Source organism: Sander vitreus, chromosome 3 (assembly GCF_031162955.1).
Source record: "Sander vitreus isolate 19-12246 chromosome 3, sanVit1, whole genome shotgun sequence".
Taxonomy (NCBI): domain Eukaryota; kingdom Metazoa; phylum Chordata; class Actinopteri; order Perciformes; family Percidae; genus Sander; species Sander vitreus.
The window spans coordinates 28,540,700-28,603,138 of NC_135857.1; the positions used below are offsets into that span (position 1 = coordinate 28,540,700).

The window sequence follows — 62,439 nt, forward strand, 5'->3', positions numbered from 1 at the left end:
AGCACTGCGTACTCTTCAAGAGCACAATCACTACATAATTTAAAAATATTTCAAGTAAAAAGATTGTTGAAAAAAGTTTGTGCTAAAATATTCTCTGCAAATAGTAAAGAGTAGTAACAATAGTAACCGTGCTTAACGCAACATTTAAGACTGTTGTCACATAGTAACAGCTGACAAACCACTTAAAAAGTAGTGCACGACAAACTTCTCTGTATATTGATATATTAGGGCCACAGAACAAAGAAAAAATCTGAGAATAAAGTCACAATATTTTAAGAAATATTGTGAGTCATAAAATGTCAAAAAAATGAAGGTTAAAAGTTTCTCAGTAAACTATTTAAATTTCGAGAAAAGGAAAACCAGGTCATTTTATAAACCTTCAGAAATCTTCAGTCTGCCTTCGGCCTGTCTTTGTTTCCGTCTCCATTCCCTCCCTTCTGTCGCAGGTAGAGTCTGTTAGCTTTCCTCAGCAGCAGATTAAACCAGTAGATCTGTGGAGCCAGGATCACCAGGTTACCCACGTTGCAGTGCAGAGGCAGATGGAAGGCGACTCTGTGCACGGGAATCCCAAACTGCTGGCCGTACATCCAGTACATGAAGGGGAAGACCAAGATCCGACACGTAAAGAAACTCAAGAGGACAATGATGCCATTGATTCTGTGCAGCCTGGTGTCATCAAGGCCCAGCTGGATATTAGAGGACCAGTTCAGGGTGAAACAGAAGAAAAGGAATGTGAACGAGATGGCGGAAGAAGGGGAATTATTTAACGTCTAAGTAAAAAAATAATAATACTTTAAATCTTTGTTACAAACGCAGATGGGTGTCACAGAATCTGACAGCAAATGCTTCCATGCAGGGCACGGGGGTCTCACTAAATGGTTTGAGTATGAAATTGATGTGAATCATGCGATGACCTTAACAGACTACATCTCACCCTTACTGAACACCTATGGGAGATTTTGACGTGTTAGGCCACATCTTTTGGAAGATTGGTTTTCATCCCATTTCAATGTTTTAAATATTCTAACAATTTCACTTTAAAAATTACATCAATGCATCAGTTGTAAAAAAAAAAAAACTGTCCACTGTACAAAATTAGTACTTTTACATTTCATACCATAAGTAGTAATAGTATTTTTATTATACTTGCGTACCTTTATTTAAGTAATATTTGTAAATCAGGACTTTTAATTCTAACAGTATTGTTAACACATCAAAATGTAAGTTTGAAATTCTGTCCCTGTGATAGAGTGGGCACTCAAGCTGAAAAAAAGCTAGGTATTTTCTTCAGACCTTTAAATATTTGAATAGTCACATGCCACTAGAGGGTTTTGTGTTACAGCTTCATGGTTAAATCTTATCCTCGTTAAAAAAGTTCAATTTGTATGATGTCTATATGGTTTACCTGGATGAGAATCTTTCCTATAGAGACAAAAGGAGTGCTGAACTCTGTGGTGAGCAAGCAGCCGATGAAGAAATCACCCAGTCCCCTTCTGAAGAACTGCAAATAAGACACAGCAGACTTAGTCAGCCCCTATTCTGTGTGTGTGACGTGTATATATGCCTGTTCATATGTTCAAGTCTCTACATTGTGTGCTTGTGTGATAGTAAGAATGTGTGCCTCTTTTGCAAGTGTGTGTGTTCATAATAAACTGACCAATAAGTTCTATAAAAACACCCTATGGCAGTGATTCCTCCCCATACTTGCCAGAGTGATAGGCAGGAAAATGAAAAGCAGCACCAGGTGATGGAGGACAAACATCCAGTCCTTCAGGAGGAAAGATTTCACTGTCTGAAGAGAGTGGCCGCTGTATAAACTGGAATTACCTCTGGCCTCCTGAGTATGGTAGCGGCTCAGATACATGGCATAGATGTCGTTGGCCATATAGGGAGCTCCGAACAAAACGAACCAATTGACCAGCCAGTGACTGTATGGTGAGACACCGAGCATTTTCACTGAATCAATTCTTAATATGCAAACAATTCAATCTAATGTGAAAAGACAGTAAGCTTGAGTTTTGTGTGCGTGTTGTTTTGCCACAAATATATTAACTGAGATTTCAAACGTGACCCACCTGTCAGTCATGACATCCCTGCAGGAAGTCACAACTGCGACACCAGCTGCAGTAGACAAAGAAGCATGGATAGCGGATACCAGCCTGAAGAAACAGAGTCAACAAAAATGACCAGTACTTTGTTATGCACAAAAATAAAACTGGAAAGAGACTACAAATCGTATACAGACAATTACACGAAACTCCATTAAACGTGCGAATTTATGTAGTGTCTTGCGTATCGGCACCAATGTATACATCATCAAATATTACAAATATTATAACTACTTAGCTCTCTCAGAGTTCGAAATTTGGGTCTTCGGCCGACATGTTACACACATGACCAAATAATTGAGTAAAATTCCAACTTTTAACACGGCTCATAACACCGCCAATGTGTTAACGTAACAGAATGACGACTCTTTATTTAAATAATATTGAAACGAGCCCTTGGTTCATTGTCAGTGCCGAATTTGCCAGCTCTTTATATAAACATATATATATATATATATATATATATATATATATATATATATATATATATATATATATATAAAATAGCAAGTAAATCTGCACAACGTTATTTAATTGAGAAATCAGCAAGACAACTTTAAACTGCCGTATGTCTTAAAGGAGTTCGGCGAAGTAAACCCGGCTTTTGTGGGTGCTGCTGACCTCTCACTGACAGAAACCACGTCGGCGTCACTCCAGTGTGTGAAAGTGTATTTCAGTACTTTCCTGAAGCTGTAGAAAAGCCCTGGAAAAACCACAGCTCCACAAACCAACGCAGTAAACATTATCTTAGCCGACCTCTTCCTGTAGCCGCTAAACAGCTCCAGTTACAAAACAGGGACAGAGCCTAATGTATAGCTAACTACGCAGTTAATAATCTGGTTGATTGGAACTCTTCCCAGGACTGTGTGGGTGGTGGTATAGACTGATTGACGTTTTCATGAGTCTGCTGTTAGCTTTGTTGCCCCTATGTCCCGGTGTTGCACCAAAGCCCTTATTAGAAATTATTTGGTTGCACCGAAAGCTGTGACCCATCAGAAACTGTGACAGCAGAGGGCGCTGCTGCACATCGTCTGCCCATGCGTGGTAGACAATGGAGAGCGAAGAACAAATGACAGCTTTGATTTGTGACCTTCTAAGCTCTGGCCCACCTTCAACCCGAGCAGAGGTCTAATCAGCCAGAATAACTGAACTCACCTGTGTGGGTGTTCAGAGGCTTTCAGAAGCTCAGCATTATCTGAATTTACTGTATACCACTGGATCATGTTGTTACTGGTGTTGGTCGTATCCGTGATTTATTTCAAAAAGAAATAGTCTCTGTTCCAAATGCTGTCTTCTACTGGAATAACCTTACTTCACACACTTAGACTGGAAGAAACTCTGGTGCTTAGGCTACCTTGTAAATATCTGATTTTAAATAAGGTTAAGGAAGTGACTTTTTAAAGTAATTAATGGTTATTTTTTTATCCCCATTTCTTCAAAAATATAAGAAGGACATTGATGTGGTTTGCTAATTTATTCAAATCGTTCCAGAAGATTTATGTCAACCATCCTTTTTAATTTTTGGAAATGAAATCAAACTTTACTTCAATCCTATATTCTAAACACAAACTGAATATATGTACCCTAAACATTTTTATGAACTGATTTAGGATTTCTGTCTATTTTCTGATGTCCTGGTATTTTTATAAGTTACCATATTATTTGTCAATAAATACAAAAAATTATAATAAAAAAAAAAAACCAAATGGAAATTGAATTTCACAGACATGTATTGAAATCACACAGAGAACAATAATGAAGAAGACTTTTGGCTTTAAAAAATTGTTTTGTTTGTAAAAATGTTTGCCATTTACTTCCTATAGTTGCTCCACCATCTCCAGCAGCTGATTGACTTGAGTCTTGTCTCCTGTATTTGTATCTAACACTTGATACCGGTGGCCACATCTGTCCAGCAGCCACTGTAGAGGCTCTCCGTTCTGCTCGATGAGTTTCTCCACTGCCCTTCCTCTCAGCTCCTCTCCATAGGTGAACAACACCACAGTTGTTCTCCATACATCATTCCCCAAAATGCTGAGGTACATCTCCACAGCTCTCCTGTCTTTCTCTCTGAACGAGCTCACCGGTACAGCCAGCACAAATGACACTTTGCTCCTCACAGGGAAGAGGGAAGGGCTCCGACTGATCTCCGTCCTGACCTGCTTGGGATTGGCCAGACCAAACAGACTCCACCCGGGGGTGTCCACCACCGTGACAGGCCACCCTGATACTTCCACATGGCTTACAGAGCACCTGGTGGTCTTTTTGTCGATCTGAAACTCTTCCCTGTCTAAGATCATGTTGCCTGCTGAGCTCTTCCCTGACTTCCTCCTTCCCAGCAGAATGAGGCCAAGAGCAGGCTTAAAACCAACTGGCCCTGCTGAGAATCCAGCAGTGACACAAAATGAAGTAGTTTTCACATTTTACACAATTTACACACATTTTATGCCAGTTCACTTGCTGATTGTGGGCAGAATTAGAAATATCTAATCAAAGTTCATATACCTACCTCTGGGCATATGAAGCCGTCCTGGGGCCATCTGCTTCCTTTGTCCCATTCTCCCATCATGCACATTATGCATCACTGTCATTTCTATCTCCTCTTGTCTTCCCTGCCACCTCCTGTCCTCTATGCTCACATCTCGTCTCAGCTGGGTGTATATCTGGTCCTGGATATACTTGGGACGCTTGTTAGTCTCCATCATCTTCTTGATCTTTTCAAAGAGCTCTGTGACCTGAGCCTCTGAGGCCCTGGACTGGCTGCTCATAACCTGGTACCTGTTCCCACATCGCTCCAGCAGCCAATGAAGAGTCCGACCCTGTCGCCTTATGTGCTCCTGTATAGGCAGGTTTCCTGCAAAATAACCTCACTGGTTGAGATAAACTGCAATGGACAGAGCCAAAGAACCATAATTTTAGTAATGAATGAGTAAGACTCAGAGTCTACAGCTAAATGCCAACGTCAGCATGCTACCATGATCGTAGTGAAAATACTAACATGCTGATCTTTAGCAGGTACAATGTTCACCAGGTTAGTTTAGCGTGTTAGCATGCTCACATAGCATTAAAGACACAGTTGAGCCTGATGGGAATGGCATTAGTTTTGCAGGTGTTTAGTCATAAACCAAATTATTGGACAAAGAATAAAAGTTGACCCAATTCATCCTGAGGTGGACATAAATATTATGGAAAGTTGTAAAGACATTTTTTTCAAAAACATAACCTCATGGTGGTGCTAGAGGGAAAAGTCAGGGAAACACCACAAGTCACTGAACATCTGTGTGCCTATGACCTGTCATCACAGGTTATGGCCTTGCTGTGGATATGAATTGTGAGCAGTTCTTTCGTGGATTGTTTCATTTGAAGCAACAAAAGAGGTAAAAATATCCAGTACTTTACAAGAAAAAAGCAAAAATGAACAACAATACAAGACATGTTTTTCTTATGTATCCTTTGAATCATCTTGTGATCTTGTGAAACCACTGGGAACAATCCAATAAAAAGAAATAAATGTACAAACACAGTTACTGCCCTCCGGCACTAGTTGTGAGATACAGAAACATAAACAGTGAGCATAAAGAAAACATATCACAGACTAGTACAGTAAATGATCATTATTTACCTAAGTTGTCTCCATGGGTGAAGAGGACTATGGCTCGCTGCCAGATGGGGGTTTGGAGCAGTCTGAGCTGGGCCTCCATGGCCTTCCACTCCTCTGGGCCGAAGGTGGAGGTGGTGGGCAGCACTAGCAGGATGGCATGGGGCTCTGGATGGCAGAGGGTCAAACCTCTGCACAGCTCCCGGGATACTATGTCTGGAGTGGTGGAGTGGGACAACCACCCTGGGGTGTCCACCACTGTCACCTGGTTGATTGAAATTCAGTCAATGTGAGTAAAGACAAGATTTAGAGTTAAAATGAGTAAATCCAAAGTATAAACTTGTATATTCACTTGTATCCCAAAGGTGGTGCCACTCTTTTTGTAGCTGCGAGTAGTTTTTTTGTCAAAGACTGGTTTTCCCAGAATGGTGTTTCCTGCTGAGCTCTTCCCACTTTGTTTCTCACCAAGTAAAAGCAAAACCACTTGGGACAGGCTTGGCTCTGGACCTGAGAAACATTCATGATCTCCCTTTCATACACATTCAAATACAAATACAGTTGCCCACAATCTTTTTAAATTGCTTAGAATAACTCACCATAAGAATCTGCCATGTCAAGGTTTTTGTGTGAAATCTCTCTCCACAAGCTTCTTTTCCCATGTAATTCCAGCTCTGCATTTAACTCCTAGTAAGGATTCAGTGTTGTTTTGTGTAACTCAGTATTCGTTTCAAAGTTCACAACAGAGAAGTTCCAGAGAAGTGGCTTTGCTTAATAAAATGAGTCAGACATAAGATAAGATAAGATATACTTTATTGTCCCCGAAGGGAAATTTGTTTTGGACTCTGTCCATTCTGCAGCGTTACAAAGACAACACAGAATACAAAAAAGACAACACCAAATACAGAAAAGACAACAAATACAAATACCTCTCAACACATACTCTCATGCAACAAAAACATGCTTCCATATACATATAATAAGCACATTAACTACTCCTTTCATTGGCACTTCCCATTAAACAACCCCGTCGGCTGTATTCTCCGCAATAAGTGTGGCACAGCCCTTGCACAGTACAATATTGCATAGCTAGCATATTGCCCAACCCCAATAGCCTACATATTGCACAAATTCCACAATGCACTGACAATGCCCAACCTCGATAGACTACGTATTGGACAAATGACATAACACACAACCGAATAGCCTACGTATTGCGTAACTAACCTATTGCACAATCCCCAATAGCCTAACGTATTGCACAATGACATGATGCACAACCCCAAATAGGCTACATATTGCACAACTAACATATTGCACAACCCCAATAGCCTATGTATTGCACAAATGACATAAAGGACACCCCAATAGTCCACATATTGCACAAATGACACATTTCCACATAGCCCATGCGGTATACTACTTATCGCACGACAACATAGGACACAACCCAACCAGCCTACATGTTAGTGTTAAGAAGCTTAATGGACACAAATGAGTGTTTATGTCGGTTCAGCCTGCATCTAGGAACCCTGAATCTTCTACCAGAAGGTAAAAGCTGAAATTCTGGGTGAAGTATGTGAGTCGGGTCGGAAACTATTTTTTGTGCCTGTCTGATAACCGACTGCTCATAAATTGTCTGGGGGGACAGGTGTTTTTTGACCCCCATAATCTTCATAGCTGTCTGTACCTGACGGGCAATCTGTGATTTGGACTGTACTGTCAGGTTACCATACCAGGTTGTGATGCCATATCTTAAAATACTCTCTAGTATTGCATGATAGAACATCATTTTTTGCTCGACTCCATACACTCTAAGTCTTCGTAGAAAATGCATCCTCTGTTGAAGTCTAGAACAAAGAGTGTTTACGTGGTCCTTCCAGCTAAGTGCATTACCGATATGTACACCAAGGTACTTGTACGAGCTAACCTGGGTAATGGGTAAGTTGTTGATCACTACAGGCCTGGTGTCACCTATGGCCTTTGGGTCAAACACCATCTCCTCAGTTTTGGTCACATTTAGCACAAGATAGTTGTTGTCGCACCACGGGACAAATTCCTCAATTTCCGTATGATACACTGCTGGGCTTTTATCTTTGTGCATAAGGCCGAGGATTGCTGTATCATCTGAGAATTTTATAATTTAATTGTCAGTGTGGCGTCTATTGCAGTCGTTAGTATACAATATAAAGAGAACTGGAGAACTGACACAGCCCTGCGAGGCACCAGTGCTGATTGGCCTGGGCTCCGTGAGAGCATTATTCACTCTGACCTGTTGACCCCACACAAACATACGCTGAGGCTATAAAACACAAACAAACACGAGGAGATAACACACACACACACACACACACACACACACACACACACACACACACACGCACACACACACACACGCACACACACACATACACACACACACACACACACACACACACACACACACTATAATGCCATATGGTTTGGGGATTGTAGAATTTGAAAGTGAGACTAAATTCAATTCAATGGTCTTTCTTTCTATCTGACCCTTATACCACATAAAATATTATAATCCTTTGTTAGTCCCAAGTAAACAGACAGATTCATATCAAGTTTTAAAAACATTTCTTTGTAACGTTTGAAAGAAGTAGTCTCATTTTAAATTATCCAGCTCGTTTGTTCAAATGTGAGGGCAAAGAAAAGATCTATACCTGAGAAACACTGAATGAATTCCTCTGTGTGTCACACTGACCTCCCACCCAGCTGAGTTCTGACTTCCTGTAATGTCTGCATCTGCATGCTGGTTTCAGTGGAATCAGTCCTGAGTGTACAAATACAAATGTAGTTTAAGATGGTGACAGACAGCTTCAAATTGCCAAAGCATTGTTCTGCAAAATTACGCACTATTACTTCCAATTTTGCAGATTGTGTTCTACTGAGTGAAGTGACACCATTACATCAGTCTGATGATATGTAGAGATGTTCCGATACCGATTCTGGTATCGGTATCGGAACATCAGCCTCCGATACTGCTTAAAACGCTGGTATCGGTATCGGGAAGTACTGGAGTTTATGCACCGATCCGATACCACATAATAAAGCCCTAAAGAAAATCTACATTAAAGTAGTTTATTTATGTTCTTTTTCCGTTATAACTGACTGTTAAAACTGGATAATAACAGAAAGTTCTGTGGCATTCATTGTTTGTGTTTGTTCATGTTTCACTAAGAGTTTAACCTGAGCCAGACCGACAACAAAGATAGAAATAATATCACATCCATACAGGGATAGTAGTATACAGTTGTTAAAACATAATAAAATATATGACACACTGGTATCGGATCAGTACTCGGTATCGACCGATACGCAATTTCAGGTATCGGAATCGGTATTGGGAAGCAAAAAATGGTATTGGGCCATTTCTAATGATATGATGGATGTTTATCCCTGAACATGAACTAATCCATGTTGACTTAACATTTCGCTGCATGTGGATTAGGTTTCCACATGTATCTTTTTTCAGATGCCTGACCGGATGAGTCCTTCAAGTGTGATGTGGGAGCCTCCTGGGTGTCAGCCTATAGAACTATTCCTGGCTACAGGACCTTTTCATGGCATCAGATCACGCTATGAAGCCGCAAAGCTCGGACCACCGAAATAGGTCATATCCGAATAATGGAGCAGCATGAAGTAGGCCAGGCCGTGGCACTTCCATAATGATTACTGAGCGATCCATCAAAAGAAAATGGTGTGTGTGTCTCTGCAGCATCGGGGCTGATAAGAAAGCCGGTTGAGCAGTCAAAGTGTGATTCTACTATGTGCAGTACTAAAAATTGGGCAGCCAAATGATTCTTTCAGGTAGAATTAGACCTATATCAATGTATACAAGCTAAAAACACTTGGATCATACTGTTAGAAAGTCATAATTATTATTAACATCATATGCATGTGAACCGTCTAATTCCCAATTGCAGTAGCATTGCAAACAGTAGTGAGTATTAATTAGTGACATGGGGCATGAGAAACCTGACGGCCAGTCATACAACATAAGGAATAAAAAAAGTAGCATGTCCACCCCGGTGTCATGTTTCCATCACTGCCAATGGAAGCTGGAGCAGATAAATACCCATGACTACTATGGAGTCACTTGTCCCGGGAATGAACGTCTATATCTTTCCCGCTGAGGACAAAAGCCAGATGTTAGTGGGGTTTTTGTCCAGTGGGAAAAGGGCTTTAGTGTCTAGAAGAACAAGAACTCCTGGTGATCTCAAGACTGCTCAGATTTAGCTGGGTTTTTGCGTCAGCATGGGGGTCCCGACCCCCAGGGTGGGAACCACTGACCTGAAGTATTCCAGTCTTTTCTTTTTCTTACAATCACCATTTTTTCTTTCTTTCTTCCTTCCTGTTAAAAGTACTCATCTGTTACAGTAACCATGTCTGAGCAATGCTTGCAGTTCTCCATCATGAACGCTAAAAAGAGACCAACACTCAGGGTAAAACCACTGTTTTGTTAACTTTTATTCATATATATATATATATATATATTTATATACTCATGTGTTTGACTGCCACTGTTAAAAAGTGTGACTCATCTCATTATCACCTGTAAGCATAAATAATAACTTTTTTTCTCTCTCTTGAAACCTGGGAAATAAACCAACTGAAAACATTAATGGGTCATTTTCAGCACCATTGAATAGTACATTCTCTGTATTGCATCAGGATATAAAAATATACAGATATAGTGTTCTTTTTCTTCTTTAAAACATTCTTTCCATGTTGTTCAATGGCATGAAACAAGAGAGGAAGAAAAGACCTCATATCGACGATGAGGATTGTTACCGTTATTGTCGTCTACATTATTAATCCTTTGCAGATTCTTACAGGACTGTCCATTCATCCATTCACAGCACTTTAAAACATCAGTAGCAGCCACACGTGGCAGAAACAAATTCAATAAAACACAAGTTAGAGGGTTGTCCTCTGAAACATGTAATGCTCACAGTGCCACCGGCCTCCCAACCACCGTAGGAGAAAGAAAGAGAGTGAAGAAGATGCTAACGGAGACATGGGAGTGTTGTAGTGCAGTGGAAGGGAAGGCAATGAACACCAAGCAGGCCGGTGGACTGTAAGCTCCTCGTTACCATGACCAGTGCTGTTAAAGTCACATTCTAAGCACGATTTATCCACGGTCCAATGTGGTGGTGCTGATGATGATGCTCATGGTGCTGCTGGGGTTAACAACCCAAAAAAACAACATAAAAAACAATATAAATTCAAAGCAGAAAAAAAGGTTAAAATTGCAACAAGTGAGTTTTAATGGTTTGAGGCAAACAAGAAGATCAAGAGTCGAAGAAAAAGAAGCAAAGGCGCGGTCAGGATGACAGTTCGGTTTGCAGTGCATAGAGAGGGACAGATGGGATTATTGCCCTGTGTCAGCCTTGCACACACACTCACTCTCACACTCTCTCACACACACACACACACACACACACACACACACACACACACATACACACACACACACATAGCACACATTACAATACATACATCACTATTACACATCACACACACACACACACACACACAGAGAAAGCAGGGCTGGTTGATCAGGTTCCTGTAGTTTCCAGAGTGTTCCTTTCTCCAGCTCTCTCTGTGGAGAGAAGCAGCCTTCAAGCTGGTGGGGGTGTGTGTCTTTGTGTGTGTATGTGTGTGTGTGTGTGTGTGTGTGTGTGTGTGTGTGATATAAGCCCAAATACAAGTCCAAAATGGGCCTGGCTCCACCAACACTTTTATTTTCCATCTATCTGTCCGTCATTCAGAGTGGTACCGTGGCCCGCCGTCCGCCAGAAGGCTTCACATCCGCGAGGAGGAAACCAGCTCGTAGAACAAAACGTAGGCGTCGCTGCTGCGCACTTGGCTGGAGGACATTGGCGTTACTCTTGAAAGAAAGAGAGGGGAGAAAGGTTGCAGGGTGAGAAATGGGAGTTATGGCCAAAACAAAGAAACTCATCATTTAGGTTTAAGTTTTTGACACCAGGGTTCCCATCATCCTTTTGTGTGATGTAAACAGGTACTATAATGTTATGATGTGAGTCAGTTGGCATGCCCCAAACCCATACATATGAATTCTATACAGTGTATACTACATCCTAATATACGTAATATATCAACAGAGAGTAAAAAATGGAATTTCCCCCCTGGGGATCAATACAGTAGCTCTTCTTCATCTTCTACTTATCAGTATACTCTATCAGTATACAAAAAACAAATCTACATATTTAATTATTTTTATAATAACACTACATGTGACGTTAGACATCAATCAGACTGCAACCTTGGAATATCACTGCAAATTAAACTTCTTTCTTAAATTGTAATACTACTACTACTACTACTTTATAAATAGATACATGTCTTATTTTAACAACATTATACAATCGTATTGCACCTCAAATTTAGAAATTTGTGAGATTTATTTATTTAAAGTGCCAAATGCAGATACAAACAAATACTACTACTACTAATAATAGTAAAAAAAAGAATAAAAAAATCAAGAATAACATATACATATATAGTATGATAGAGAAATGAAAAACCTATACATATAATAATAATTTTACAAGAGAAGACTGGACTTTAGAGTTGAAATGTGTCCAGTCTTTCTAAGACAGACTGCCATATAGTGTAGAAGTCTAATTCTCTCTAATGTCAGATGATTCATTAGATCCCCCAGCCAGAGTAGAGGTTGGTAGTATGTTTCTTTCCATTTTAATAAAAGAAAAAAACGTCTTGCTAAAAGTGTCGCAAAAGCTGTTACATTCTTAAGAGAGTCATTAGGACAGAGATCCTGCTAGAAAACACCAAATAAAGCTGTTATGGCAAGAGGTTCAAATGGTATCCCTAATGCTAGACGTTTGTCATGTGAGAGTGTGACTGGCAATTGTTTACATTTGTTTACATCGGTCACATGTGGGATCAAATTTAGCTAATAACTTTTTTTCTCACTTGAAACCTGGGAAATAAACCAACTGAAAACATGTATGGGTCATTTTCAGCACCACGCCATAGTACATTCTCTGTATTGCATCAGGAGATAAGAATATACAGAACGACTGATTTGACTTCAGACCGATGATCACCCGGATTGCTTTTGATAGTGAAGAAAAAAAGTCTAAATTTGGTGATGCTGAGGCAGGATTTGGAGTTTTAAGAAGCACCTATTTTTATATGATATTCAAACATTTTATAGACTAGATCAACTGATCAAAACAGCAACTGAAAGATTAATTGATAATAAAAAATAATAAACCAGGCGTGTTTCATTAAGGAATAATTCCATACCTAACCAATCATTTGCATAGGACAGTATATGTACCTACACTACCTATTACATTCACCAACCAAAAGCTATGATCATTTCTTATAGAATTACTGAGTCCATGTACACATGGTGTATTATGCATGTTGAGCTTCCAATGTCAGCTGAAGTAGCAGAAACACACAAAACCACACGTGATGTGTGTAGTCATGTGAAGAAAGCCACGGCTCTGTATGCTGATGGCCTGAAGCTCTGCTTCAGTGTTACGCTTGGATATGACAGTAGCAAGTGACCTGTAATACAGTATGTATGGTTCAGTAAGAACGAGAGCCAGTGCTGTGTTATGAATGACTGCAGCGGAGCAGGAAGAGGCCGCAAGGAATGAATGGATGCTCACGAGGAAGCAGAGATTGAGCTGCACCTTCTGACATCATTCCTCCCGTTAATGCTCTGCTGCGGTTTCACTCACTGTAGTTTGACTGGGTTATCTTTTGAACCGCAGTGTGGTCATGGTAACTTAAAACAGACTGTAAAAGAATGATTATAAATCATCATAAATCATGTATACGTGTAATTAATAAGCGCTCAGCAATACATATTCCTCTACGTTAAATGTTTCCTATAATTCAATTTATGAGTAATAATTCAATTTGAGCAGGTTTCATTTATTTGTTTACATTACTGTACGTGTTTGTGGAGCTGCCGTGACATTTACTAGCTACCGTACTTTTTTAATAAAGTTTATACAACTTTATATGACTTTGTAATAAATCATACTGCTGTATAATTTGTTCCTGTGGCAGTATTTTCTGAAATCAACTTAGGAACAAGCTGCTTTATTACAAACACAATCCCAATGAAAAGCTCTCCAAGCTATGCTTTATTACTGTGTATTAGTGTAATGAAGGCAGTTGGTCCATCTAGACATGAGCATTAATCAAGTCTCAATTTAGAAAAAGGTAGCACCATTTGGTGGGGTATTTCTGTGCCAGAAGAGTGGGAATATTTTGTTATATAACTCAGATTTCAGTTGAGTTTTTAATGGTTATCCATGCCCTTACATGTGTTTCTCTACATATATTTGGTGACTTTTTGTCATGATGTAAACTACATTAATAAACTGATGATGATGATGGGTGTTTTAACCTACCTGGAGTCATTAAATGTGTACCATTCTCCCGAGTTGGGATTGCAACAGTAGGCTGTGTAGTGACCGCCCATAGTGGTGCCTGAGTGGTTGGACACTGCATACAGGTTGTACACTGCATTTACTAAAACAAGACAGAAGCAAAAACAAACTTAAAGCCTGCAGTTACTCGTTCTTTGTTTAACAACCAAGCCGTTCGAAGTTTCTCAAGTATTATTATTATTAGGTTTTTTTATTCGCACTGCTGCACTATGTATTCGATTTTTGATTTGATGTTAGCTGGGATGAAAGAAAATCAAATATTTAGTATATTCAACGGAATTGTATTATTTTCAAGGTAGAGAAAAGACCATGGAACAGCTTTTAAATGATGCAACATCTACACTGAAATCAAGGCAAACTACGATACTTTACCACTTTCATCTAGAGTTCATCTTCATTATCCGAAGCTTTGAAAAACAGACCTGGATCTTAGAACCAGTACTTACTGCTGTGTTCGGAGGCAAATTCCCGCAGGTCAAGATCCTTCATGGGGAAGTTAACAAAGGTGGACAGTTTGCTGGTTCTGCGTGCCTCAGAGAAGCGTTTCAGGTCTGGACAGGCGGGGGAGTCAAGGAACAACTGCTCTCCATGTACCTTTTAATACATTCAGCCAACACTTTGAACAACTGTGTACAAGGTTTGTTACTGGATGCAGTCCTCAAATAGCGTCACTCATCCCACTGCCACTTCAAAATTCAATCAATCAACATCTGTTCATTGGTGGATGTGAGTGCTCACTACAGCCAGTTATACTTCACTGGGCTTCAAACACATGGCAGAGTTTCCTGACTGTGACCAGAGTGCTTTTACATTGTCAAAGCAGCAGGTCAAAGGAGCCACCATCCTATACATAACACCCCCCCTCCTTTTATTCTACATGGATGTGTATGTGATGTGAAATTGCCACAATTTATATTATACATTTTTAATGTTTTTTTACTTATAGCTCTGACCAATGTAATGGTGATTACACATTCTTATAAACAAATGGAAATTAATGCAAAATATTAATGACTCACCTTTTTCATAGCTCTGGTATAGCTCAGTAATTCGTGAAATGCAATCAACTACTGTGTACTTATAATAATCCATACACACTATCCCACTGACACATTCATGCTCTCCTAGCTATAGGCTCAACTGCATATGTCCAATATAATACATCAGTATCAGAAACTGATGTCCAGAGGAAAAGGATACGCAGCACTAAGATCTTGGGGAACTTCTGTAGTGTGAACTTCTTAGTGCATCTCCTCCTGGCTTTACACCTGTAACACGTCTGTGGAGAAGAAACAGTTTGTTCACTCGCTGTTTACAAACACACAGTTGGAATCCAGTAAAATATGAAGCACACAGACCAACATCTACTGATATCACTTGAATATAATCACAACTCTACAATTATATGGATATAGCTACTTGTTGACGTTTACTGTACACCTCTAAAGCCTAAGTGGAACTGAGTTTTAGACCAACATGTGTGTAGATAATGCAAAGCAGAAAAGTAACACATAGAAATTGTCAAATGATTTTGCGAGGTGGAAGAAGTACTCAGAACTTTTACTTGAAAGGAATACTTCCACAGGGGCAGGCGCACTACTCATCCGGACTCGCACAGACGATAAGTCGGCATGCGGAAGCTTCTTAGACGAGTAGCTAAGTGTTGTAAATAGTAAGGTTTTAGTGAAAACGCATGTGTTTGAGAAGTATTGAGCACACGACTGGATAAATGAGACTTGGATTATACTGCATGAGTTGTGTGAGAGTTTGTAAACAGATGTTTTGCTGTTGTTTAACACGGTCCACTATTACTTCAATGCATCAAGACTTTCCTCCGTTTTTTAAAATCCGTTCCCCTTGGAAGCACGGGACAAAAACAACGTTTCCTCGCGGCACACACTCAATAAGTAATTGATATACAAATGATCATTTTGAGCATTCCCTTAAGTAGAAACAGCAATACCACATTGTAGAAATACTCTGTTACAAGTAAAAGTCCTTCATTCCAAACTTTGCTGCAGCAAGAGTAAAAATGTATTAGCATCAAAATATACTTAAAGTACCAAAAGTAAAAGTACTAGGAATGCACGTTAATATGTACATTACTTCAATGCTGCAGCTGGTCAAGGTGGGGCTAATTTTAACTTCCTTAATACTAAAATTGTACTTAAGTACAGTACTTGAGTAAATGTACTTAGGTAGGTTCCACCACAGAGGAAGGATGGACCTTCTGTTGGTCCTTACCGGCTTCTCGTCCCCGTCGAGAACGTCTTCTTTGGTGAAGAGCCGCATGCAATCCATCAGACTCACCTCACCGTAGCCCTTCTGAGCACAAACATAGATGCATTCACATTAGCACGCACGCACACACGCACGCACGCACGCACGCACGCACACACGCACACACACAAAAGCAAAGCACAAACAGAGATAGGGAGGAAACCAAAAAGCTCATGTTTAGAGCTGTGGGTAGACATTTCTTAATGCTTCAAATCATCATGACAAAATAAAGTACATGTTTAAAAAAATACACAGAAAGAAAGTTACTTCTGCACTACTGATTGTGCGGACATGTGGGTCTGTTGACCTTCTGGGACTTGTTACGTAAGGCTGGCCAACCTCCACCTGTCTATGTTACATCTTTAAGTGTGTGTGTGTGTGTGTGTGTGTGTGTGTGTGTGTGTGTGTGTGTGTGTGTGTGTGTGTGTGTGTGTGTGTGTGTGTGTTGTGTGTTTGTTTCCTAACCTTTGCGATAGGTAGAGAGAGATCCCAAAAGGGGTCGAAGACAGTGGAGCAGAAACCACAGTGGCTGCAGGTGAGCGAGCTCTTCAGCTGCCCAACAAACACATCTGGAGGAGCGGAATAGATGACATGAAAAAAACATGACATGCTGCTCACTGCATCAACACATTTGGCATGACAAATATTAAGAAAAGATATCTGTTGCTACAGTATTCTGTTTTTCTTTATGCTGATCATTTGAATGTCATCTTTGTTTAGCCTAACCTGTCGATGCCATGCCATGTCCAAACTAGACACAAGTTTGATATGTAAAGCAAATATCTTGGTGTATTTTTACTTACCGACTATTTTACTGTCTTCTCTCTCTAGATATTTACTCCACATCTTCTTCCCTTTCTCTTCATCCCTGAACATGGTGCACATATAAGACATTAGACTGTTAGAATACTGACTGAGAAGATGGCCCAGACAGGCGGATTCTGAGACATTCTGCTCATAACATTCAACTGTTCTGATTGAGTAAAAGGGTTGATAATGTAATGGGTCATAGCAGAAAACAGCCACTATTTAGGGACCTACTTTATTATAGGTGGCAGAATATAGGAATAAGGGATTAAAAAGATACTTTTCAAAAACACTTTCTACCCTGACACACATTTTCAAACTAGAAATAAATATGTATCAGAATTTTTTTTAATATTTAGGCAGAGTGGACCTGTTTTGAGGCTAATATTGAACTCTGACCCTTAAAAAAACAGCCGTGGTTAGATAAGTGATAATTATATCCAAAAAGAATTGGAGCATTAAGCTGATCTGTGCCCCAGAGATGCAACAACTCAACACAAGAGGTGAAACTGTCACACACAGCCTTAAATTAAAGCTTAATGATGAAGCCTTAATGATTCATGTTGCCTAGGTCTAGGTCCTGTTAACATACGGTATGCCACACATAACGTATACAAGGCTTCATAGATGTGTCTAACTCTACTCCTCGGTGTCTTTCACCACACCACAAAACAATATCCCATTTCCAATACAATACATACTAGAATCTTTCATTTGTAAAGTTCCCCAGCAATCCCAGTATCACCGAAACAATTCCCCCAGTTCCCTGTGTCACTGCAGGTGCACACACTGTCTGTCGGGCAGACAACTTACGGCAGGTGGTCAAAGTCCTCTACAGTGCCTCTCGGCCTGACAGTGACCCTGTTGACTTCGTTGTGAAGGCCGTCCAGGAGGAAACGCAGGAACTCCTGAGCATCCTGTTGGCTGCAAGACACAGAAACAGTCAGTCAGGAGTAGAAAAATCAGCTGATGTTACTGTAGTTATAATAATAATAGTATATATAATAATAACGCACTGTATATTTAAGCAAATCTCAAAGTGCTACATAGAAATGTTAAGGAGAAAAAAGTATTAAAACTAAAAGAAACAACAAAAGGATAAGGAAAGGGGTAAGAAATCAGCCAAAAGCCGCGTTTAAAAGCATCCACAGTGTGTGGTGTGTTGTCCTCAGCTGGTCAGGGAGAGCATTCCACAGCCTGGGAGCAGCTGAGCTAGACATAGCTAGACTTTTACAATCATATTATTATCAGCCAGAGGCAATGCTAAGTGCTCCTAATAGATGTACGACAGCTTATTATTAGAATGAAGAGTGTAACAATGCTTACTTGTATCCTACAAATCTGGGAGCATATCTCTGGATCTGAGTTTTGAATTCAGACGGGCTGACCGCCTCACTGCTGGACGACGTCCACATGGTCTGTATCAGCTTGGCAAATTCTACCAGAACAGAAACACTCAAGTTACACACACACTGGGATGTAAAATGCACTTGGCTTCTACATAACAACGTATTCAGGTTGATGGTGAACTGAAGGTACAACTTTTTGGAGTTTTTTCTGTGTCGGATTTTGTACATTTTAAAGCAATCCCAAACACTAAGACCTAGAAAAGCATTGTCAGTGCCTTTCCAGGCCTACAAAAGAAGAACCAGTTTGCCTCTTCTCCTGACATGTGTTCTGAAAGATGCAAATCTAATCCAGAGGTAAAGAGGGAATGAGTGTTACTTTTGAGCAGCTGTGAAAAGTGTTTGTTTTGGACTCTAGGGGGCCTGTGTGGCACGTCTCTCACCTTCCATGAGGGCTGTGTTGGTGCGGCTGTTGTTGTTAAGGTCTCTGCGGTGTGAGTTGTGCAGGCAGTAGTCTCGCAGGCTGTGTGTGTTGCTGAGACACTGCAGGATACTGTTCATGAAACACTGAAATAAAAAATAAAAAACAGGTTTGATTCGCATACAGATAAAATAACACCAAGTTCCATTCATTGATGAGTGTTATTTGCTGGAAAGAAGTGAAAAACATCCTTACAATGACTTACAATAAACAATGTAAATATCAGTTTTTTTTATGTACAGGATTTACATTGTTTAAAGATGGCAAAATCCACCAGTTTCATTACAATCTAATTCAAACTGTAACATACTTGATACTATTTGACCTGCTTGTTGCCCTGCTGATTTGCATGCTCTCCATAGCTGGATCTATGCAAATTAAAGAAAAAAGATAGTCTGGCTATCACCAGACCAAGCTCAATCGGCAGATCAGGCTGGCTTTACCCAGTCTAGAAAAAAGATGGATTTTTGGGAAATATGCTCAACCACTTTCGTGCCGAGAGTTAGATGAGAAGATTGATACCACCCTGATGTCTGCACGCTAAATATGAAGCACAGATGGTTAGATTATCTTACCATACTGGAAACAGTGTTTATATGCAGGACTATTTCCAGTCTACCCACCATAAAAAAAACTAATGTGCTTATGGGGTTTTTCCATTACATGGTACCTGCTTGACTCGCCTCGACTCTACTCGCCTTTTTTGATTTTTCATTACGAAAAAAAGTCCCTGGTACCTGCTAACAGGTACATTTTTTAGTACCAACTCAGTCGAGGTACCAAGCGAGCTGAGCCGATACCACAAGGTGACGTGAAAGCGACAGACGGGCGTGTCCTGAACAAACCCGCCATTTTTAAATAGTTTAGCCAGCTGTGTTTTTTTTGCTGCCTCCAGCTTCATTTGAAACAAAACGTCTTCTGGCTGTGGCAACAAGAACACACCTTCGACGTTCTGTGTGTGTGTCGCGTTAGGTCACGGCAGTTAACTGCAGCGCGGCTTGTTTTACAGTTCTGCGGAGGCTCCAGGCAGAGCTTTCGCCGTAGCCTACGTACACACACACATGCTGGCTCGACGCACACACCAGCGCACAAGTACAAGTATAAACATCAGGCCACTGATTTTTATACACTTTTACGGCGAAAGCTCTGCGTGGAACCTCCACAGAACTGTAAAACAAGCTCAAGTGGCCTGGTGTTTATACTTGTGCGCTGGTGTGTGTGTCGAGCCGGCACATATAAAACGACCAGCCACGCTGAGGTGGTACTAAAATCTGCAATGGAAAACGGACGCCCAGTGTGTCAAGTCGAGTCGAGGCGAGTCGAGCAGGTACCATGTAATGGAAAAATGCCATTAGACTTGGGGTCTTAAAAAAAAAAAAAAAGAAAAGTTTCTCCACTTTCAGTCTTAAAGGGATAGTTTGGATTTTTAGAAGTTGGGTTGCATATGGTATTTATTCATAGTCAGGATATAACCTACAGTAGATAAAGGTCTGCACGCCTCCAGTTTGGAGAAGCAGGCAGGAGTACCGACACGGACGCTAAGCAATCTACTGCTGTTAATAGAGGCAGCAGCTAAATGTATTTTAGCCACGTAAAAATAAATCAATATCAGTTGAAGTATAACGCTATATTTAGAATATTTTCACCATTTTACCTCGCTGTCAGACAGCCCTTTACGACGGGGAACTGAAGCTGTTATATCCATCTATGCTCTCTTCAAAGCCTCCTTTCACACAAACAGTCATTTTAGCTTGCAGAACACAGGAGTTGCTGGTCTACTGCTGCCGCCATCTACTATAGGTACACTGACTATGGATAAGTACCTCATATAACCCCATTTCAAAATATCGAAATTATCCCTTTAAGCTAAGCTAACTGCTCCAACATCATATTAACCGTACAGACATGAAAGTGATATTGATCTTCTCATGTAACTTAAAGCAAGAAAGAGAATAAGTGCTGTTTCTTGTTGTTGGTGTATTAATACATGGCTCTGATCACCTTCGGAGTGGGATTTTTGGATGGACAGATGTGCATTATATGAATTTACACCTGGGGTTTTTGATATATTTAATAACTATCAATATTATATCCCAGACTTACAACAATTCTGGTCTGAAGTCATGTGAAAGATGCTAACAGACAACATCCTTTGGTTCACATAGTATACATTTCTGCTATACCTCTAAAACTGTAGATTACTTCTGACAACAACAATCAGCCTACAGATTATGTGACAGTCGGCCTTTTAGCTTTAAATATGTCATTAATCCCTGATGACTGTAGGATCTTTCTTCATTCTGGAGCAAATAAAGTATGTTTTATGAATCTGGAAATGTATTAATTCATTTTGAAATGCTTCCAAGACAAGGTGAATCCTCGTATAATCACACACATGCAGACATGTTGTCAAAGAGAGTAAGCACTGTGTATATACTGCTCCCATCACGTGTCCACATCGGACACACGTGCAGTTTGGTGACAGAGACGGAGAGAATGAGTCCTACCTGGTCCATAGTTCAGAGCTCTCTGATTAGGTTACTGCACACGCACGCACACACACACGCACGCACACACACACACACACACACACACACACACACACACACACACACACACACACACACACACACACTCTGACAGCAACACACACACCACAACACACATCGTTTATTTTAGGAGCCCTCCTTCTGCCTGTTGCCTGGTAGATACTGTATATAGATACTCTGCTGGACCACCACTCTTGTGTGGACTCCACCAGATATCAACTAACTGCTATCGCCGTACCACCAACTGGATGACGGGAATTTAGCGTGTGAAGAATAACATGTCAATATTGCAAGGTGTTCAGCTCTAGACAGATGTTATTAGACTTATATGTGGCTGCTGTACTTACAGTGTTTCCTAGGTTCTTTAGTCCCACCAGGCCTTGGGCACTCTTTGAATTCTGAAAGACAAAAGACACAACATTTAGATGAAATTCTGAAGGAAAATCCACCTTATCATCTTCTTGCATGAGTAGCAGATGTATGTATTTAAATTCACCCAAGAATGCAGAAAGGGTTGTCTTGCCGAAACATATTCTTCCAACCATAATTAATAGTGAAAAGGTTTAAAGGTTCAGTAGGGAGCTTTTATAAAAATAACTTTTTGTCATATTTGCTGAAACTGTCACCCTATCCTGAAAGCAGCACATTAGAGATAAATCAGTGAAAAAAACATGTTCCTATGCCCACCCGAAGATTAACAACCAATCAGAATCAAGTACTCATGAACTGAGCTCATACTGTAAAACTAGGCCTCGCAAATATGAATCAAGATTCTGTTACTGCATTGCCTATTTGTTATTATAAATATTTTCAGAAACATATACTGTATTTTGTGTTTGAGAAAGTTTGTGTTGAGCCAAAACCAAGCACCACCCACCGGCTGACAAGCCGGAGCAAACTTTCTCATTAAACAGTACACTAAAATATCTTTCCGAGTACATTTCAGATGGGGATAGGCAATACAGTAACATAATCTTGATTTATATATTTAGTTTGATCACAGTTGTCGAGTAGTCATTGACACTGTGTCAGCGACTCCTCTGATTGGTTGTTTTCCTTATGCCATTAGGAGCACCAGGAGAAGCCAGAGGAACATGATTTTTTTCCACAGATGGTCTGATTCATGTAGTACTGCGAGGATATAGTGACACTTTGAGCAAATATGACAAAAGGTTATTTGTCATTAAAGTTACCAACTGTAGCCTTTAAGAGTGGTAACACTGTAAAAATACCCACTGGTTGTTCTACAACCAGATACATATTCAGTGCTGTGTTTTTTCCATTGAATAACCCAGGATTGCAATGTACATCGCCATCAGCTGTTTTCTAACACTGCTGAAGTGGAGAATCTGCTAAACCCAGACATGTGACAAAGATGTGATCCATCTACACTTTGCAGTTGAATGTGCATGTCCTTTCTTGGTGAGTGTTATCTTTAGAGAGGAACTTGTTTTTGTTATCTCGCAGTCAGTTCCCCTCTTGGTAATCACTCCCAGATGGCAGAGATCTGATCAACAACAGTAGATAACACAGAATCAGTGTACCTTAAGGATTTTCTAGACCCTAGCCTTTATTGTTGCAAATTCGATGGCAACAAACCATCGATTACAGACACTTTCGCTCAGCGAAACACAACAGATGGCAAAGCGTATTATCAGGATAGCAACATCTTAAAATGGTACAAAATGCTTTGCAGAACTTATGTCATCACAAGCTGCAGTTAAATGTCATTACATAAGTTGAGTGGTTATATAATTAAGTAGCTAGAGGAAGAACTAACAAAGAAACATGGGGGTGGATAAGGAATGCACTAGTGCCCTCGGCTAAGGAGCAGAAGCAGCAGACAATTATGCTTTAGAAAACACGAGCTATGCAAACAAATGTTACTCATTATTATCATTCTATCCACCTGCATCACTGAACCAACATCATGCCTCGTCAAACGAAATGTTATATTGGTCACGTTTCTTTGTAATTGTGATATTTCAAAAGCTTTTTCAAGAGTTGGACTCCAATCCTTACTGAATGAAAAATAATAGCGGTGTCATAATACAGTATAGAGCAGCAAAAATAAGATTTGACCAGCTTCAATTGTATGTATAAAAACAAGCTGACTAGTGGCCAAGCAGAGAAACTAAAGGCCGTTTTATGCTTCTGCGTCGAATCGACGGCGTACCCCCGCAGACCCCTCTGCGTCTCTGCCGGACCCTACGCCGTAGCCTGACGCGCACCTCTCGAAAAATTTAACTACACGTCGCAGCGATGCACGTCGCTCGACCGTGGCTTGGTAGCGTTGCATTTCCCCTGACTAATTTCCAGGTTCTCCTTCTCCACAAACAACATGAAATCAAGAAGATGGTTAACTTTTCCTGCTAAAGATGTCTCACCTTGGTCAGAAAACACAGGGGAGACACTTTGTTTCTCTCACTATGACTCTAGAGTCGGTACTCTCTCCAAAGCTAATCACCATCACTCTCTCACTTCTCCCTCGCTCTATCACCCACTCCCCACACACACATACACATGCCGGCTCGACGCACACACCAGCGCACAAGTATAAACATCAGGCCACTTACGTAGGCTACGGCGAAAGCTCTGCGTGGAGCCTGCGCAGAACTATAAAACAAGCTTAACAGTGTGGTAACCTGAGCTTGTACTTTTGAGGCAGACAGCAACTCTGCAGGTCCGGCAGCCTATTAGCAGTCATCTGATCTCACTGGCAGTTGAAATCTATCTTACCCACACATGGCCCCTGTTACCCTCACCTGTGGTGAAGCTAGAGCACATTCTTTGCTGAAAACAGGTGCCTGCTACTGCTGCTGCTAGTAACAAGGTTGACAGAAGTCCTGAGACAGAACCAAAACACAGTATTTGCACAGAATAAGCTGAAAGTTGAAGCTGAAGGTTTTGTAGAGTTGAGGGCCAGTCAGTCTATGGGGCGAGTGCAGAGTAAATAGACAATTTTTGGTGCACATCTGATCCATGAGAGTGTATGGGCCGTCTTGGTTAACGCTGGTTCAGATTAGGGAGCCTCTGTGTTTTTGTTTTATTACCCTCGACTACAGTAAGTTGAATGCATTAGCTCAGATGGATAACTTGGCTTGTTTACTTTATTACGTGAACGTCTTTGTCACCCTGAGCATCCCACCAAACCCCGTTCAAAAATCTGGCAGCATGCTGTGTGTGACGTCTCTGTTGTTGTTGTTCTTGTGCCCATGCAGGTCGGACAGAGCCTTTTGGGCATTCAAGTCAGACAGATAGCCGGACGGAGTGATCACCAGAACAACAGAGATCCTGCCTTTATTAGATAGATAACCTCAGCCATCTGTTTCTTATTCAGGAGAAAGAGAGTCCGTACAGCAATTGGAGGGGGAAAATCTACGGTTTAATTAACTATGGCTTATCTAAATCCTCTTTTCTGTAAATTCCACTGTAGTGAATGGAGCACTTCACTAGCCATGGCCATATAGCATAAACACACACACTTCCTGTTGTGTGTCCAGCTTCAAGAACTCTCTGATGACTCCGGTATGACAGGATGCCGGAACAATCCTCTCTGGTCACCTCGAATATTATTATTTTATAACAGACACACATAGCCCCTACACCACACGATTGGAATGCGTGAGTCTGACTTTGCTGAGTAATGCCACGTCCAGTCCCAAAAATAGCAGCTTTGCTTTTAATAACGCCTGCTTGTCCACTCGCAATTGGCTGATCCTTTGGCCAGCCTGGCAGACGTCACAGCGATGAAACAACGTCCCGGCTCAGTCTCCGTAGCAACGCTATTCTTTTTTTCTGCGGGATGGAAAGCTAGAGGACATTGCGATAGCACGGTGACAAGGCCGAGCGTGGAGTGAGTGAGTGTGTGTGTGTGTGTGACTCAGTGTGTGAGAGAGTTTAGAGTGTGAGGAACTGGCAGTGAATGACTTGAAGCAGATGTGACTTTTAGACAAGAATCATTTTCAGAGTGATGCTGTGAGATATTGCAAGATAGGGCATTTGTGCTGCATTCATGTGGTGTTGGAATAATCCGAAAATGAGTTCCCGACTGGGATAATTCACACTGCATTAACAGTTTTAAATAGGCTAGGGCATGCCTTGGCGGAGATCTGCGCTCTCAGAGTGCCCTTCTAGTTTTAACTAAATATAACCATTCACACACTACCCAATGTCACCCATTTATTTATTTTTTTTTTCCTTTCTTACAGTTAGGGACTGTTTGTTATTTATTTAAGGGGCCACTGGAGGAGTTTTGGGACCTTTAGGCTAAAAAGACTTGACCCTCCCCTCGCCAGAAATAATTTTTCTATGACCCTCCAAAATGATTTGAAAAAGAAGCATGACCCTCCCCTTATGTGCTAGTTTGCGCTTAGCAAAGATGTACAGATGCCATTTGATGTTTTACAGCCATGACATACATGAGTTAACCTCTGCATTCTCATCTTACACATCACACTCCTCTGTTATGGTGTGGGGGCCATTTCAGTAGATTTACTCACTGATATTGTTGTGAAAACACAATAAGCATGGGAACTAAATGCACACTTACTGCATTACTGAGTCACAGTGACCTGTCTCTCACACACACACACACACACACACACACACACACACACACACACACACACACACACACTTCAAATACTAAGTTACTCCTCTAGTAAACCAGTATTTATATGAAATAAATATAATAAATAATAAATAACAAAACATTGAGACCATTCAGCAAAGGACACTGGGAAATATCTAATTCAACACTGGTTGCTATGGACTCGTCACTAGGCTTCCTCAGTCGTATATTTAGCACATAGGTAAAGCTGCCGAAGCTGAACATTATATTCCAAAATATATATATGTTTATTTTTAAAGCAGATTTTAAATTACATTGTAATGTTTAACAATTAATTTAACAATTTGCCCTTATGAAATCCAATCGCGGCACGGCTGTCTTGGAACGCAATAGACAGACGGTGGCGGGATGCCCCGACACTTCAGTGTTCGACCTCCAGTCTGTTGAGATGCCTCTCCAAACTCACCATAAAATGTTAAGACACGTTGAGAAAAAAGATCCGTATTTTGCCGTAATCCAATGACACGGAAAAAAAGTTATCCACAGCGATCAGTAGATCCACAAAAAGGGTCACGGTGTATCCAGCAAGGCGTCACATTCACCAGCCAGCTCCAAACAGGTGAACGAGGCCTCTCCATTTCGCCGTTTAAACAAAGTGGAATAAACGTATAAAAGTCCAAATCTACACAAAACCCGCAATCAATTAGTAAGCTGACATCACATTTATATACATGGCATTTAGGAAACCTTTATTGCAAAGTTGACAAAGTTGACATTTTTTTAAACAATGCAATTACCCGTTTCAGCCACCTTCAGTATGGGTCAGACCCATCTGGTAGCGAAGGAGGGCAGAGACTAAGAACTACATGAAAAAATATGCACCAAACAAGCCACTTTGAAATGTTGCTTTTTTCATGAATACAAAAGTTGGGTGACCCCCTCCTAGACTAAAAAATGTTTGGTGACCCTCCCCTCAACAAAGAATAAAAAGACATGACCCTCCCCTATTTTCCTCCGATGGTCCATTCCATAAATACCGAACGGTCCCTTAGTGCTTGGATCCTGTGCCATACATTCCCGCCATTTTTCTCTTCCCTTTTCTTCCCTCATTGTTATTACGAAAAAAAAGATTCAGATTTTGATTATCAAAAAACAATGTGAACGCAGACAAAAAAAATGCTATGTCAGTAAATTTAACTTTAACTTATTATAAATGACTCGTTTGACACAATATCTCAACTCAATATAACACAACACAGCAAATGCAGAGCAAAAGAGGAGCTACTGATTGATTTAGTCATCATGGATTTGGTATTTAACAACATATTAAGAGGGTCTAATAATGAAAAGACTACCTCATCACCTTACATAACACACTCCTAAATCAGTTAATCTGTGTAATTTTCATTAGCAGTTGGCAATAAATTAAACTAAAGGTTTCATCAAAGAAGCACTATGTGTTAGGAGAGGATTTTTGTTTTGTAGAGGAAGAGATGAAAGGATGAGGGAAATAAAGAGAGTGGATACATACAACCAACAGTCACAAGAGGGAACATATATGCACTGTTCATATTCCCAGTTGTTTCATGTGAGCGGACTGATACATACTGTACACAAAAGAAGCAGCCCAGGGGGATGACGTTGCATAAACGCTCAATTCATAAATGTCAGAAGCAGCTTAGGCAACTAGTGAGCTACTTTTGAAACCCTACTCCTTGGAGGCTGAAAAGCATGGGGAACAGAGAGGCCACATTAGAAAGCATTCTGCAGGCCAGGTTGAACTGCTTCCTAAAGCCAGGAATAAAAAAACAGCGGAGATGTCCTTTGGCATGTACCCAGCTTGGGGTAAGTAAAATCTGTCCATCCACTGTGCTGAATGAATGTGGGAGTGCTGGCCTGAGGGATGGATGGTGGTGTTGGAGCAGAGGAAATGGGTCAAAGCAAGGTGAGGAGGCTGGGAGAAATGAATTATCCCTGAGTACGGCTTTGCTTTCCAGAGTGACATAATAGGAAAACAGAAGACTATAAACTATAATAGAGTGAAAGGGAGAATCTGCTTTTTTTTTGCTCCTGACAAACATCTTACAACTTGATGTACTTTGGCCCACAGCAAGGAGACTAAACTGTCGCACACAAACACGCATTCTGTGTTTCTATCAAGCATAATCTAGGTACTCCACGTGTAACAAATGCCTGACATGCTTTTCTTGAGCGTAAGAGATCAGCAGATATCGATCAGAAGGTGACTTCAAAAAGGACAGGCTAACTAAAATGTTATCATGTTATATTTGAACTGGAAAACTACAAAATGTATAACAATTTAAATCAGCACAAAACATAGATAGCAACTTTCAATTAAAAAAAAAAAAAAGTAATGCCATAATTCCTTTGTCTTGAGGCTGAACTGGCTCATACACCAATGATTTTCAGTATGTGCACTCACTGTGTGAGAATAATGAATTCAATGTGCATTTACACTTTTATTAATTATTAATTAACACTGTGACTAAAGCTACTTTTCCACCTGACACCCATGGGCTTGATTTATAGTTAATGGGACTCATTTGCTCTTGACTGTTTTATATGAAATAAAAACAATATTTAGACATGTATTTAGGCCTGTCACGATAACAAATTTTGCTGGACGATAAATTGTCCCAGAAATGATTGCGATAAACGATAATATTGTCGTTCTGAGAGCATTTTCATTTAATATAATGATAATGGCATAATAATGCAGGTACACCTTTTCAAAGCTCAATACACTTTTATTTCTAAAGAATATTTAACACTGGAACTGGAAGACATTTTAAATATCCAAAAAACAATAAATAAAATGGAAATTTTTTCCGACCGCGATAATTTCCATTTAAAAATGATCGAGCTCATTTTTATTTATCATGCGATTTATTGATTTATTGCATATTGCGACAGGCCTCCATTTATTGTCTTAGTAGTGACATCTGAGCTCAGGAAAGTGGATTGAGATTGAGAAGCTCCACTGCATACACGGGGAAAAATGATACGCAGTCCTGCGACAAGGTTCATGCTATTCTGATGATTGACAGTTTGCAGCAGTGATGTGCAAAGAGAATGCATTCAACACTGTTGTCAAACCTCAAGGATACACACAATGCATTTTGCTGAGAAACACAGAATGTAAAAAAAAAAAAACTGTCTGAATGATTTGGAAGCCTAACTCCTCTCCTAAAAATACTGGCTGGTAAAATGAAATGTATTATTATGAATGTTGTGATGTATTAGTTAAAAGGCAAGAAGACAAAATGTTTCTTCCTGTTTGAACTGAAGTGAGGTTAACCTTTAAACAACCTACTGCACACACTTGTTGCTGCAGCAGCTCCTTAGTAATCTATACCTTGTGGAGACTGGAGATGGTGTGGGAAAATACCAAGCTCAGATATATGATATAACGTAATGAAATCCCAGAAGGGAGATTATTCTAAACTATAAATGAGTGCAAATGCATTTCGATGATCTCTGCACCATCTGCTATTAAGTTCACCAAATAAAATGTACAATATTTTTATATCAGTGTATTTGCTGCTCATTAATAGGGTTTGAGTGATGTGCGGACAATACTGAGCAATACTGATATATTTTGAATTAAGACTGCTGATATTTTTACCATTACTAAAATCTTTAAGTGACAAATAAAAGCGGGGAGTGTCATGGTGTATATAATCGTAGGCCAAAATAAATTTAGAAGCTGTTTATGGAAAAAATAACAAAGCAAATAAAATACCTTGACAAAGGTATTTTTTTATTAAAGTTTTTCATCACATTGATACAAACTAATATTGCCATAAAGCAGTCTTTTTATTGATTTACAACACTGCCAACAATGGGCTAATGGACCCAAAGATCTTAAAGAGGTAGCTAAGATGCTATCAACTGTATGGCAACATATGTATTATCTCACAGTGTATACTGCCATATCCTCCAACTCTAAATTACATCATTATAATACCAGAATAACAACGATTTAGTCTTTTAAGATTTTTTTAAATCCTTTGACGCAGCTTTTAAACCCTCTTTTCAATGAAGCAAAAATAGTAATGTGCATGCACACCAATGGTACATGAAAAAAAGGCTCATTCAAAGACTAATATCTACCGGTAATTGCAGTATTGGCAAAGCTTAAATAATAAGCCTCCAACACCATAGCAATAACAAGTGCCACTTCCCCCCCCTCTGTGCTCTGCTTGTGTCTCTAGGGCTGTAAACTAAACTTCACACTACCAGCAGCAGGATGCCTGGGTCCACCTGGCACTGCCGAATGCCAACTGCTGATTGGCTGCAATACCAGCGTGAGAGAGAGAGAAAGCAGAACAGTCTGTTCTGACCTGTCTCTCTATTTGGCACACCATCATAAGCAATCTCTCTCACTATCTATGAGTTACCTCTTCTGCTACTGTCGAGTTTCTCCTATGTGAGCAGAAGTGACACTTTTTGCTCACACGCTTGTTTGTGTGTGTGTGTGTGTGTGTACAGATATTTTCAAGTGGGGTTGTATGAGGTACTTATTTCTCTCTCTCTTCAAAGCCACCAGACTCCTTTGAGAAAAACAGTAATATTTTACCATGCAGAACACTCAGTAAGTAGGTTTGTGTTATTGTGTGACTTTGTTGAATCCAAGCTAACCCTAACCAAAGTCACACAATCACACAAACGACATAACCAATCGAGGCAGCGAATATAGCGTAAATATATATATAAAATATAGCGTACACTTAAACCAATGTTGATTTTTTTTAGGTGGCTAAAACACATTTTGCTGCAGTACATTGTTTAGCTTTTGTGTCGGTACTTCTGCCTGCTTCTCTAAACTGGAAGCATATCGACCAGCATCTACTATAAGTAATACACTCATTAGGGATAAGTACCTCATATAACCCCACTTCAAAATACCCAAACTGTCCCTTTAAGGATTATGCTTAATATCAATCAATATGTGATTATTTTGTTTTATGTAATGCATGACAGTATACCGCAGTTCATTGCAATGAATGTTGATTTCATACCATTTTAGTGTAATTAAGTATATTCGCCATATCATAAAATATGTTGAAACCGGAAAAACAATATTAAAATTAATATTGTGATATTGACCAACAAGATCCCTAAAACCTTTAGTCAACAGTGTGTGTGTGTGTGTGTGTGTGTGTGTGTGTGTGAGACTTTATGTATCATAACTTATTATTATGATGGTGGCAAACCTGATTTTCTTTCGATCATTAGCTTTAATACTACAGAGCAAATGTAGAGGAGCAGTTAGAAAACAGAAAGCAACCTTTAACCTTACAGCTGTCAGTGCTGGTGTGTGCTGTAAGCCAGCTGTGCAGAAACATGTGCATAATCACAGATAACCACACGCACCCTAATGTAAGCTCATGCTAACACTACACAACATTTAATTTGCCATGCATGAAGTGGTCTGCAGGGAGGGAGAAGTAGAGGGCAGATGATGAGCAACAGAAAAAGGAGAAGGATGGGACAAGAGGAGCAGGTGGACAGTGACAACAAAACAGAAAGCGTGCCAAGCTGCCAGGCCAGCACTAAAGTGTATTCTAATGTGATTTCTCATTACATAACAGAAGCTGGCACACAGCAGCTCTGCTCCACGCTGTAGCTTGGGAACATACCGCACACGCACGCATACACGCACGCATACACGCACGCACGCACACACACACACACACGCTCTGGTGATCACAAACGTCATCCCTCATTTATGTAGTGTATATTTTATTTTGTTTATTTTTTACTTTTAATTACAGATAGCATTCTAGTGTGGGAGGACTTAACTCAGCATAAAATCTACAGTGAAATCTGCCTCACCTTGCTTTTTGGCTGCTTGTCCACCTGGCTTACTAGGGGAATTTTAATATCCTGCATTTATCACATTTATTTTAAAGAGACTTTACCATGACAATAATTAAACACAGGGAACCTGTGGAGATATTTGAACTGGAAGACTGCAAAACGTATAACAGTTTAAATCAGCACAAAACATAGATAGCAACTTTCAATTTAAAAAAAGTATTGCCATAATTCCTTTGTCTTGAGGCTGAACTGGCTCATACACCAATGATTTTCAGTATGTGCACTCAGTATATATGTGTTTATATGTGGCTGTGTCCATAATAGCCAGAGGCAACATACAGATGCTAGATAGGTCCATTGCATAAAGAAAGCCCTGTCAGAATGGGTTATTTATTTTATTTCCATAAGACCTACACTGAGATACATAAGAGCAGTATAGTATAGCAGCTGTAGTGTATGAGGGAGATTAAACGGTTGTTATATAACCAGTGACTTGCCAGTACAGGCCCACTGATCCTGGCACATCAGAGTACAGCGACTTAAAAGAGCGGCTTACCTCCGCAAATGACAATTTCTGTATTATTAAAAAAAACTGCTATTTGGAAGGCTAAATTGTACATGCATCGTTTTTGTTGTTAAAAAACAACAACAACTCACAAAGCATTTTTACTAGCGTCTTAGTCGTACAGCTCTGTCAACAAAGAAATAATCCGATATTTATGAATTTGCCTGATTTTTGAATGGAATTTGGTGTGACGTTCTCTTCGAAGCAGAGGTAACGGGACGTAGGTACTATCTCTTACCTTGGCTTGGTTTATGAGAAGCCCTACGAAAGTTGACACCAGCATTGAGCCAGACATGCTGCCTTTTCTTCGCATCTCTTGCTTCAGAAACGGGAAAGGAGCGGCCGGCGGCTCCTCAGGTACGGTCACCGTGTATGACTGTCGCATGCTCGGCATGCTGGCGGAGGAACGAAGCCGAAGACCGGTGCGAGTAATTCAGACGACAGCGAAGGTTTTCTGAGCCCTCCTGCTCTTTGGTTGTGTTGAGCCGTTTTCTGTTGCAGGAAGGCAAATTAGACGTTTCACTCCGTTTCTGATAGGCTCTCTGCCTGTTGTCATTTATTCATTCATATAACGGCACCAACCTCACACATAACGCCGAAAAAATGCGACCTGTGGCTTTCCCTTTTAATTATTCTACTTACAGTATGTTATAATAACCCTATAAAGAGCGATTAAGCTCGGGTAAAAAAGACTTAATAATGACAAAAGAGCCACTGACTGCTGTGTCGGTCTATACAGTACGCAACTCTAGAGTGGGTCTGTAAAGGGCCATAAATACATATTGTGTTCCGATTCCGTTTTAAAGGACTGGAGGTCCGCCCCTTTTGGCTCGGGTAAAAGTCAGCCTACAACAAACGTCATCGACCGCCTCCAGCCGTGCTGTCTACGTCACGGTCCATCCTTCACGCTGCTGTAACAACTTGAAGGACTATGCTGTGGTCCAAGGAGACTACTCATCTCTATAAGGATCATGACAGAAAACTAACCTCTGTCGTCCTAGCAATTGCTTATATGCCACAATATAATTTATCAATGTAGCAGCATGATAATAGCTACACTACTGTATACATGGGACAATATCTGGCTATGGTTTACTACAATCTGATCCAGTGGTTCTAAAATTAGAATTAGATCCTTAAAGGGGTCTTTAATGAGGTTCACCAGATGATTCACCAGCGACACAAAGAATAGGGGTTTAGCATAATATGTCACAATATTAATCAGCATTACAAGTATAGGCAGTTTGTCAACCAAAATGAAGAGATTTACACAAAAATCAACAGTAAATATATCCTCCATGTACGGTATCCGGGAAACATCACATTGTGTTCAAAATCACACAAAAACTGGGAGGTCGTCGGTTCAATCCCCACACCGACAGGATAAATCTGGGTGGGGAAAGTGAAAGAGCAGCACTAGCCCCTCACTCATTACCACAACTGAGGTGCCCTTGAGCAAGGCCCTTAACAAGAATATATTGTTGTTACCTTTTCACAAGTGACAAGAAAGGTCTTTACTTGTAATGCTAAGTAAAGCTCACATCAATTTCATACTGTGCAACAGTTGACACATAATCATATTAAAAGTGAACAATCATAAATTTCAATCGGAATTTTTAGGTAGAGTTTTACTGGCTGAAAACAGCTGGCTGCTGCTGCTGATGAGAGCGGTGAAACTGAACCAAAAATATTAAAGGATATATAAATATTTATTATATGTATATATATATATATATTTATATTTATATATTTATATAAATATAAAAGGAATGTGCTGAAAGACACCAAAATGCTCCGTAAAGCTGGGGGGAACTTATGAGTCGTGTGATAATTGTTTGTCATTTGATCCATTGTTAATATAAAATACTATAATAATATTAATAATAATATAATATACTAATACTGTATAGAGCAGCTTTAAGGCCAAGTATCCAATAACGTTCCAATGGTTTAGGTACTCAGTAATAAGTAATAAGAAATATGGAACAATGAAAAGAGACTTGAAAGAATGCTAGCACACTATTAAAAAACGGGTTTTACTCTTAGCTCTTTAGCAAGAATACAGCTTGTTGATTTCTAGAGCGCCCTAAAGTTAAAATTTGGAAAACATACAGGTGTTGCATCAGGCTTTTTTAATTCCATGACTATGGTCAAATGAAACACAAATGTGCTCTTGCATCTGTTTTTAGTAAATGAGACTTATATTTTGACGTTCCACATGACAAGCACCTGATGACTGTTAAAGGTCTTGATGAGAAATGGTCTAACTTAACACTGGGTGTTTTAGCTATTTTTCAGGGAAGTTTCCTTACTGATGGAGCTGATTATTGAGAAAGACAACAGAATGTTCTGTGCCTCACCTCCCACTCACAGGCAGTCTGGTTCAGGGTCATCAAAATACCAAACAGGGGAAACTATAAAAAAAAAAAAAAAAGTGTTTCAAAAAGTGTTTCAGCCCTGCTATCTTTTCATGAAAGTCAACCCTTTGCTACCTTAAATTATCAGATACTGACCATGTCAATGCAACATGCAGTTCTGTACTCAGAGAAAGGATCGAAATGCACAGTGGGTTTACAGTGTGGGCAATTTTTTACAGTGTAAAGTGAAAGAAGTGCAACATGTCCCCAGCAGCAATCTCACGAACCAGGCTCCAAGCGTGTGTACACAACAGATAGCCATGGAGCACATTCCATCACCAGACTGTGTGTGTGTGTGTGTGTGTGTGTGTGTGTATGTGTGTGTGTGTGTGTGTGTGTGAGAGAGAGTGCGTGCGTGCATGCATGTGTGAATGTCTAAATTCTCAGAGGTGAAAAACTACTATGTGTGAGACAGGGGCAAAGGGTCAATGTTTGTATTGTGATATCTGATGCAAAGAGCTAGTCAAGAGCAGTCTGGTATAAAAATGGGACAAAAGCAGTCTCTGAACAATGTTATCTAGGAGAAGTCAGAGTACAATTACCTAGGGATAGCTGCTCTATTCCCATAGGCGTCGATTTCGGTGGGGATGGTGGGTACGCGTACCTACCAGATTTCGTCATGAGTCAATTGTACCCACCACTTTTTTTGAAAACCTCGAGCTCAATTAAGTTAAAAAAAAAAAAAGTCCATAACACATATAATTCTTGAGCGACAGATGCCAAAAAAATCCACAACAGTCTCTATCCCCACACGACAGGCAAAGACACAGCTGCTCTGCAGCTGCGCTGGCTGCACGCTTCTCTGTTCACAACACTGCCTGTCGGGACATTCTGCTTAACGTGAAAAAAAGCTTAACGTGGTTTAATGTACCTAAACAACGATCAATGATCACCAAATTTCTCATGGCCATATCTTGTAATGAACACTTACGCCTGTCAAAAGAACTAAACTGAAATCCAACGATTATATAAGTTCTCTCACATTAGCGTTGTCTTCTTCATTGGCGCCTATGGCGAGGAAAAAGCTTGTACCTATAAACAATGATCAATGATTACCAAATTTCTCTCTCATATTGCTCCTCATAACCACTGAAAACTGTCAAAAAATCAAACCAGAAATGTGGTGATGATTGGTCGTTGTTTAGGTACAATAAACCACGTTAAGCTTTTTCACGTTATGACTTATAAACCCCATGAGAACCGTGGGGAGTCAAATAACGTCCATAATAATTGGACTTTGGGTTCGATTTTTTGACAGATTTCCGTGGTTATGAGGAGCAATATGAGAGAGAAATTTGGTAATCATTGATCATTGTTTACGTACATTAAACCACGTTTTTATTCATTAGTAAGCTACAGGACAGCGTCTTTGAAAACATGACCTGCACGAAAGAGAAAAAAAAATGAATGTGTCATTGTACCCAGCACTTCTGGAAATGTACTTCCGAATGCGTCTCTGTCCCCAGCACATTTCAAACCAAACTGACGCCCATGTCTATTCCCTAAGCTAAACTAGGCACATCAGAGCGACTCTCTTCAGAAAAGGCAGTCGGACTGATCAGTTGGATCTCGAGGTCCAAAAAAATGCCTCAAAACATACTGAGGCGACGGCGACTTAAGCGTACGCTTTGTGCGTGCGTGAAACGTAATACGTCTCCATAGCAGCAGGCGGCGCTTCTCTGTATTGTTTCCCAGAAAATGAAAACCGGCAGCTGATGGGACGAACGCGTCATGTGGGTCTTTTTTCTCCGGAAATTCACAGCCAGACTGTCATGGCGGCTTGTTCAGAATACGATCTCATATTGTACTAAAATAGTTCACGGAAACGTGTCTCTGAAAACATTTTAAGCGAGAAATAGGCCGTGCAGTTGCTGAATCTGTCTTCATTTCAGATCGACAAAGGTCAGTTTAAAAGATTTTCGTCAGATTTTGAGAGGCTCATCCGCTCGCCATTTCTGGGTGAGTCCCGACTGCCCTGTCTCCGACTGAACATGTCGGGTCGGCCAAAATAAAGGCCGACAGCTCCTCCGACGGACGACGGCATGGAACACACCGAATAGACTCGTGTCACTGACCTCGCCAGACTGTCCGACGGCCGATAATCGGGTTGGTGTGTCAGCGCCCTTAGTCTACAATCCTACACTACAACGTGCATATCTTCCTTTAACTTGCTAACACTGATGTGAAATGCTGACATTACATCATTTGTATGTGGGAGAGTTCAGGAGATTATGCGGGAGAGTTCCAGAACTGAATGAAGCCTTCTGTGTCACTGTTCCAGAACAGAATGAAGTCTTCTGTACAGTAACTGTAGAACTGGATATCAGATAAGTCCCAATGAAGGGGCTGCAGCCTTCGGATGTTTGAACTTGGCTACACGTGCTGCTCTGCTTATAATTAAGAAGTGTGGGTCTAGATCAAAGATCAAAGTCTGACACTGTGGGCCCCCCCATTAGACAGAATTGAGACAACACTGCCACCCCCTAACTAACTTCCTGTTATTTTTAGAGCACTGGCACCTGTACCGTTCATCTCACAGTATCTTTGCCCCACGTCTCTTGGGCTTCACATGTAGTAATGCAACCACTGTATCAGACTGTGGTGGTGAAAGGAAAGCTGACCAACAAGTAAAGCTCTTTAAAGTTATAAGCTTTTGGTAGTGACCCAAAGTGAAGCTTTTGGCTAGACTCATTGAGCCTCATCACCAATATCTTCCTACGTTTTTTCTTAAATTTGTTCTTAAGAAAGTTCCTAAGCTTGATTGATTCATGACGTGATTAAAACAACAGAATTGTTCGCAGGTCTGTTCTTAGAATGATGAATCCCAATGTCTTTGTAATTTGAAAGCTTGTGCGCGTTGCTCCTATTTAGCATAGGTAAACGCCCCGTTAATGCCCATAAAAGGGCATGAGATGGCAGGGCCTTGTGCACACTTAGAGAAATGTCGAAAAAGACGTGGAAAAGAAAGAAAAACTTTAATAATTCTGAAGTGGAGGTACTGCTGCAAGAAGTTAGAGAAAAACGAGACATCATATTTAGGATTTTGGAATGCAATTACCATAGACCGTTAACAGTCTATGGCATTTACTCATACAGTGAACGCTGTATCCGGAGAAGGGCGCAGAACTGATGAAGTATATAGGCCTAGCACAATTCATACACAATGCAATTCAAAGTCCTTTACGAATGAGAAGGAGTGTAAGTGTAGTGTGTAACAAACATATAATTATGTGTAAAATAATGAAAATAATTAGTTACAAAATTATAAAGAAATATTAATATTTTAAATTAGAACTGATGAAAACGGTATAACTACTTATTTTGGGCAAACATGTCCGCTCTCAATTGTGCGTAAGAGTGCTCTTGAGTGTGCGTATTCTGTTCTTACCTAAGAACAAATCCCAAATAAGAAAACACTGGTGAATGCCAGAATTTTCGTGAAAACTGCGTAAGTGGGGTTTAAGAACAAATGTGTTCTTAAGAACGATTGGTGAATGAGGCCCATCGTGCTGAGAGAAACTCAGAGTCTAGCCACTGTATCAGAGAAATTACTTTTGATTTGGACAGCTGATTATAAGGGTCCACCAATCACAAAAGACCAGAGAGTAAATTTTGTTTTCCTAGCTGGCATAGAAGTGTTTAGGGACCTCCAGAAAAACAGAGGGAAGTCAAAAAGGACATCTGAGCTGCTGCACACCCTGATGCCACCATGACCCTGACCTGGATAAGCAGCTAGAAAATGGATGAATATAATTAACTTCAAAGGCACTATTGCTCTGTTTTTGAAGACTTTTGTAATACTGATAGTATAGACTATAAAGAATATTAGGATGCTTTGTTTTGATTTGAGGTCAAAATTCCAATATTGATACTGGTGCATCCATTGAATATTAGATACAGTATTCTATCTATTGACTGCTAACAGCTTTGGTGTAATGTTAAAAATGGCTGTCCTGATAGACATGCCAAACACTGATCCACAAACCTTATCAAGCAAACTCATAATGACAGCTTAGAAAACTGAGCTACTAAACAACTGGCCCTTATTTCCCAAAAAACAAGCTCCACGTCTCAGATTTTTCTTCTTTTTTTTTTTATCAAACCATAAACTGTCTGACCAAGGTGGCAAACCGACAGTGGGACAGTCTGAAAATATTTAGAAGAGAAGTCTAAAAATATTGTTGACTCAACAGTAAGTCTAGACACTAAGCCTGAGCAGAATAACTTGGGGGGAAAAAAATCAGCTTTGACTCAGTCAAAGTGCCACCTTGACCTTACTGTGACTGTCCTGAGCCAAGGAGCAAAAGTGTGAATGGAAGGTTGACATTTATTTGGAGGTAGAACTGAATGTGAATAAACCTGTAATGTTTCCAATAATACGTCAATGCACATATACACACATGTACCCTAGCATTGCTAGGGGGCGCAACTACATCACGGCAGGTGCAACGCTCAGGACCCAAGCAGTGTCGAGTGGGAAGTTGTTTGGATGAGCGGTTCTGGAGAAAGCAGCAATACCGGAGGCAAGTAATCGGCCAGTTCCAAACAGGCACGTTTTGAACGGACACTGTACTAGTACTAATAACTTTAAGTGTCAGCTAGCCAACTCACAAGCTAACCCACCAGTTATGTGAAAGGCATTTGCATTGTTATCTGCCTTTATAAAGTGTCTTGTCAGAGTCTATCACCTGTGAGCTACACCAGTCGAAACCTGCTAATACAAGACAGCTACCAGAAGTTACTTCATTTAGTTATTCAAAAAGGTCTGATGGATTCAAAGAAATGCATGAGATGCTTGAAAGGAGCACAAGAGAATCAGGTGATGAATAAGACTGCATACAAGGTTACAATGTTCACACTGTAAATCTAAAACGTATACCTAGTAAAGCCATAGAAATGTGTTTTTCCCTGTACGTGTCTGATTTGAAAATCATGCATGAGAAACAAGGAAAACAAGAACTATAGTCATGTTTACCAGCTTGCCTTAATCATAGACATGGCACAATATGAACAGGACCATGAGGCACCAGCAGCTGCTATTTTTGTGTTGTTTTTGTGTTCTAAGCTTCTGAGAAATTATCATAACTGGATTTATTTTGTTTTACCAAATCTATTTCAGGAGAGCATAAGCAACAACAAGTTTGTTCTGTAGTCATTATACACCAAACAGTGTAGAGTTTGGGTTGAGCTATATCATTTTTTCAACTGTACGTAGTAGAAACTCTGCTTATGGAAAGCAGTGACGTCACATTATTCCTAATATAGTGCCGCACACTTTCAACCTGAGCAGACTTCTAATCAGCGAGAATCAGAATAAGTTTAGAGTTTGGCTTTTGTTGAAATTATGTAAGAAAATTGCTGAATTTCTTGGTACATTTTGAGTGGCTAGTCTTTGATGTGGTTATTTAGGGCTGCAACTAACAATTATTTTCAATCAATTCAGATTAACTAATTAGTTGTTTTGTCTATATAATGTAAGAAAATAATGAAAATGCACATTACATTTTCTCAGAGCCAAAGGTGACATCTTTAAATGTTTAATTTGTCCCACTAACAGTCCAAAACCCAAGGATATTCAATTTACATTGATCGTAGTACTAATAAGGCATTCTGATTACGAGTATATTCAAAGTTAATCTGATTAACAAATAGTAAACAATAAGAGTGTAATATAATGAACATGATGTACATTTATGCCCATTAATAGTATAGTAAATGTTTGATCCTAACTTTAAAACGTTATATTTCAAGAGAGTTTATTTATGCTTATAACTACCTGAAATGCACTGAAAAGCACTTTAAAGGAAGATTTACACCAACATTTTTCCTAATTCTCTTTTTCACTCTCCATCCTTCCTACCATCTACTCTTCCCCACCCTCCTCCCATTATTTAAGCGGTTATCGGGACTAATCCTGAGAGGAAGTGGGTCAGTTGTGCTTTCTGAACTGCATAGAGGAAGCTCGGGTCATTAATACTGAGTTTAGAGATGAGGCTAGTGGCCTCTAGAATCAGCCCATCATAGCTAAGCAGCTCCTTCTGAGAGGTGTAAACTAGCTAATTGCTGGGAAAGAAGGGGTCCGGTATCCATGCTCATTTGTCACATAGCCATGAATCTACTTACGTACACCGAAAATAATGTTCTCCGGATAGCATATGATTATTATGTTACAAAAAATAAGAGTTCTTGTACCTGCCATTTACTGAATAGCTCAAACAGTCGACCAAGGAACATGTTAGAGGCTTGAGAGTATAACACGTCTGGTATATCATTGTAAACCAAGACTTCAAGTGCATTGAAATTAATTTGAACAATAGTGCCCCCATTTGGTAAAAGCCAGTACTCTCAGAAGCCGCACAGCATTGTGGGGCTTCACCATGTCAAAGAATTGAAACCAGTGTGCCTCTGTGGTGACGACTGCAGCTATACTCAGCCCCTAGATATTGATCACCCAAGGAGCAGTGTAAACCCAATAAAAGCAAGCCAAGCCAGTATGTGCAAGAACAGAGGGACATTTTCTTACCATGGAGTCCCTGGTGGGGGAGTCAGACAGCCTGTTACTGCTCGGCTCCCATGAGGAAGAGCTGAATGCTCTGCTGCTGCTGCTGCCACTGCTGCTGAAGGCCTCCTGGGTGGAGCTCTGCGACAGGGCCTCCTGAGTAGAGCTCCGTGACAGGCCGGAGTAGCTCGGGCGGGAGCTAGTGCCATACGAGTTGGCCACATCGCTGGCCCGACTGCGGTAGCTGCGAAGGGCACTGGTGGAAGAAGATGAGGTGGAGGAAGAGGAGGAGGCATCATTGAGGCCCAGAGAGGCCAGGTCCCTGCTCAAGTCACTCTGGGATACAGATTTTCGTCGGTTGAGCAAGATACTGGAGGCCACCGGTGAAGAGGAGAGGTAGCTGGAGTGGGCCGAGGAAGAAGAGTAGGAACTGTAGCCGGTATAGGTCGATCCCCCACTCAGCCCCAACCCTCCATAGCTCTTGACAGGGGTTCTGCTGAGGCTCTCGCTCCGGCGGCTGCTGATGCTGCTTCCGAGGATGTCAGTGCGTGGGATGGTTCGACCCCGGTCGCGATCGGGGTCTGAGGCGGTGCTGTAGTTGCGGCTGCGAGCGGCAGAACTGCTCAGATAACTGGAGGAGGAGTAACCTGAAGAAGAGGTGGAGGTGGGGGACTTGTAGGAGGACAGCCTGTCCCGCTCGCTGTAGGAGCTATGGCCTGGGGTCAGGGAGGAGCTGTAGGAGCTGTAGTGGCTGGTGTAGGAGGGGCCAGAGTAGCGCTTGGCGGTGGAGGAGACGCGGGACATGCTGTTGCTGGTTTCTCAGCCACAGGGAGGGAGAGCCTCTGAAATACTGCATTGACTGCAGCCACAATAAAAGAGACATGAGTATTAGTTCATCAGCAACAATCAAATCAATACTTGCACTACAGCAACATTTATCCTTGCTTGTCTAAGCATTAATCTGGTTTTAAAGACACATAATGATTCAAGAATGTGCATCACTGACTATAACACTTTCCCATTTTTGGCATTATATCATGAAAACTGTGTGACACATAACTGAATACCAAACACTGACCCACACGGATACTCCTTGTCCTGTTATTTATAGGATAATGTCAGCATTTGTTCATGCTTTAACCCATTTACTACAAAGCACATTTCCTTGACATTACTGCAACCCATTTTCAAAGCACGCTATAGTATTTTAGATGTGTCCATGTGTTTTCCTGACTTTCAGGCAGCCATTAGCTTCAGTGCACTACATTATCAAAATCAATTTACAACAACTTGCAACTTCCATGATTTAGATTATCCATCAGAGTGAACATGTGTCTCCTTTAACTGCCATTAATGTCAAAGTGTATGTGATTTCTGTATAGTGCATAATGCAGTAGTAAGTACAAATGGATCTGAAATGTCTTCAATGCATTAACCTACAAAGATAATTGAATTATTTTTTAAACTTTAAAGCCACAAATACTAGAATTTGACCAGAAAGCAGTGCACGCTCCCATATGCACTTGCTGAACCAGTTTTTGATGCAGGCTTTTTGTTAAAGAAGTGTAGTTTGTTAAAATGAGCTAATGTGGCTTCCGGCCCCAAAGAGAAGTTGATGGCCCCACTACAGAAGCATCTTGTCCCATATGGTAACTGTGCCCAAGTGTAACAATTCCATTAAACTTTCTTTATCACTTCACGTTTGTGTTTGTTTTCGGGCATTTTTTACACTTCTGTTATGTACAGTATGTTCAACGTCCTCCACAGCCACATACAGACATTATTTACTGGTTTTTACAGCCTTAGAAAGTACTCCCTGTGTCTATAAAATCAACTTTGATTGAATGCAAAATTGATGGAGTGCCCATTAAAAAATATGTATTTTAGCCATAGACTAAAATACTAATTGTTACCTTTTATTCCTCTAAACTGGAACATGTCAAATGGGAATACTGTACATTAGGGTGCCATGGCTATATGTTTATCTAGCGACACTAATAATAAATAAATATGGAATATAATCTCTCTTGACTATTTTGACATCTCAAATTGCAAATTCCCTTCTCTTGCAGCAGGGCACCAGCCCACCCCTCCTCCCTCTCTCGGTATAGTGTGTGTCTCCCACGGCTAGAATGGGAGGTAAAGCCAGGCAGCGAGCACAGTGTGTTCCTGTGCCAGCCGTGGCAGAGAGAAGCTCTTGTTCACATGCACAGCAGCCAGGGTCTGAATAAATAAAAGTATCCGGTGTTGCTGATCCGTGTTGAGTTTAGAGAGGGAGGCTCCTATTTCTTTAATCTGTCTCTCTCCTCTCTTCCCTCCCTTTCTTACTGCTCCCTATCCTCTCCAGCTTTCTCTCTTCCTCCCTGGCACCCTGCCTTTTCTTCCGATGGCACCTACTTCTCCTCTGTGTAATTTCCCCTCCTTCAGGGTCTCTATCGCTTTCTCCCTCTGCCTCCCTCTCTCTCAGTGGCCACAGGTTCATCAATAATTCAGCATATGGATCTGGAGTAAGCAGACAGGCAGCGTGCTGGAGACAGGCCAACACACACTGCTAGCCAAAACACACAGAGGCAGGCCAAGCGGCTCTGGCTATTTAGTTGAGTACTGCTAAGCCAGCCAGGCTAACAGCACCAAGAAACCGCCTTGCTTTAAGTCAGCTAGCTATAGGCAGGCTTGGTAGATGTTTGAGGTTTGTTTCTATTTGGCAGCAGTGGTGTTTGGAGGGTTATTTTGGTTCTGTAATGCAGACGGCAACAGTAAGACATGGACACTGCGTCTCTGACATCACCCATAGTTTTTGGATCTGGATTCACTTTCCATCACCACTCTTGTCAATTACTGGTGACAGAAAATTGGAACAAACAAGCGTCAGCCAAAACAACTATGATAGTTTGAGTCATGTCTTTATAAATATAGGTGATTAGTACATGAATAAACAAATAGTTAACATTGAATCCTGAATTAGTAAGCTGCCTGCATTGTAGCTCCCCTCACTGGTGAAAAAAAGCACCGACAATCAACCGTGAACTCAGCTGTGATAGATAATAGTTAAGGTTACAAACATGCTAAAAGACCACAGAATCAGCCTGTTGCAGATAGACTAGTTGCTAAGATATTAACCTTTTTAACAGCACTACATAGGCCTAGTTTTGTACTGAACTAACCAGTTTGAGCCAGCAGCATTGGCCCCCGAAAGTTGTATAAAAACAATGTATTTTTTTTTTTAGATGATTTCTTTTGGGCTTTTCTGCCCTTTAATTTGACAGGACAGCTAGGTGAGAGAGAGGGAGAAGACAACGCAGGAAATCGTCACAGGTTGGATTCAAACCCTGGACCTCTGCTTCGAGGCATAAATCTCTCAATGTATGTGCGCCTGCTCTACCCACTGACCCAACCCGACCACACGACGATGTATTTCAAAAGAAGATTTTGGTGTTTTAATCAGCAGTACAAAAGCTTGTTCACAATACCTTGAAAAACTAATTTATGTTATCGAAATGTTTTTATTTTAATTTTGTTTTATGTCAATATGTAAAATAAAATAAAGGATCATATAGCAATAGATATTATTATATATATAGAATAAAATAGCAACATCAGCACATACAACGTATACGGTATATATACTTTTAATCTGGGCTCATAATCTAAATTGAATACATTAGAGAAGACTCCAAAAAAAATCCTGTCCAGATGATTTTTTGCAGTGCACATTTTCTGGTAATTTGAGCATTTTCAAAGCTTGTACCCGACTTTGATTGCTGAAAAATGTATTCATTACTGCAAATTCCTCCGATTTACAAGGCTGCTGCTGGTAAGACCACCACATCCTTATCATCACACTGGCTCAAACATTCATTATGTGACTCCTCACACTGTGTAAACACAAGGATCAAAATCATGTGAGTCAAATTACAGCGAGAATCCTGGATGATCCATACTGCCATGAGTTGTGTTTTCTCTGACAAAACTGTCAATAAGTCCTTTGAACCCTTGACTGCACCACTTTGGCCTTGGTTGAACCTTACCCCAGCTGCCTTGTACCTTGCATGTACCTTTCTGTATTCCCACCCACGTCTTTGGCTGTGACCTCACAGCCAAAGACCCAGGGCAGCTGAGTGAAACAAGCTTGGGCTAGCCTGGTGGGCGAGCTGCTGAGAGTGAAGTGCAAACAGCAAATCACACCTGTGGTAGTAACACCACCACACAACATGGACGGACATACAGGATTGATAAGATGATAGCAAACTATGGATTTCACTTTTGAGAGGAGATGTCTCCAGGGGAAACAACATAGCACGCACAGACACAAGCATGTCACACACACACACACACACACACACACACACACACACACACACACACACACACACACACACACACACACACACACACACACACACACACACACAAACGCACTCTGGCTACCCTGCATTTTCATCCTCCCCTGAGGTTGTGTTAACCAGTAGTTACCATAGCTACTGTGGAAACAAGCTGCATTTGTTTGCTTGCTACCAACGCATAAAAGGACTTAAAAGTAGCAGCAGGCCAATTTACACTTAAAATCAAAACTACAAACTGGTGGCTGCACTTATTGCTCTGTATTCCTTTCCTTCCTTTAGAAAACCACCCAGGACATGAAAAAGCTCTGCCTAAAGAACCTCTGTGCTGCTGTCAGAGAATTATAAAACAGGATCAGATAGAATCAAATATGAGAGGTCAGAGAAAAATAAAAAGTTAAGTACAACAATGTGAAAATACCACATTCTACTACTGTGAAAAACAGCTGGTTTGTCTGCCAAGCTTCTACTAAATCTGTATTAAAACGCTGTCAACAGAAGTGGAAGAGAAGATTTTAGCAGCTGACTGCTGGCAATCTTTAGCAAAGAGCTGGAGAGATGAGGTTTCACTTACTGGGCAGGTTTCAGAAAACCAAGCTAAAAACTTTTTAGGAACCACACTGTCACTACCTGGAACTGGATTCAAGAGCAATTTAAAGACAAATAAAGACCAAAAAAACTAACAAAAGACTAGGAACTAGTTAATAACGTAACAATTCACACTGGTTTTACTTTTCAACACACTACTCTGTCCATTTACAGTGTCAATCACCAGCAGTACCAAAGCTCACCTGGATGTCATTGATGAAGTCTCTCACTTTTGATTTTAAAGCTGCACTATTCAATATTTTTATTATAAGAATGGCTAAAATGACTAATGGAATAGAATGAAATGTGTAATGTGAAAGGGGTTGTCTGTACTAGTTTAATATCGCCTGACCCTGCAGCTGCCCCCAGCTCAATTGAACATTTTGGCACCTTTTAGCTCATTGTTTTGGTTTTAAAGTCCACAATGCTCTCCTCAACCTATTGAATACTGGACTTACAGGTGGCCAGCATGTGGCAAGAACATATTACCTTTGATTTAAAAGATCTGAAACTACAAATAAGTACTGTCAAAAAAGGAGAGAAATAAGAGGTTTGGAGACTTGATGTCTACGTGTGCCTATTATAATATGTGGAAGGCATAATATGAAAATAAATGGCTACATTCAACTGCATCTCAACTATCTGTGATGAACAATGCTTGAAAATATGACTATTATGTAGAAAAGATATTTGGAAGAACTTTTTAAAGCATGAAATGTATATCTTTTTTTTTATGCTGATAGAGAGAGAAGAGCCACAGATAGATTGCAAATTCTTGTTGATTTTTATTGTGTATATTATCTTGCTGAAATGTGCTTCTGTTGAACATCCATCATTTAAATGAGTCAGTGAGTCAGATCTCTTACAGTACATATTGTCCTCCCAGGTCCCCTCCTGGCCTATTAGAGAGCAGAGACAATCTCAAACGCGGTGGGAGAGTGTGTGTGATGACGCAGGACGCCATAGCCGCCGTGCCCCGGGGTCACATTTCATGTATGTAACATCAGAGTGGATGCTCTCTGCTGATTTGGAGTGAGTGAGAGTATGTACGTCTGTGTGTGTATGTGAGTGAGTGTGTAGAGAAGTGATGTACTATAGTAAATAGTTAGCTAAATCTCAGCTGAGTCAGTGTAGTTTTGAGGCGAGTACTGAGTTCAATGTTGGGTCAGATATACCTATTTCCAACAAGATAGAAACAAGCACACAGACACATTTAGTCAAATGAAGGTGCAACAAATAGCTTAATATTTCACTACCCTGCAGCACAAATTGACCATTATACAGTATATCTGTGGTGAGTCCATAGGGATTGTTGATAAATAAAAATGGCTAAAGATCTAAAAACAATGACTATGCTGACAGAGGACCACACTTCTACAAGCACACAAAAGCTTAAAAAGGCAATGACTGATAATCAGAATGGATTGCCATTTTCTTTCACTTCACTCCACTCCAGCCTACAATGTGTAAATAAGGCAGATCAAAATCCAATCCTTTCTTTACTGTGCTCTACAGTGTAATGTATCAGCCTGCATTTACCACAGCCTACAGTGCAGAATTATGGTCATATATGCAAGTGAAAATGATTGTGTGAATGTGAAAAATGATTTGGCAGCACTGCTGCGAGTGACTCTGAGTTCTGGCAAAATACACACATTTGCTAAGCTCCAACCAAGAGCTTTTTTCACAGAAAACAGCTGCCTTCTGCAGCTGGAAACAGTTGCGAGTGAGACTGAACCAAAACAGTAATGTTGAAGGCTATGAAACCAAAACGATGAGCTAAAAGACACTCAAAGTACAACTGTAGAACTGAGGGGAACTGCAGAGTTGGGTGATAATTCTCAGTTGGTTTGTCACTAAGTGCGACCCCATTTACACATGAAAATATTGATCAGTTCAGCTTTAAGGACCATCAGTGAATTACTTTATGAGCATTGAAAGTCAATAGTCTTAGCTTTAAAAAATAATCCTTAGCGACTTTTGCCAGACTATACAATCCAGTGTTGGTACATCTGTAAAGTAATGCAGGATGACAGTAATTGTAATTACTGTATGTGAACTCACTTTGACTGATGGGTTTTTGGCCTTAAATCCATAGGACATTCTATTGTTATCATCACCACAATATACAACAAAATAACTGTAGTTTTCATAATGAATAATGTTAGAAATCAACATGGGGGCTATTATGGGGTCTCTGAGCAAAGCTTGGCTTGGCTTGTTCTTACAGGCAGCTAAATATACCCTGAAATGTGAGCGGATAAGAGACTGCTGGGGGCCACACTGACGCCTTTGCCCTCCCTTTCTGCCCGTTACAACTAAGTGCCAAGTTGTTTCGTGTTAAAACTAGGCTTGACTACTTGGCTATTCTAACAAGCCATAGTTGGACCTTGTCCAGCCTTCCCTAGCTACTGCTAAAACATCATTCAACACTTGCATTTTCTCATCAGCCAAGTCTAGTGTGTGTCAGTTCAGTGCTGTGTATAATGCAGTATTTACAGCTAGATACAAAAAAATAAAAATAAAAATAAAAGGAAATGCACTAGAAGAATGCAGTGCTGGCACACCAACACTTAAGAGTGGCAAATAAAACCGAAAAATAAAGTGGGAAAAAAACATCTGGTTGATAAAAGATTCTGTGAAAGAAGTGATTAAGTATCAATGCTTTTGATTGTCCTAGCCCCTCCAGCAGCGCATTCCAAAGCTCTGGGGTTCTGACTATAACAGCTCTGCCACCCTTTATTTTCCATCCATAAAACATACTTTATTAAAATTTATTTTTGTTTTTGTTTCATAATCAACTGCATTTTCTGCTACAAAGAAATTCTTACCTCTCATTACATATTTTTCACTATACAAACATGTTTCTACACTATGAAAACCAGGAGAGATGCAGCCAATTAGCATTTATCATTACCACCATCTGGCCATAAAAGCAGCAGTGACCTCAGAGAGCACCTAATCTGCAGGCTACAGTGATTGATGCTCGAGTCTCTGCAGCTGACTGCCATGATTCTTTATTCATTGAGCTAATCATTTGGTCAATTAGATACCCTTATTAATGAAACACTTATCAATCTCTGCCATTCCACTAAGTGATGTTGAGGGAGGCAATAGATACACAAAAGTGGCTTACAGCAACTTGTGATTAAAGCATTAATTCACAGTGGCGTCAATCACCAGCAGCACTATAGCTCACCTAGGTGTTAATGATGATGTCACTCACTTTTGAGTCTAAGAACTTTTGCTTAAAATATTTACTCTTAAAAACATTTACTTCCTCCAGTACAAAATTTTCTGGAAAACAATACTATATTTTATGGTTTCCACTGACAGGACTTAACAGAGACCGCCCTTTTTGTTTTTGTCAAAAATGACATTGTGATGTGAGTGCACTCTGGTAAGGGCTGGGAGACCTGGAACCATATATGAGTGGTTTAAATTTCAGACAAAACGTTCCATGTCTTCATAAATGATCATGTTTTAAAGGAGACCTATAGACCAATTTGGAGTGGACGTCACAATTACGTCACTGCAGTTGGGCACGCATTGTGGTGGCAGAAAAACAGCCGAAACAATGATGAATATACTGTTTGTCACAATACATCCATGGTTTTTCAGGGACGACTTTCTCATAATACATCCATGGGGATAGCTAGCTAGTTTCTTAGCTAGCTTGATTATTTCACCAAGTTTTAATGCTATGTTGGTTACAGAAAATGAGCCAAACAGCCGAATGGTGAACAGCAGCAGTGCTGGCTCCAGAGACGGATAAGCTAGCTAGCTAACTAGCCAGCCCTAATGTTAGCTTAACCATCTTCGGAGTAGCTACCTCTGCTCTCCTCCCCGTAGGTAGGGACCAGGTTGGGCGATATGTTTACATTTTTTCAACCGGCCACAGTCAGCCCAGCAACCGGCGCCGGTGTGCCAGAGGTTCACATTTTCACAAAGTGTTTGCAAGTGAGACAAAATAATGGATATCGCTGAAAACATCACCTGTTGATGCGTAATACATGTCCGTTTAAGCATTATCCACACAAATACGACACATACTGTATGAATGGAAATGAAAAATAAAACGAAACGACCCACTAGAGATCTAGCTGGGATTTGAACCTTGGATGTCATGGACAAAAAGAGTTGACAGACTAGCTTCTATGTCATCCATACCACTACACTTCACGAAATAACTTTGTGATTTCTATCTATATATTGGACTTTTAGTCTAAGTTAACACAAGTTAACATATGAGAGAAATATACGCCCATGTTAACTGGTGATATCACAATTTAACATGGGAAACTGTAAGCCTCGAAACATTAAAGTAGGTTCATCTTTGCCTCACATACCAAAACCTAACTGATGTACAACAAACAGGCATGACCCCACTTAACACTTTATCCCGTTTTGGGGGTAAAAATGAAACACGTCAGTCATGCGCAAACGTGATCATTTATCATTGTTGTGGGCCATCTCATACGAAGAATATGTAGGCATATCTCAGCACAAACAGTCTCTTTCAACCTGTGCCACGAGTCAACTGATTGTAGTTGTGTTTAATTTTATTAGACCCATAGTATGTCTGTGTCGACCCAGAATCGCGATTTTTGTCTTATGGTAGCCATAGATACACTATTGTTGACCATATGGCCATTGAATGTTTTGCGGCAAAGTGCTGATCCTCGTTTTCTCTCGGGCGACTTAGTGTTATCTTAGTCTCTGTTAAGTTAGCAAGTGAGTTGCAGCAAAAGTCTAGTGATTTGAAGTGAAGAACATATGAAGCTTATTTTCTCTGAGTTTGACTTTTATTTATCCCACACATAATTTGTTGGCCTACTTTGACGACACAAAATGGTCATTATGGTATATGATTACAAAACTTCGATGCACTGAGAGAGTTTGATAACATTCAGATATGTTACTGTTTCAGATTCCTAATATGGGTTTAATGAAATTAAACACAACTATAATCAGTTGACCTGTGGCACGGGTTGAAAGAGACTGTTTGTGCTGAGATAGGCATACACATTCTTCGTATGAGATGGCCCACAATAACAATGATAAAAGATCACGTTTGCGCAAAACGGAATAAAGTGTTAAGTGGGGTCATGCCAGTTTGTTGTACATCAGTTAGGTCTTGGTATGTGAGGCAAAGATGAACCTACTTTAATGTTTCGAGGCTTGCATTTGCCCATGTTAAAATGTGATATCACCAGTTAACATGGGCGTATATTTCTCTCATGTTAACCTGTGTTAACTTAGACTAAAAGTCCAATATATAGATAGAAATCACAAAATTATTTCAGTGAAGTGTAGTGTAGTGGTATGGATGACATAGAAGCTAGTCTGTCAACTTTTTTTTTTGTCCATGACATCCAAGGTTCGAATCCCAGCTAGATCTCTAGTGCGTTTTTTTTCATTTATTTTGTTTCCGTTCATACAGTATGTGTCGTATTTGTGTGGATAATGCTTAAATGGACATGTATTACGCATCAACAGGTGATGTTTTCAGCGATATCCATTATTTTGTCTCACTTGCAAACACTTTGTGAAAATGTGAACCTCTGGCACTCGAGGGGCGGAGGCAGAGCAGAACGCAGGGCAGGGCCTTGTTGAATATTCACTGATTTCATGCAAATATCACCAGTTAACATGATCACCAGCTAAACTGGCACACCGGCTGTGACTGACTGACTAAGTTAATGTTACGGTAATGTTCTTCTCAGTCAGCATGGGAGATGTGTTCAAACTCCCTTTGTTCCACAAGTTCTCTTAGCTTTTTTAGACTTATAAATAAACACATATTTTCCTTATTAAACAGAAAAATACAACCGTAACGTAGCCTACACCTTCTGAATTCAAGTTTCTCTCCTTCACCTAACAAAGACTAACGTTAGATTAATCACCTTAACTCAGCCAAAACATGTTTCATTCAAAGTTAAATTAAACTCACCAAAAACTTTTTCCGCAGTTCCTGCAATCATTAACTGTGGTTTGGTCGAAATAAATCCTAGTAAAAATCAAGAGTAAAAATACGCCGGCTCCACAGCTGTTTCCCCACTGTCAGTCAGACTCACTGCCTGCCGAGGGTCTCGTTCTTCCGAAGAAGACCACTAAATTAGCTAAACAAAATTGGCCAACAAATCTCTAAAGTCTAAATTTTTGTCTGATAAACTGTAAATTTATTGAACAAACGTGGCTAGCTGTCCAGGCTTAAGTGGCCGTGTTTCCATCTGAAGTGGGTTGGGAAATCAATAGATCCCACCACAACTGTCACTTTTCTGCCACCAGTTAAACTCCACCCACAAAAGCATCATCATTGTTTACAAACACCAAATTGGTCTATCATGCTCATTTTAAAGTTCATACTTGTATTTTGGGTTTCTACTAGAACATATTTACATGTTAATGTTCAAAAAACATTTTATGTTTCTCATACGGCCCATGGCTGCTGTACCTGTATTCGCCCTCTGTCAGAGTCGCTCTGTTGGAGTGCCTGTCTCTTTAAGCCCCCCTCATGACAAAAACCCAGTCTGCTCGGATTGGTCAGCGTTTCTAGGACTTCCGCATCTGCTTGTTTTGTCCATCACTGCAGCCCGGGGACTGACTATGACGAAGTATAGAAGCACTTTCTACCGTGAAAAATCACCAATAAAACCTTCTAAACCAAAAACTACACAATCAGACATGTTCTGTTGGACAAACTATGTAATGAACGCTGTTTCTAAATAATCCCAAACCACATTTGGCATTTCTGCACTGCAATTTGTTGTTATGATACTGATATAATATAAGCTATAAGCTAATATCGGCCTGCCCGATTTATCAGTCAACTCTACCAGATACCGTTAAGCACCGTATTGCATCGCCTATCGTAATGCTATGTTCACCTGTTTAAGGGTCCCATGGCATGAAAATTTCACTTTATGAGATTTTTTAACAATAATATGAGTTCCCCCAGCCTGCCTATGGTCCCCCAGTGGCTAGAAATGGTGATAGGTGTAAACCAAGCCCAAGCTCAGATAGAAAGCTAAGATGGGCCAATCTGGAATCTTCCCTTTATGACGTCATAAGGGGAAAGGTTACTTCCCCTTTCTCTGCTTTGCCTGCCCATGAGAAAGAGAGAGACATCATGGCTTGCAAATGAGCGAAATGGCAGTTGGTCAAGGCCATACCCCCCACCCTCCACCCTGCCATATAGACCACTAAGGTCTATATAAAAGAGACTTCAGATACAGTATTAGGGGACCACTAAGGCCTATATAAAAGAGACTTCAGATATACAGTATTAGGGGACCACTAAGGTCTATATAAAAGAGACTTCAGATATACAGTATTAGGGGACCACTAAGGCCTATATAAAAGAGACTTCAGATATACAGTATTAGGGGACCACTAAGGTCTATATAAAAGATATTTCAGATACAGTATTAGGGGACCACTAAGGCCTATATAAAAGAGACTTCAGATACAGTATTAGGGGACCACTAAGGCCTATATAAAAGAGACTTCCAGATACAGTATTAGGGGACCACTAAGGTCTATATAAAAAGAGACTTCAGATACAGTATTAGGGGACCACTAAGGCCTATATAAAAGAGACTTCAGATATACAGTATTAGGGGGACCACTAAGGTCTATATAAAAGAGACTTCAGATATACAGTATTAGGGGGACCACTAAGGCCTATATAAAAGAGACTTCAGTTATACAGTATTAGGGGCACCACTAAGGTCTATATAAAAGAGATTTCAGATACAGTATTAGGGGACCACTAAGGCCTATATAAAAGAGACTTCAGATACAGTATTAGGGGACCACTAAGGCCTATATAAAAGAGACTTCAGATATACAGTATTAGGGGACCACTAAGGTCTATATAAAAGAGACTTCAGATACAGTATTAGGGGACCACTAAGGTCTATATAAAAGAGACTTCAGATACAGTATTAGGGGACCACTAAGGCCTATATAAAAGAGACTTCAGATACAGTATTAGGGGACCACTAAGGTCTATATAAAAGAGACTTCAGATACAGTATTAGGGGACCACTAAGGTCTATATAAAAGAGACTTCAGATACAGTATTAGGGGACCACTAAGGCCTATATAAAAAGAGACTTCAGATACAGTATTAGGGGACCACTAAGGCCTATATAAAAGAGACTTCAGATACAGTATTAGGGGGACCACTAAGGCCTATATAAAATAGACTTCAGATACAGTATTAGGGGGACCACTAAGGCCTATATAAAAGAGACTTCAGATACAGTATTAGGGGACCACTAAGGCCTATATAAAAGAGACTTCAGATACAGTATTAGGGGACCACTAAGGCCTATATAAAAGAGACTTCAGATATACAGTATTAAGGGACCACTAAGGCCTATATAAAAGAGACTTCAGATACAGTATTAGGGGACCACTAAGGTCTATATAAAAGAGACTTCAGATACAGTATTAGGGGACCACTAAGGCCTATATAAAAGAGACTTCAGATACAGTATTAGGGGACCACTAAGGTCTATATAAAAGAGACTTCAGATACAGTATTAGGGGACCACTAAGGTCTATATAAAAGAGACTTCAGATACAGTATTAGGGGAACCACTAAGGCCTATATAAAAGAGACTTCAGATACAGTATTAGGGGACCACTAAGGCCTATATAAAAGAGACTTCAGATACAGTATTAGGGGACCACTAAGGCCTATATAAAAGCATCCAAAAAGCAGCATGTCATAGGACCGTTAAAAAAACAACTCCAGCTGGTCCAGAACTCTGCAGGCTTTTTAAAAAATCTAAACTAAACGTAGATCACACATTACACCAGTTTCAGGATTTCTCTGTTGGCTTCCTGTCACTTTATTGATTTTAAAAATTTGACTTCTGACATACAAGGTACTACATGGTCAGGCACCTCTGTATTTGAAGGAATTGCTGTGCACTCTGACCTCGGGGAGAAGCTTCAAATCATCAGAGCAAGTACTTCTGGCAGTTCTTAGGTCAAGGCTGAAAACTACAGCTACTGCTGTTTTTGGCCCTTAAACTGCCTCAGAGAAGCCAAATCAGTGCACATCTTTAAAAAGCAACTTAAAAAACTCATTTGTTTACTCTGGTTTTCTATTGATTTGTTCCAAATCCACTATGTAAACTAGTCTTCATTAGATATCTGAATATGCGATCATCACTGTATTATATAAAAGATGCATTGCATGGCAGTTTTGGTGTCTAATTCAGTGGATATGTGTTGATAAATGCGTGTGTAGATGTTTTCTGACTGGTATTGGCATCATCAAAACCTTTTAGCAGTGTAAGCTGCAATTGCAATGCTCTATTATTGTCATAGTCTAAATGTCTACATGGCAGCAATGCTGTAAACTGAAAAGGAACTGACGTGCAGCATCACCTTTCCAGTTAAGTCATTTCTGTGATTCATTTGTAAGCTGATACAACATAACATATAACTAATTTTTCTTACTTTTTTTTGACTCTCTTTAATAAAGGCACCAGCCAGTTCTGCTGTGATACATCTGAATCATGCAATCAGTGATGTAAAACTCTGCCCTTACATAAAAAAACAGTGATGTAGTATAGACTACATGTACTTCATGATTAATTAAGACTTCACATTGTCAACTGGGACAGATTGTGTGTGTTTGTTTGTTTGTTTGCACGTGTGTGTGTGTGTGTGTGTGTGTGTGTGTGTGTGTGTGTGTGTGTGTGTGTGTGTGTGTGTGTGTGTGTGTGAAGTAGTTACCTGCGTATTTGTAGCGATGTATGTCAGTCCCTCCAGGCTGTGATGGCTCTTGGGCAGCTCATCCTACTGTTGCTACCCCACAGTGTACACACACACTCTCACACACACACACAGGCTTTGTGACAATGATTACTCCTGTGGAAACACACGGACACATTACATGACATACCAGTCAACACAGAGGACAGAACAGTGAACCAGCAACATTAAAATGCTTTATCTTTTTCTGTTGACTGGGGAATTTCTTTTAGATATACAAACTGAAACAGGCAAATAGATACAGTTTCACTAGATCATATGCTGTCAAACACTGCTATCAAACTAGTGGGACAGAAAATCCCTGCCGGAAAATTACAAATGCTGTATGTGAGAAATATCATATTGCCCATAGGCCTATAACTTGACAAAGAGAGCAGAAATCAACATCTCCTTGATCTGTTTTGTGCTGTCTCTCTAAGACTTTCAGCATCAAGTGACCGTACAGGCCACCGGTCAACACATTCTTTGGATTTCATGTCCAACCATTAAAGATTGATGATGCATCCTTCAGCTCGTATTATCAAATCCAGAAAAGTTGCTCAATTATAAAGCTCAGGTAAAGACAAAGTTGAAAGGTTGACTCCACATTGTACAGCCTTATTATGTGATTCTTCCGGCACTTGTTTCAAAGTGCTTATTTCGCCATCACAACCAGCTGCTTTATACATTTTCCCTTTTCAATACAAACTTCACACATATCAACTTTTGAAATGCCCTACCCTGAAGAGTTGTTCACTGTTCCCCAAGTCACGCTAGTCAACTCCAGAACTTTCTGAAACGTTATCCCTGTTCTCTTTCATCGTCTCCTTGGGAAGACATACCCTACAGCTGAGCAAACAGCCCACACAGTATGCATTCAACAGACAACCAGGTACCTAATAGAAGAAAAGGGAGGAAGAGTGGCAGTTAAGTTAGTATGTTAAGAGGCTCACCCTTGTTGTTCTGAGCGGCCAGGCCAATAGACAGAAAGAAATGAGGTGCTACTTGGGAGGCTGTGGCCCCAGAGTGTGAGAGGATAGTATGAGCACAGCGATCCAGAATGCCACAGATCAAGTTACAGAGCCGGTAAATATAGCAGACGCCTATGGCCTCTACAGGTCACTCAACACTCAGTGGCATTCCAATATGCTCTTAAAGGACTAGCATTAAGATTTTATAAGCCAAGCTGGGTAAGCATCAAGTCCACCACACTGCTTTAGCCAGCAGATTGGCAAGCTTCACTGGATCATGATTCATCCACAGCAGGCACCTCTGCATTCCTCAAGTAAAAGTGCAACTGCATAAGTTACTGTATATACACCCCAAACTGCCACAATAAGTCATTTGTTGCCTTGTCAGTCACAGACAATGTAAAATGTGTCATGAATTTATACGGTGATGGTACTAATGTATTTCAGCTTTATATGACTTATCTTCTACATGTAATTTCTTACAAACTAAAATAATATTCTACCTTGCTTCCCTTATTCTGGCCATCCGTATATAGTTGCAAAACTAATGTATGGAAAACATACACCAGTAAATGACCAAATCGAGTATTTTCTAGCACAGGAGAACAGTTGACGTATGTGTGTAAGACAATGGAAAAAGACAGAGTGGACGGTCTCCGTGAAGGGTATAGCATTTCATGACACAAGGAGAAGATGGGACGACAAGAAAAGAAGCCATACTCGATGCACCGCAGTGTGGCCGTTTTTACATGGTGCATAACAGACTGGTTTAAGGCAAATATCAATGTATTTGAAATAATTTTGCATTAAGTATTGGGATAACATTATTCCACACGTGATTAACGTTAGAAACCACGTAGGAGCGTTGCTGCTCGTTAATGGAAGCGGGGCATGTTTGACAGAGAGAAGGGGGCGGAGAGCATAGCTAGATATACAGGAGCTAGTATCAGCGAATACTCAGTTTTCCCAGTAGTTCTTTTCACTAGGAGGTAGTGAAGTACAAAGTTAATACAACGCTTATTAACAAGCCTGCGTGATTATCTTCTCCGTGTCACCTCGGCGAACGTCCCGCATCGGCTGATTAACGCAAGTAACGTTAAACAGTAACGTGAGCTTCTCTGTGAAGCAAAGACAGCAGTGTTACGGCAGTGTGTTCAATGACTACCGCATACAGCTTGGACCTTTAAATTGTGAACTTTCAGAGTTGGTTTAGGTGTTACTCTACCCCATAACACAACGTCGGGCAGTTTATGTAGAAACTAGTTAGGCTAACGTTACCTGTCTTAACATTTGAAATTATACTGAGCTGTTTCGCAGACACGTTTTAATGCCGAATATTTTAGCGACTCATTGTGACTTCTAAAATTCATTAAATTGTGTTTTTTTTTTTTTATTCTCGGCAAGCAACGCAGCCTAACATTGTCGGATGTAGAAGTTTGACTTGCTTTTGCCCGTAGAAGAGAACAGCACCTGAGGGTTATGGTGGCGTGAGCTGTGGGGTAACGTTAACGTTACTGAACTGCATTTACTCACCTCACTGTTGGAGATCATCCCGATCCAAACGGGCAGCGAAACGCCCCCCAAAGGTATCTTTATGGCAGGTTTGTGTTGCTTTTTAGACCATTACTTAAGTTTCTATGACGGTTAACCGATAATTTTGAATAGAAGACTACATCCTCATGTGCTTTAAATAAAGACTACGCTGGTATTTAGCCATATCTTCTATCATCTTGCAGTTGTAGTTTCTTTCTGCAACCAAGTAACGGTTCTTTTCGCTTTAAGGGTGACGTCAGTCCGGTAGCGGAGCTAATTTATGATTGGTTCATACCTTTCTGTGAGCGTCACAAGCCTATGGTCACCAGCCAACGCTGCGACCCGCCTCCTACACCGTCACCATGGTGACGAACGTAAACAGCAGAAATTGCTTTCATTGAAAAAAATGCTGCTTTCAAGGCTATGGGAAAGACGGTAACTTGTTTCCAATAATAATTCATTTTTCCCTTCAGCTTTGTGGTTGTGGGTCTAAGTCCCACCAGAAATAAAAACAAAACAAAAATGAAGCTTACTTGCTTACCCAATAAGTGTACATGTATTTATTGAGAAACTGTTGGAAAAACCCAATACCTATAGACTTCAGTCACCTCAAACGTATGTAACGTTGTTCGGATTGTGAATGCAACTAGAACTGTCGCCAAACATTGATTGATCTGCTGTGTAAAAATTACAGATACAATTGTGATAACTTTGTCTGTGTAATGGTTTGTGAATGACTCCTGGCAAAGCATTGCTATTATTATTTTTTAAAGTAGTAGGCTATATGAACAATATTAATATGGATGTAGAATGGATTTAAGTAAGTAAATAAAATAGACAGTTAATATGAAATAAGTACATTCAAGCACATAGATAACTGTTATTTATTACTTGCCATCACAGTGCAGTTACTTTTGTTTTATGGCTATATTGCGACTAAAATCTTATACACAAACCCATTTTTATTAAAAAACAAAACAAAAATAAAGCTTACTCCACCCAATAAGTGTACATGTATTTATTGTGAAACTGAAAAACACAATGCCTAAAGACTTCAGTCACCTCAAATGCATGTACAGTACTTTTAACCACACGCTTTGTTCGGATTGTGAATGCAACTGGAACTGTCACCAAATATTGATTCCTGCTTTGTAAAAAATACAGATGAAAATGACTTTTTTTAATGGTTTGACCCTGGCAAAGTATTGCTATAATTATTTTTTTTGAAGTAGAATAGGAACAATAGGAATTATAATGTATTTAAGTAAGTAAATGAAAATAAATAGTTAATATGAAAAAGTACCTCCAAGGACATAGATAAGTGTTTATTTCCTGCCATCACAGTGCAGTTACATTTCTTTTACGGCTATATTGGGGCTAAAATCTTATACACACACATATTTTTAGAAGACATTAATAAAAGCTTACCTTTTTGTGATGTTCTGAATGTCTAATAATTCAAGAACTCTGAAAGAAAAATGCTGTTAAATTGATTAAAAGAGTTATATAAATAATATTATATGCAATGATGTTACTGTGTTCTTTTAATTCTCCTACAATACTCAAGTTTGGTATAAGAATACATTTGCTGCATTAATGGGTGGTTGGGTCAAATATTGAAAGGGCTCTAAAAGACCAGGTTGACTGTTTCTTTTGACTATTTCAGGTTCCAGCACTCAAGTAGTCAATCATGCTGGAGTGAGCGAGCATCTGCATCAAAGTGAATGAGTCATACAATCATACTGCAGTATAACAGCTGTGAAGTACATCCAGACCCCCAGACATGGTTCCAGTGCTACGAAGAATGAAACAAAGTGTCACACACTGAGGAGGGAGACTGCCATTTATTACCATTCAGTAACAGACCTTTCTCTACATATGCTAATATAAGAAAGGTGACTCATTCTGTTCCATTAATACTTACATGTATTACATATATGTTCCTACAAAGAAAAGATAATGCTTTAATTGCCACATATTATGAACAGTCCTGTGTTACATATAGTTGAGTGAATGATTAGCTTAAATACTGGTGTATGAGTCTGAGCGGGGGTTGAAACCTAGGCATCCTGCAAATTTAGTCCAACCAAAATATATAACACTATAATCAAAGACAAATATAGCCTTCTGAGATCCACGTAAGATCTGGTGCACTACTTTTAGAGACAGCTGATGACTCAAGCAGTGCATTTACTGATATATCCAGAGATGCAAGTATCTATTTAGTTTCACAGGTCTCCATTCAAAACAGAATGTGCAGTACTGAAGCTGCCAGGTGTCTAGCATTATGTGTTGAGTATTTAACTAAGCAAAGGAAATACAGAGCTTTTCAATGTATTAATTATCTTTTTCAGTTTCTTCTTACAACATTAACATACTGCACTGGTTTTGAGGAGAGGGAGATCATGGGTAGACCTTATTAAGTTTAAAGGTCTAACCTTTTAACTTCATCAAATTAATTACCCTTCAGGAGATATTTAACTACTTCAATTCATGAAGTTCTACATTTTTTTAAGAATGCCTTTTGACACCACCGATACGAGGACTCCTTTGACAGTTTGATAGTTGTAGAAATATGCTTATTTAATGTCTGGCAGTGAGTTAGATGAGAAGATTTATACTAATCTTGTACACTACATACAGTCATGTGAAAAAATTAGGACACCCATGCTAAAGTTGACTAAAAAGAGGAATAAAAAAAATCATCTTTTGGAAATTGATCTTAATGCCTTAATTAAAAAAAATGAGGAAAAAATCCAATCTTTAAGGTCACCAATTTTGTTTGTGAATGAATAATGTATTGTAAATAAATAAATGTTCTTCCTTAAAATACAGGGGGCATAAGTCAGTACACCCCTATGTTAAATTCCCATAGAGACAGGCAGATTTTGTATTTTTTAAAGGCCAGTTATGTCATGGATCCAGGATACTATGCATCCTGATAAAGTTCCCTTGGCCTTTGGAATTAAAATAGCCCCACATCATCACATACTCTTCACCATATCTAGAGATTGGTATGGTTTTATTTCTATTATAATAGCTGGTTTAATTTGCATTTTATGGAAAGTACCCCATGGATGCATAGTATCTCCCAGGATGCATAGTATCCTGGATCCATGAAATAACTGGCCTTTCAAAATAAAAATCTGCCTGCCTCTATGGGAATTTAACATAGGGGTGTACTTACTTATGCCTCCTGTATTTTAAGGAAGAACATTTATTTATTTACGATACATTATTCATTCACAAAGAAAATTGGTGTCCTTAAAGATTGGATTTTTTTTAAATTAAGGCATTAAGATCAATTTGCAAAAGATGATTTTGTTATTCCTCTTTTTAGTCAACTTTAGCATGGGTGTCCTAATTTTTTCACATGACTGTATGTAGCTATAGCCAGCAGTCAATTAGTTTAGCTTAGCACAAAAACTTAAAAAAGGGAAAAACAGCTAGCCCGGCTCTGTCAGAAAGTAACAAAGTCCACCAATGTGCACTTCTAAAGCTCACTAGTAAGTGTATGAATGACAAGTTGTGGTAACAGGGGACTGTGTGCCAAACTATTTTAAAGCAGAGACTCCATAAGGTGCACCAAAAAATAGTCCCATCCAGCACAAAACCCCCCCCCCGTTAAACTGCAACCTGTCGTATTTACACTTACGTTTTTATATGGATTATACAAACAA

At 40.0% G+C, this 62,439-nt stretch overlaps 2 protein-coding genes across 7 annotated transcripts; both read right to left on the bottom strand.

The window, feature by feature from the left end:
- Positions 1-193: 193 nt before the first annotated feature.
- LOC144515738 (TLC domain-containing protein 3A-like) lies at positions 194-3,098 on the bottom strand. The gene is made up of 5 exons (XM_078246817.1): positions 2,730-3,098; positions 2,076-2,159; positions 1,709-1,928; positions 1,406-1,501; positions 194-686 (listed from the first exon to the last, which is right to left on the bottom strand). Exons 1-5 carry the CDS (start codon positions 2,849-2,851, stop codon positions 390-392), a joined length of 819 nt encoding a protein of 272 aa, XP_078102943.1. The 5' UTR covers positions 2,852-3,098; the 3' UTR covers positions 194-389.
- Positions 3,099-11,250: 8,152 nt separating this feature from the next.
- On the bottom strand, positions 11,251-58,998 carry usp2a (ubiquitin specific peptidase 2a). 6 transcript variants are annotated; one of them, XM_078246819.1, is made up of 15 exons: positions 58,760-58,994; positions 56,996-57,151; positions 56,238-56,372; positions 41,575-42,409; positions 22,000-22,050; positions 19,066-19,189; positions 18,603-18,714; positions 18,090-18,200; positions 17,273-17,337; positions 16,935-17,038; positions 16,434-16,514; positions 15,390-15,468; positions 14,636-14,740; positions 14,151-14,271; positions 11,251-11,620 (listed from the first exon to the last, which is right to left on the bottom strand). In XM_078246819.1, exons 4-15 carry the CDS (start codon positions 42,352-42,354, stop codon positions 11,536-11,538), a joined length of 1,818 nt encoding a protein of 605 aa, XP_078102945.1. In that variant the 5' UTR covers positions 42,355-42,409; positions 56,238-56,372; positions 56,996-57,151; positions 58,760-58,994; the 3' UTR covers positions 11,251-11,535. The 6 variants fall into 6 exon arrangements, with proteins under 6 accessions (XP_078102945.1, XP_078102946.1, XP_078102944.1 ...); XM_078246820.1 differs by lacking the exon at positions 56,996-57,151 and having other exon boundaries at positions 16,434-16,511; XM_078246818.1 differs by lacking the exon at positions 56,996-57,151.
- Positions 58,999-62,439: the final 3,441 nt, after the last annotated feature.

What these genes read in the sequence shown, in the direction of transcription:
- LOC144515738 (XM_078246817.1), bottom strand. Translation starts at nt 2,851, where the DNA reads ATGTTTACTGCGTTGGTTTGTGGAGCTGTGGTTTTTCCAGGGCTTTTC. An exon ending in AGGGATGTCATGACTGACAG is followed by an intron (nt 1,929 to 2,075) that starts GTGGGTCACGTT and finishes CTCACCATACAG; the next exon opens with TCACTGGCTGGTCAATTGGT. An exon ending in TTTTCCTGCCTATCACTCTG is followed by an intron (nt 1,502 to 1,708) that starts GCAAGTATGGGG and finishes TCTTATTTGCAG; the next exon opens with TTCTTCAGAAGGGGACTGGG.
- usp2a (XM_078246818.1), bottom strand. Translation starts at nt 42,354, where the DNA reads ATGTCCCGCGTCTCCTCCACCGCCAAGCGCTACTCTGGCCCCTCCTAC. An exon ending in CCCAGATTTGTAGGATACAA is followed by an intron (nt 18,201 to 18,602) that starts GTAAGCATTGTT and finishes TGTGTCTTGCAG; the next exon opens with CCAACAGGATGCTCAGGAGT. An exon ending in TCTCTCTACCTATCGCAAAG is followed by an intron (nt 16,515 to 16,934) that starts GTTAGGAAACAA and finishes GTTTGTGCTCAG; the next exon opens with AAGGGCTACGGTGAGGTGAG.